General features: G+C 39.2%; 1 protein-coding gene across 4 annotated transcripts; it reads right to left on the bottom strand.

Annotated features, from left to right (window-relative positions):
• Positions 1-32997: 32997 nt before the first annotated feature.
• Positions 32998-65897, bottom strand: LOC145714193 (nuclear RNA export factor 2-like). Of its 4 annotated transcripts, none has more exons than XM_081793395.1 (21): positions 65808-65897; positions 42500-42683; positions 42113-42266; positions 41742-41825; positions 41517-41621; positions 41317-41397; positions 41127-41196; positions 40891-40979; positions 40663-40770; positions 40376-40506; positions 38464-38500; positions 38000-38068; positions 37859-37914; positions 37626-37733; positions 37446-37504; positions 37215-37330; positions 37080-37122; positions 36451-36523; positions 35762-35944; positions 33399-33459; positions 32998-33259 (listed from the first exon to the last, which is right to left on the bottom strand). In XM_081793395.1, exons 1-21 carry the CDS (start codon positions 65875-65877, stop codon positions 33215-33217), a joined length of 1926 nt encoding a protein of 641 aa, XP_081649521.1. In that variant the 5' UTR covers positions 65878-65897; the 3' UTR covers positions 32998-33214. The 4 variants fall into 4 exon arrangements, with proteins under 4 accessions (XP_081649521.1, XP_081649522.1, XP_081649523.1 ...); XM_081793396.1 differs by having other exon boundaries at positions 40376-40485; XM_081793397.1 differs by lacking the exon at positions 65808-65897 and adding an exon at positions 45264-45403.
• Between the last annotated feature and the right edge of the window lie 6192 nt (positions 65898-72089).

Genomic DNA, 72089 nt, shown 5'->3' with positions numbered 1-72089 from the left:
AGAGAGAGAGAGAGAGAGAGAGAGAGAGAGAGAGAGAGAAACCAAGAAACAGACTCTTAACTATAGAGAACAAACTGACGGTTACCAGAGGGGAGGTCGGTGGGGGGATGGGCTAAAGAGGTGATAGGCATTAAGGAGGGCGCTTGTTGTGATGAGCACCGGATGTTATATGGAGTTGTTGAATCACTATATTGTACACCTGAAACTCATATTAAATTTTATGTTAACTAACTGGAATTTAAATAAAAACTTAAAAAAAATAAATAAAATGTGAAGAACTTCTGACCTTATAATAACATTTCTGGGAATTTATCCTTGTCTTGTTGACAGGATTTTGCTTGATAAATAAAGCCACTCTATTGCTTCATAACGGGTGGTTTTTTAAATTTTTTTTTAATGTTTATTTTTGAGAGAGAGAGAGAGAGAGAGAGAGAGAGAGAGAGAGATGGAACACAAGTGGGGGAGGGGCAGAAAGAGAGAGAGGCACAGAATCTGAAGGAGGCTCCAGGCTCTGAGCTGTCAGCACAGAGCTTGATACAGGGCTTGAACTCATGAATGTAAGATCATGACCTGAGCTGAAGTCAGATGCTTAACTGAATGATCCACCCAAGCACTCCTCATAGTATGTGGTTTTTTAAAGTAGTGGTTGGGATAAAAGGATGTTGGGATGAGAGAACTGAGGAAACTGACAGGAGAGTTGTTGAAGCAATGGTGTGTTGTGGCATTAAGGCTGCCTAGCAAAGGCAGAAGGCTGATATTCATTGAGACTGTGGGGGTTGAACAGAGGGAGTTGGCTGATCAGGAGGTTTATGTTCAGGTCAGCAAGAGCATTAGCAATAGAATTCAGGAGTCAAATTCATACTTACACTAGTTTTCCCCTGGGAGTGTCCCTCCTGGAGGATATCATTGCCCTTTCTGCATTTAATCACTGTGCTGGGAAAGGCAGTTACAATCACAGAAGCCTGAGGTGTAGAGAAGAAGCAGAAGAGTTAAGACATAAGATGTATGGCCTTTGCCTGCTTTTGGAGCTGAGAGATACCCTAGTGACTATTGTATGCTAGGCACTGTGGCTGCTACCTTGCCTGGCCTGTCAGTTTTATCCTCTACATTCTTGTGGTGTGGGGAGATATCACCTCCATTTCCTAGATGAAGAGACTAGGACACAAATCAGTGAATTATCTTGTCTGGGATCACACATTCACTAAGTGGATAGAAATGAGAACCAAGTCCTTCTAACTGCCAAACTTATGTTCCTTTCAGGATGCCATGGAGCCTCAACTGTAAATCCAATAGTTATAAATCAGGTGACATAAACATACTGACTTACTGTGTAGAGTAGTGAATACACTTTATTTTTGATTATCAGATCCCAGACTTTTCTCTCTGATTAACTGTATCATCTTGGGCAGTTCACTGGACTGCTCATTCCCCGATTGAATTACATGCAAAAGCAGTAGATTTAGGATGGGTCCTCAAGTTCTCTTTGACTTCTTTTTTTTAACATTAGTTTAATGTTTCACTGTCTCCTCCTTTTGGCAATGAAGATAACAATGTACAGGCACTCACTCAATAACATCAGGTGCAGACCTTTTCTAAACGAAATTTTACTTGCTGAACACATGTAAGATGAGAGGTTCTGGGTGAAGTGGATTTCAAAGATCTGGATCTGATTCATTCCACAGCAGACACATAAACACACACACACACACACACACACACACACACACACACACACCCATATCCCAATGGGAGTGTCCAGTGTAAGGAGAAGATGGGACCTAGATGTGTAATATGTGTGACTACCAGGTCCCAACATCAGGACAGTTAGCTGTCTGAACCAACCTTAATGCACTTCCACTTTTACCAAGCCCAAAGTCTTTTATCTCTCCAGTGGTTGTGTGTCTATTTGGGAGGTATACAACATATCTTAGTGCAGTGGTGACAGAAGCCTTAGTGTTAGCAAGTGCAAAGTGCAGGATCAGTCTGTACTTTGCTTTCCTTTAATACCCTCAAGTTTTAGGAGGTTTGAAAAACTTTTCACGTATTTGATTGCCATTTCTTCTGTGAATGATCTGTTTTTATTCATTACCAATTCATTTTCTTTCATTTGGGTTCCTCTCCCACCATTTTATTGTCTGGTTGGATTTTAGACATAGTTTCCCATTGAGCTGGGGACAGAAGGAGCAGTACACTCATTTTACAAATATTTGTTGAGTGCCCATTTTGTGCCAGGCATTGTTCAAGGTCAGGAGAATCAGAGCAGTGAAGAAAACAGATACAAATTCATGCCATCTTGAAGCTTATATTCTTGTGGATAATGATTTTAAATATTGGAAAATTACCCATGGTGTTCAAAAGGGAATTTATTGGCACTATTCTGGATGCAGCAGATATAGTGTTTAAGAAAACAAGCAAAAATTTCTTCCTTGATACAGTTTCACTGTGAGTCAATCTGAAAACTGGAATTAAAAGTTTAGTGTGCAAAACCAGTGGGCTCATGTGTTTAATTTTAAAATTTATATTTTTTTTCGGGGCGCCTGGGTGGCTCAGTAGATTAAGCATCCAACTTTTGAGTCTGGCTTAGGTCATGATTTCACTGTTCGTGGGTTAGAACCCCACATTGGGCTCTGTACTGACAGCGTGGAGACTGCTTGAGATTCACTCTCTCATTCTCTCTCTGTCCCTCCCCTGTTCATGTTCTGTCTCTCTAAATAAATAAGCAAAAAAATAAATAAATTATATTTTTGTGACAGTTTATTGAGATAGCATTCACATACCATGCAATTTCTCAAAGTGTAAAAATTCAATGGTTTTTAGTATATTTACAGATATATGACACCAATCACTGTCAATTTTAGAATATTTTCATCATAATAAATAGAAATTCCATATCCTTTAGCTATCACTCTCTTATCCTCTCATTCTTCCTCTAGTCCTAAGCAACCACTGATGTACTTTCTGTGTATATGGCTAGCCTTATTCTGGACATGTAATATAAATGGAATCATACAATATGTGACTCTTTGTGTCTGGCTTCCTTCACTTAGCATAATGCTTTCAAGGTTCATCCATGTTGTAGTATGTTTCAGTACTTTTTAACGTAGAAATAATATTCCATTATATGTATATACCACATTTCATTTCTCTATCCATCCACTGATAGGTTTGTGGATAATTGCCACCTTTTGACTATTATAAATAATGTTGCTCTTAAGATTCAAGTTTCTGTTGAACACTTGTTGTAATTCTTTTGTGTATGTACCTAGGAGTAGAATTGCAGGCCATGTGTTCATTTTTAAACCAAAGCAGGTATTGCTTGTGCATAATTGACAGAAATAAATGTACAAGTAAATAAACAAATCTGTTTTCATGGCATTACCAAATGGCTGGAAATGAACAAGGACAAGCAGGGAATATGGACAAATAAAATACCTGAAATTTTGAGAGAAGGCATTTAGCAGTTAAGTTAATGCTTTCCCATGGTTCACAAATAAAAGACACAAATGTAGAAAGCAGCAGGAGTTACTCCTGTTATCAACAATCCAAATCCATTAAGTTCATTCCCTAATATTTTAGGCACTTAAAGTTATGTTGAATATTTGCAATACATTTCTTGTAAAGGAATAAGGCAAACCATTCTGAAAACAGGCAAAGCCTGTCTAGGAGTTTCCTAATTCAGACCAATATCTACCTCTAAAAGTGAGCTGGCACAATTAAAATGCTATTTCTATATAACTTCATTTGTTAGGTCAGAGGAAAATATCATGGCTAGAGGTAACTTGGTGAAGAATTGAATTTATTTAATATGTATTTTATTCAACTACTCCATTGTGATCTTCCAGGAGGAAGAATATAATCCTTTTTCTGATAAAAAATATGACGGCCCTAAATATGGCAAATGAAAGTTCATTATATCCTATCATTCTTTTAATCTGTCTTTAAAAAGTCACTCCATTTTTTTATAATATGAAATTTATTGTCAAATTGGTTTCCAAACCACATCCAGTGCTCATCCCAACAGGTGCCTTCCTCAATGCCCATCACACACTTTCCTCTCCCTCCCACCCTCCACAAACCCTCAGTTTATTCTCAGTTTTTAAGAGTCTATTATGGTTTGCCTCCCTCCCTCTCTAATTTTTTTTTTCCTTCACCTCCCCATGGTCTTAAGTTTCTCAGGATCCACACAAGAGTGAAAACATATGGTATCTGTCTTTTTTATGGCTTATCTCACTTAGCATAACACTCTCCAGTTCCATCCATGTTGCTACAAAGGCCATATTTCATTCTTTCTCATTGCCAAGTAGTATTCCATTGTATATATAAACCACAACTTCTTTATTCATTCCTCAGTTGATGGACATTTAGGCTCTTTCCATAATTTGGCTATTGTTGAAAGTGCTGCTATAAACATTGGGATACAAGTGCCCCTGTGCATCAGCATTCCTCTATCCCATGGGTAAATTCCTAGCAGTGCTTTTGCTGGGTCATAGGGTAGATCTATTTTTAATTTTTTGACGAATCTCCACACTGTTTTCCAGAGTGGCTGCACCGGTTTGCATTCCCACCAACAGTGCAAGGAGGTTCCCATTTCTCCACATCCTCTCCAGCATCTATAGTCTCCTGATTTGTTCATTTTAGCCACTCTGACTGGCATGAGGTGGTTTCTCAGTGTGGTTTTGGTTTGTATTTCCCTGATGAGGAGCGACGTTGAGCATCTTTTCATGTGCCTGTTGGCCATCCGGATGTCTTCTTTAGAGAAGTGTCTATTCATGTTTTCTGTCCATTTCTTCAGTGGATTACTTGTTTTTTGGGTGTGGAGTTTGGTGACTTCTTTATAGATTTGGGATACTAGCCCTTTGTCCATATGTCATTTGCAAACATCTTTTCCCATTCCGTCGGTTGCCTTTTAGTTTTGTTGATTGTTTCCTTTGCACTGCAGAAGCTTTTTATCTTCATGAGGTCCCAATAGTTCATTTTTGCTTTTAATTCCCTTGCCTTTGGGGATGTGTCGAGTAAGAAATTGCTGCAGCTGAGGTCAGAGAGGTTTTTTCCTGCTTTCTCCTCTAGGGTTTTGATGGTTTCCTGTCTCACATTCAGGTCCCTTATCCGTTTTGAGTTTATTTTTGTGAATGGTGTAAGAAAGTGGTCTAGTTTCATTCTTCTGCGAGTTGCTGTCCAGTTCTCCCAGTACCATTTGTTAAAGAGACTGTATTTTTTCCATCGGATATTCTTTCCTGCTTTGTCAACGATTAGTTGGCCATACTTTTGTGGGTCCAATTCTGGAGTCTGTATTCCATTCCATTGGTCTATGTGTCTGTTTTTGTGCCAATACCATGCTGTCTTGATGATTACAGCTTTGTAGTAGAGGCTAAGGTCTGGGATTGTGATGCCTCCCGCTTTGGTCTTCTTCTTCACTATTACTTTGGCTATTCGGGGTCTTTTGTGGTTCCATACAAATTTTAGGATGGCTTGTTCTAGCTTCGAGAAGAATGCTGGTGCAATTTTGATTGGGATTGCATTGTATGTGTTGATTGCTTTGAGCAGTATTGCCATTTTAACAATATTTATTCTTCCAATCCATGAGCACGGAATGTTTTTCCATTTCTTTGTATCTTCTTCAATTTCCTTCATAAGCTTTCTATAGTTTTCAGCATACAGATCTTTTACATAATTGGTTAGGTTTATTTGTAGGTATTTTATGATTCTTGGTGCAATTGTGAGTAGGATCAGTTTCTTTGTCTTTCTGTTGTTTAATTATTAGTGTATAAAAATGCCATTGATTTCTGTACATTAATTGTGTATCCTGCGACTTTGCTGAATTCATGTATCAATTCTAGCAGAATTTGGTGGAGTCTGTCGGGTTTTCCATGTATAATATCATGGCACCTGCAAAAAGTGAAAGCTTGATTTCATCTTTGCCAATTTTACTTTTGTAGCAATGTGGATGGAACTGTAGAGTGTTATGCTAAGTGAAATAAGTCATACAGAGAAAGACAGATACCATATGTTTTCACTCTTATGTGGATCCTGAGAAACTTGACAGAAGACCATGGGGGAGGGGAAGGAAAAAAAGTGAGAGAGGGAAAGAGCCAAACTATGAGAGACTCTTAAAAACTGAGAATGAACTGAGGATTTGTGGGGGTGAGAGGGAGGGGGGTTGGGTGATGGGCATTGAGGAGGGCACCTGTTTCGATGTGCACTGGGTATTGTATGGATACCAATTTGACAATTAATTTCATATTAAAAAAAAGTTAAAGCTTGACTTCATCTTTGCCAATTTTGATACCTTTGATTTCCTTTTGTTTGATTGCTGATGCTAGAACTTCCAACACTATGTTAAACAACAGCAGTGAGAGTGGACATGCCTGTCGAGTTCCTGATTTCAGGGGGAAAGCTCTCAGTTTTTCCCCATTGAGGGTGATATTAGCTGTGTGCTTTTCATAAATGGCTTTGATGACGTTTAAGTATGTTCCCTCTATCCCGACTTTCTCGGGGGGGGGGGGGTTTATTAAGAAAGGATGCTGAATTTTGTCAAATGCTTTTTCTGCATCAATTGACAGGATCATATGGTTCTTATCTTTTTTTTTGTTAATGTGATGTATCACATTGATTGATTTGCAAATGTTGAACCAGCTCTGCAGCCCAGGAGTGAATCCCACTTCATCATGGTGAATAATTCTTTTTATATGCTGTTGAATCCGATTTGCTAGTATCTTATTGAGAATTTTTGCATCCATATTCATCAGGGATATTGGTCTGTGGTTCTCTTTCTTTGCTGGCTCTCTGTCTGGTTTGGGAATCAAAGGAATGCTGGCTTCATAGAATTAGTCTGGAAGTTTTCCTTCCCTTTCTATTTCTGGAATAGCTTGAGAAGGATAGGTATTATCTCTGCTTTAAATGTCTGGTAGAATTCCCCAGGGAAGCCATATGGTTCTGGACTCTTATTTGTTGGGAGATTTTTGATAGCTGATTCAATTTCTTCACTGGTTATGGGTCTGTTCAATTTTTCTATTTCTTCCTGTTTGAGTTTTGGAAGTGCGTGGGTGCTTAGGAATTTGTCCATTTCTTCCAGGTTGTCCAGTTTGTTGGCATATAATTTTTCATAGTATTCCCTGGTTATTGCTTATATTTCTGAGGGATTGGTTGTAATAATTCCATTTTCATTCATGATTTTATCTATTTGGGTCATCTCCCTTTTCTTTTGGAGAAGCCTGGCTAGAGGTGTATCAATTTTGTTTATTTTTTCAAAAACACAATTCTTGGTTTCATTGATCTGCTCTACAGTTTTTTTAGATTCTATATTGTTTATTTCTGCTCTGATCTTTATTATTTCTCCTCTTCTGCTGGATTTGGGGTGTCTTTGCTGTTCTGCTTCTAGTTTCTTTAGGTATGCTGTTAGATTTTGTATTTGGGATTTTTCTTGTTTCTTGAGATAGGCCTGGATTGCAATGTATTTTCCTCTCAGGACTGCCTTTGCTGCATCCCAGAGCGTTTGGATTGTTGTCTTTTCATTTTCATTTGTTTCCATATATTTTTAAATTTCTTCTCTAACTGTCTGGTTGACCCATTCATTCTTTAGTATGGTGTTCTTTAACCTCCATGCTTTTGGAGGTTTTCCAGACTTTTTCCTGTGGTTGATTTCAAGCTTCATAGCATTGTGGTCTGAAAGTGTGCATGGTATGATTTCAATTCTTGTGAACTTATGAAGGGCTGTTTTGTGACCCAGTATGTGATCTATCTTGTAGAATGTTCCAGGTGCACTCAAGAAGAAAGTATATTCTGTTGCTTTGGGATGCAGAGTTCTAAATATATCTGTCAAGTCCATCTGATCCAATGTATCATTCAGGGCCCTTGTTTCTTTATTGATTCTGTGTCTTGATGATCTATTCATTGTTGTTAGTGGAGTATTAAGGTCCACTGAAATTACCACATTCTTATCGATAAGGTTGCTTATGTTTGTGATTGTTTTTTATATATGGGGGCTCCAGTATTCGGTGCTTCGACCTTTATAATTGTTAGCTCTTCATGATGGACAGACCCTGTAATTATATAATGCCCTTCTTCATCTCTTGTTACAGCCTTTAATTTAAAGTCTAGTTTGTCTGATATAAGTATGGCTACTCCAGCTGCCTTTTGACTTCCAGTAGCATGATAGATAGTTCTCCATCCCCTCACTTTCAATCCGAAGGTGTCCTCAGGTCTATAATGAGTCTCTTGCAGACAGAAAATAGATGGATCTTGTTTTTTTATCCATTCTGATACCCTATGTCTTTTGGTTGGAGCATTTAGTCTATTACATTCAGTGTTATTGAAAGATATGGGTTTAGAGTCATTGTGATGTCTGTAGGTTTCATGCTTGTAGTGATGTCTCTGGTACTCTGTGGTCCTTGCAACATTTCACTCACAAATTCCTCCTTAGGATATCTTGTAGGGCTGGTTTAGTGGTGATGAATTCCTTCAGTTTTTGTTTGGGAAAACATTTATCTTTCCTTCTATTGTGAATGACAGACTTTCTGGATAAAGGATTCTAGGCTGCATGTTTTTTCTGTTCATCACATTGAAGATTTTCTGCCATTCTTTTATGGATTGCCTAGTTTCAGCAGTTAGGTCTGCTACTACCCTTATGTATCTACCTTTGTATGTTAGGGCCCATTTATCCCTAGCTGCTTTTAGAATTCTCTCTGTATCCTTGTATTTTGCCGGCTTCACTATGATGTGTCATGCAGAAGACCGATTCAAGTTTTGTCTGAAGGGAGTTCTATGTGCATCCTGGATTACAATGCCTTTTTCCTTCCCCACATCGGGGAAGTTCTCAGCTATGATTTGTTCAAGTACACCTTCAGCCCCTTTCTCTCTCTCTTCCTCTTCTCGAATTCCTATGATATGGATATTGTTTCATTTGATTGCATTACTTAGTTCTCTAATTTTCCCCTCATACTCCTGGATTTTTTTATGTCTCTTTTTCTCAGCTTCTTCTTTTTCCATAGTTTTATCTTCTAATTCACCTATCCTCTCCTCTGCCTCTTCAATCTGTGCTATGGTTGCATCCATTTTATCTTGCACCTCATTTATAGCAGTTTAGCATTTTATTTCTTAGTCCTTTGATCTCTATAGCAATAGATTCTCTGCTGTCCTGTATGCTTTTTTCAAGACCAGCGATTAATTTTATGACTATTATTCTAAATTCTTGTTCTGTTACATTGCTTAAATCGGTTTTGATCAATTCGTTAGCTGTCTCTACTTCCTGGAATTTCTTTTGAGGAGAATTCTTCTGTTTCATCATTTTGGTTAGTCCCTGCAGTAGCTCCAAACTGCAGGGCACTTCCCCTGTGCTGTCTGGAGTAACTTGTGTTGGTGGGAGGGACCACAGTCAGACCTGATGTCTGACCCCAGCCTACCGCTGGGGCCACAGTCAGACTGGTGTGTACCTTATCTTCCCCTCTCCCAGGAGCAGGACTCACTATGGAGTGGTGTGGCCCCTGTCTGGGCTGCTTGCACACTGCCAGGCTTGTCGTGCTGCTTCGAAGGGATCTGGCCAAGGGCATATAGACGGGGTGGATTCGCAAGGTGCACAGGGGTGGGAGGGGCGGGCTTAGCTTTGCCCTCAGTGGTCCCCTGTGGGAGGGTTCTGCAGCACTGGGAGGGAGACAGACCCATCAGAAGTATGGATCCACAGAAGCGCAGCATTGGGCGTTTGCACAGTGCAAGCAAGATTGGTGGCAGGAACTGGTTTCCTTTGGGATTTTGGCTGGGCGATGGGAGAGCGAAGTGGTGCTGGCCAGCGCCTTTGTTCCCCTGCTGAGCTTTCTCCTTCGGGGGCTCAAAAACTCTTCCTCCCGGTGTCCTCTCGCCTTCCCCGTTATCTGATAGCAGAGCTGTTAACTATTAACATTCCAGCTGTTAAGTCCTGCTGGCTGTCAGAACTCACCCAGTCCGGCCACTCTGCTTTTGCAAGCCAGACTTTGGAGTCTCTGCTTTGCCCACAGGCCACCTCTCCACTCCCCCGGCTCCCTACTTTCAGTCCGTGTTGCACACACCGCCTCTCCGCCCTTCCTACCCTCTTCCGTGGGCCTCTTGTCTATGCTTGGCTCTGGAGAATCTGTTCTGCTAGTCTTCTGGTGGTTTTCTGGGTTATTTAGGCCTATGTGGGTGGTATCTAAGCAATCAGCAAGACAAGGTGAGTCCAGCATCCTCCTACGCCACCATCTTCCCCTGTTCCTAAGAAGTCACTTCAAATATGCTTGTCCTTTAAGTGTTAAAATATTCTAGAATGTGCATATATATCATATTCTCCTCGTAAGAGTTGTATGGCACATTAGTGTTGTGATGTGGAAAACTTTTAACTCCACGAAGGCTAAATTCAAAGCCTGTGTTGGCCATGTTGGTAACATAAATAATGAAAGTTGGTGTATATAAAAATCAAGGGAAGAACCTTTGCTTCTACAGGTAAACACCTTCCCTCCAGTTTTCTTGAAATAAACAACACAGTCAATCTTTACTCCCCCACTTTTCATTAAATAAAGACAAGAAATATTTAAGTTTTCTCTTCACTGTAAGAAGTAATAGCATTCATAGTAAAATAAAAAATGAACATTCTGTGTCAGTGTGGGAAGTCATGCAATAGGGAGTGATAAATGTTATGATGAACTGCTAGTGAGGGAACTGCTATCAGCTTCAGCCAGTTGTTTTCCTAAGGGAATGTAAAGATGTAGGCTCCATGTGGCCGAATCTTATTTTTCAAGATAAGCCAGAAAGCTGTACTTATATATGAAATCTCCCAATTTTTAGATGTTGACAACTATTTAAATAATAAACATTATATGGAAAAAATTGTGGTCCTTAGGTCACCAATTTTTATCCTCTGTTGTAAACTATACTAATTAAAGGAATAAGAGACACCTAAAACCAGATAAACTAAAGTCAAAAGATGTGTTTGATTAATATTTCACAATTATCTTTGTATAAAGAGAGTCAGTTAGAAAATCAGAAGTAAAAAAATAAATGGAATGAAATTAAAAGCAGAAATATGAAAAAGCTAGCATTACATACTTCATCTGGATATCGAAGAGAAGTTTTTTCATTGCTTGGGTTATTATGGAGGTTAATGAAAATGTTTGCCAAAATTTCAGAACTATCAAGGATAAATATAATATTCAATGAGAAAAATGGTGACACTACAACCATCCCTCAAAGACCCTTCCTAAAATAAGAATGTTTCTCATTTCTGACATGTCGTGAGTAGTATAAATATGGCTTTCTTGTATTGTGCAGGGATTCTCAATTTATAGGCTCTTGTATAATGACCACAGTCTCTTTTTTGGCAAGGAGTGATAATATATTTCATAGGTCAGGAAATCAAGGGCATAAACCTTGTTAGAGGTAAAGGACTAGGAATAAATAACTTTTTATTCATGCAAATCTCAGTCACAAGTTCACATAGTGAAAGCAGAAATGTCAACCAGATGTCTAGAAATCAGAAAAGTCAGCAACAGTCTTTGCTGAGCTTTGAGTACTATTTTTAAAATCTTATCAATGTGAAAGACTCAGGACACCTTTTAACCTCATTTCTAAAGTTTTATCTTCTGGTACATGGACAATATTTACAGAGAAAGAAACCTATTGATCATTTGACTCTGGAAAAAAAAAAAACACCAGTTCAAAAATCTCACTGTCAAAACTAAGCAAGAAGCATACAAAAACAGAATTTCCTACTAAATAATTTTTCTCAAATTTAAATATTTTATTTTAATGCACTCACTAATGAAAGATTGATTAACAATATGTTTGCTTGTGGGTAATATAAATACAGACAATGCAACTTGAGAACGAATTTGGGTTTCCTTTATTCTTATTTAAAGGATGTTTGACCCTCACCCTCCAAGAAAACCGTCTAACTATGAATACTTTCTATTATTTTCTCAAAATAACTATGGCTGAATACAAAGCATCCTTGTTCTTCCATTGAAAGAATTCATTTTCATACACTGGGAACAAAAATGGTTTGGCAAAAGGCATGAGAACAGAGTGTTAGTTTAAAGTGAAGAAGTGAATGTCCACAATGAAAAGGCAATAGACTTTCTACTCAAGATATTAACTTATACATTTATCATTAAACTGAGAATTCCAGGGGTGCCTGGGTGGCTCAGTCGGTTAAGCATCTGACTTCAGCTCAGGTTACGATCTCACGGTCCGTGAGTTCGAGCCCCGCTTTGGGCTCTGGGCTGATGGCTCAGAGCCTGGGGCCTGCTTCCGATTGTGTCTCACTCTCTCTGCCCTTCCCCCGTTCATGCTCTGTCTCTCTCTCAAAAATAAATAAACGTTAAAAAAATAAAAAAAAAAATAAACTGAGAATTCCAATTTGATTCTTTTCTAGCACAATGGTGCCCAAATTTGCCCTCTATACACTTAGATCAACAAAACTATGTAGGGCCTTTATCTCTGTATAACTGCTCTGGTTGTCCTCATTGGCTCTGATTGCACCTGGCTTTTCCTACTCCAGCACTGTCTGTTCCCTCGAAAATATTTACAGTCTCTCAGGTTAGTCTTGCCCTCCACCCAACCACTCTCCATCATGTGGTTTTGTTTATATGAATGGTTGTGGATGGGTGGGGAGGCAATAAGCCGTGGTGGCTTACTTGATCCTATGGCACTAGGTTGCTCCTTGCACTGGTGACTGCTGAGATGTGACAGATTTTGGCTGTGGCTTATTTTTTTGCTTTTCCCCCAGCCCTTTCATCTATGCAGTGTTTTCATAAACAGTTAATTGCATCTCTATTATCATATGTAAATATGAATGGAAAATAATGAAGGAAATAGATATTGCTGAGTAGGAAAATTCCTGCCTAATAAGATTTTGATGAAGAATATCAGATAAGCTATAGAAAGTGTCTGGCATATACTAGGCCTTTAAGAAATGTTAAAAATGTTAGTCCCCGAATCCTCCCTTCTATAAAAATGAGATTTTGACATAAAAGAAATAGCATGACTGTAATAAATAACATATGAAAACATACACAAAAAACATGAAGTGTACACACATTTATGAGCTTTGGTACTATTTTTTTTCATTGTAGTATATGTTTCCTGATGGAGTTGGAAAGAGGAAAGGATATTTTTGCCATTTGTTTTTATTATTTAATGATTTATCCTGTCTGATTCTTCAGTCTTCAGTTTAACAGCAGAGAAACGCATACACACATACACACTGGCTCTATACACGTAGAAAGGAATTGTAGTCATTTTTCTCCCAGTGACCATGTCCTGTAGGTAGTTGGAAATGAGAGTCCGGGGATCAGAGAGAACAGCGGGATGAACACATGGACTTGAGCCAGCAGTGCCCCACATATATGTGCTGAATAAATGAATAGTTGTGAGAGACTCAGTTCTAGAAGTCATTAACCAATGAAACTGGTATACATATGATTTCAGTCATAAAAATTATATATATATATATATATATATATATATATATATATTCCTCTATATATGTGAATTTAAAAATAAATTTAGGACTATTTATTCCATAGTCTTTGTCTCTTTTTGTAAAAATTGACTTTTCTTTTGCAATAAAGGTAACATATTGAGATAATCACCACCTGCTGGTCAGAGTCACAACTACATTTCTGGATACCTCTGGTGGAGGCTCTACAAGGATTTGGGGAGGGAGGGGCCTCTGGTCTGACCACCAAACAGGGCTTGCTCTAGATTTGAATGGCAGAGGCAGGCCTTCCTGCAGAGTCAGATGCTGCCTGGTTCTCTGAACTTCTGACAGGAAGTTTCACCCCTGTTTTATGAAGTGAAAGCTGCCAGTGTGAGTGTCTCTGAGGGATTGTGTGTGTGTGTGTGTGTGTGTGCGCGCGTGTGTGAATATGTGGCTATTTTTGGCCATATCCATTTAGACACATTTGTACTTACACATATACATATACGTTTGCACTTTGTTGTATTAGCAACAATAACTGGGATTATACTGTATATACCTCATGTAATCTGCTTTTTTTTAATTTAGCAATTAACTATGAATTGCCAATAGATTTATATGAGGCCAATAGATTTATATGAAAACAGGGATCAAATCATAACAAGTTGTTTCTTGTTTTCCAAAATTTATCTCATTTACATTTCTCAATTATAAAACTAATATATATTTGTAGTTGATAGAAGTCAAACAATAAAGATATGTATATGTGGAAAATGAAGTGATCGTGTATCTACCTCCTTTCATCCTGCTGAGCTATCTTTTGTTGATGGTGTGGAACACCTTCTGCAGAAGCTTTTCTCAAATGTATATGTACAATATACATGCATATGCACAATATGTATGACATACATACTTTTTATGTAAGAATGGCATGGCAGCAAACTTTCTCATGCAATTTATATTTTTTGGCTGAGAATAAATTTTCATGACTTTTATTTGTAGGTTTGTTGTTGTTGGATATCTTTTCATAAGTTTAATTGCATTCCTCTAGTTGTCTATGAGATTTTTGGTTTTCATCTATTTATCTCCTTCATGATTCAAGAGGGTTCCTGGTATACAAAGTATTTGTTGCAGTATATTTGGACAATTTCCCCTCTAACTTTTGATATATCTTTTAATCTTTAAATCTCATTGATTTTTATGATGAACTCATTTGATACTGTCAATTCATTACCAAAGTTTTGAAGGAGTGTTTGGAAAATGTTTATTGCTGAATTAAGGAATTAATTATGGCTTTATTTTACATACTGTTTCATAATCTCCATTCAAAGCAGAATTTGTTCATCTTGCCAAATGAATATTTTTTCACTGAAAAACAAAATTTAGTTGGTGCCATCTGGTGACCACATCCAGAATTGCAGTTTGGCTTCACTAGCCAGAAGCCTTAAAAGGAGGGAGAGAGGAAAAGAAAGCTTTCCCAGTGGAAGCCCTCTGGAGGAAATTTTATGGGGTTTATATGGCAAAGGAGGTATTAATTGGTGATGCAGACAGAGCCCATGGATATTAACTCCTGTGACAGGAAGTTTTCTTTGGCCCTTCTCTCAAATGATGGAATGCATGTATGTGTGTGGTTATACATGCAAAGCTGTGTGCAATCTTTTTGTGTTCTAATATATTTAACACATTTAATGTCAAGAAACATATTTTTCAGCATCAGTTTTATAAATAAAGACACAACTAGGTTTATCTTATGCTGTCATAACTTTATCTTAGTTATTTTGTTAATTAAAAATCAGTGTATATGTTTCCCCAAGTCCCTGGAAACATAGGAGAAATATACATTTGTGAGAGGAATTATCTTGTATCCCCTTCTTCAAATTCTATTTCCTTCTCAAAATAACCACTCAATATATTTGTTAATATTCCCCATATATGTTTGTGTGGGATTGTTTATAATTTAAAATATGACATATGTATGTTCTCATGAAAATATAAATATTTCAAAAATTAGGTCATGTTGTACATTATGTTCTATATCTTTTTATGTATTTATATATCTCAGTGTTTCTATTGCATTTATTTTTCATTTAACTTTTGGTGTGGTTGAGAAATTTTACATATATTTGATTGACATTCATTTTTCTTCCTTGAATTATCTGTTGGTATATGTGAACATGACTCTTTCAGCTAGTCAGATTTCCTTATATGGAAATTAATGGTATTTTAATTATATCTGTAAACTATGTTGCAAATGTGTTGTGTTTGGTACAAAACCCTGAACTGATCCCATATCTACCTCTTTTTTCCCCTGCACAGACACTTTATGGATACTCTTCTGGGAAGAGGTGGCCTGGCATCTACCCTGGACTTACACTACTGAGCTGTGACTGGTCCCCTCTGCCTTTAGGGAGGTGGAATATACTGGCACCCATTTCTTACTTCTGAGATCCAGACCACTGTTTTAAGGGCATTACATCTGTGTACATTATGGACTCTTTGCTCTGACCCTAGGCAGTTTTGTCCACTGGCCTTCTAAGCACAGGGTTGTAGCCATTTAAATATGGCAGCTTTTACTATGATTATACATTTTAAAATAAGAAAGAAGAAGGAGGGCGCCTGGGTGGCCCAGTTGGTTAAGTGTCCAACTCTTTTTTTTAATCTATGCACTAAATCTATGCACTAAATCTATGCACTAAAGATATTACAACTTTATTCAAAGGCTCAAAACTGTATTCATAAATTATCATTCTTTTTTTTTTTACATTTTATTTAATTAATTAATTATTTTTTTTTAATATATGAAATTTATTGTCAAATTGGTTTCCATACAACATCCAGTGCTCATCCCAAAAGGTGCCCTCCTCAATACCCATCCCCCACCCTCCCCTCCCTCCCACCCCCCATCAACCCTCAGTTTGTTCTCAGTTTTTTTTTTTTTGTTTTGTTTTTTATTTTATTTTTTTTTTATTTTTTAATATATGAAATTTACTGTCAAATTGGTTTCCATACAACACCCAGTGCTCATCCCAAAAGGTGCCCTCCTCAATACCCATCACCCACCCTGCCCTCCCTCCCACCCCCCATCAACCCTCAGTTTGTTCTCAGTTTTTAACAGTCTCTAATGCTTTGGCTCTCTCCCACTCTAACCTCTTTTTTTTTTTCCCTTCCCCTCCTCCATGGGTTTCTGTTAAGTTTCTCAGGATCCACATAAGAGTGAAAACATATGGTATCTGTCTTTCTCTGTATGGCTTATTTCACTTAGCATCACACTCTCCAGTTCCATCCACGTTGCTACAAAAGGCCATATTTCATTTTTTCTCATTGCCACGTAGTATTCCATTGTGTATATAAACCACAATTTCTTTATCCATTCATCAGTTGATGGACATTTAGGCTCTTTCCATAATTAGGCTATTGTTGAGAGTGCTGCTATAAACATTGGGGTACAAGTGCCCCTATGCATCAGTACTCATGTATCCCTTGGGTAAATTCCTAGCAGTGCTATTGCTGGGTCATAGGGTAGGTCTATTTTTAATTTTCTGAGGAACCTCCACACTGCTTTCCAGAGCGGCTGCACCAATTTGCATTCCCACCAAGAGTGCAAGAGGGTTCCTGTTTCTCCACATCCTCTCCAGCATCTATAGTCTCCTGATTTGTTCATTTTGGCCACTCTGACTGGCATGAGGTGATATCTCAGTGTGGTTTTGATTTGTATTTCCCTGATAAGGAGCGACATTGAACATCTTTTCATGTGCCTGTTGGGCATCCGGATGTCTTCTTTAGAGAAGTGTCTATTCATGTTTTCTGCCCATTTCTTCACTGGGTTATTTGTTTTTCAGGTGTGGAGTTTGGTGAGCTCTTCATAGATTTTGGATACTAGCCCTTTGTCCGATATGTCATTTGAAAATATCTTTTCCCATTCCGTTGGTTGCCTTTTAGTTTTGTTGTTTCCTTTGCTGTGCAGAAGCTTTTTATCTTCATAAGGTCCCAGTAATTCACTTTTGCTTTTAATTCCCTTGCCTTTGGGGATGTGTCGAGTAAGAGATTGCTACAGCTGAGGTCAGAGAGGTCTTTTCCTGCTTTCTCCTCTAAGGTTTTGATGGTTTCCTGTCTCACATTCAGGTCCTTTATCCATTTTGAGAGTATTTTTGTGAATGGTGTGAGAAAGTGGTCTAGTTTCAACCTTCTGCATGTTGCTGTCCAGTTCTCCCAGCACCATTTGTTAAAGAGACTGTCTTTTTTCCATTGGATGTTCTTTCCTGCTTGTCAAAGATGAGTTGGCCATACGTTTGTGGGTCTAGCTCTGGGGTTTCTATTCTATTCCATTGGTCTATGTGTCTGTTTTTGTGCCAATACCATGCTGTCTTGATGATGATAGCTTTGTAGTAGAGGCTAAAGTCTGGGATTGTGATGCCTCCTGCTTTGGTCTTCTTCTTCAAAATTACTTCGGCTATTCAGGGCCTTTTGTGGTTCCATATGAATTTTAGGATTGCTTGTTCTAGTTTCGAGAAGAATGCTGGTGCAATTTTGATTGGGATTGCATTGAATGTGTAGATAGCTTTGGGTAGTATTGACATTTTGACAATATTTATTCTTCCAATCCATGAGCAGGGAATGTCTTTCCATTTCTTTATATCTTCTTCAATTACCTGCATAAGCTTTCTATAGTTTTCAGCATACAGATCTTTTACATCTTTGGTTAGATTTATTCCTAGGTATTTTATGCTTGTTGGTGCAATTGTGAATGGGATCAGTTTCTTTATTTGTCTTTCTGTTGCTTCATTATTAGTGTATAAGAATGCAACTGATTTCTGTACATTGATTTTGTATCCTGCAACTTTTCTGAATTCATGTATCAGTTCTAGCAGACTTTTGGTGGAGTCTATCGGATTTTCCATGTATAATATCATGTCATCTGCAAAAAGCGAAAGCTTGACTTCATCTTTGCCAATTTTGATGCCTTTGATTTCCTTTTGTTGTCTGATTGCTGATGCTAGAACTTCCAACACTATGTTAAACAACAGTGGTTAGAGTGGGCATCCCTGTCGTGTTCCTGATCTCAGGGAAAAAGCTATCAGTTTTTTCCCATTGAGGATGATGTTAGCTGTGGGCTTTTCATAAATGGCTTTGATGATGTTTAAGTATGTTCCTTCTATCCCGACTTTCTCAAGGGTTTTTATTAAGAAAGGGTGCTGGATTTTGTCAAAGGCCTTTTCTGCATCGATTGACAGGATCATATGGCTCTTCTCTTTTTTTTTTATTAATGTGATGTATCACGTTGATTGATTTGCGAATGTTGAACCAGCCCTGCATCCCAGGAATTAATCCCACTTGATCATGGTGAATAATTCTTTTTATATGCTGTTGAATTCGATTTGCTAGTATCTTATTGAGAATTTTTGCATCCATATTCATCAGGGATATTGGCCTGTAGTTCTCTTTTTTTACTGGGTCTCTGTCTGGTTTAGGAATCAAAGTCATACTGGCTTCCTAGAATGAGTCTGGAAGTTTTCCTTCCCTTTCTATTTCTTGGAATAGCTTGAGAAGGATAGGTGTTATCTCTGCTTTAAACGTCTGGTAGAACTCCCCTGGGAAGCCATCTGGTCCTGGACTCTTATTTGTTGGGAGATTTTTGATAACCGATTCAATTTCTTCGCTGGTTATGGGTCTGTTCAAACTTTCTATTTCCTCCTGATTGAGGTTTGGAAGAGTGTGGGTGTTTAGGAATTTGTCCATTTCTTCCAGGTTGTCCAATTTGTTGGCATATAATTTTTCATAGTATTCCCTGATAATTGTTTGTATCTCTGAGAGATTGGTTGTAATAATTCCATTTTCATTCATGATTTTATCTATTTGGGTCATCTCCCTTTTCTTTTTGAGAAGCCTGGCTAGAGGTTTGTCAATTTTGTTTATTTTTTCAAAAAACCAACTTTTGGTTTCGTTGATCTGCTCTACAGTTTTTTAGATTGTATATTGTTTATTTCTGCTCTGATCTTTATTATTTCTCTTCTTCTGCTGGGTTTAGGCTGCCTTTGCTGTTCTGCTTCTATTTCCTCTAGGTGTGCTGTTAGATTTTGTGTTTGGGATTTTTCTTGTTTCTTGAGATAGGCCTGGATTGCAATGTATTTTCCTCTCAGGACTGCCTTCACTGCGTCCCAAAGCGTTTGGATTGTTGTATTTTCATTTTCGTTTGTTTCCATATATTTTTTAATTTCTTCTCTAATTGCCTGGTTGACCCACTCATTCGTTAGTAGGGTGTTCTTTAACCTCCATGCTTTTGGAGGTTTTCCAGACTTTTCCCTGTGGTTGATTTCAAGCTGCATAGCATTGTGGGTGAAAGTATGCATGGTATAATTTCAATTCTTGTAAACTTATGAAGGGCTGTTTTGTGACCCAGTATATGATCTATCTTGGAGAATGTTCCATGTGCACTCGAGAAGAAAGTATATTCTGTTGCTTTGGGATGCAGAGTTCTAAATATATCTGTCAAGTCCATCTGATCCAATGTATCATTCAGGGCCCTTGTTTCTTTATTGACCGTGTGTCTAGATGATCTATCCATTTCTGTAAGTGGGGTGTTAAAGTCCCCTGCAATGACCACATTCTTATCAATAAGGTTGCTTATGTTTATGAGTAATTGTTTTATATATCTGGGGGCTCCGGTATTCAGCGCATAGACATTTATAATTGTTAGCTCTTCCTGATGGATAGACCCTGTAATTATTAGATAATGCCCTTCTTCATCTCTTGTTACAGCCTTTAATTTAAAGTCTAGTTTGTCTGATATAAGTATGGCTACTCCAGCTTTCTTTTGGCTTCCAGTAGCATGATAAATAGTGCTCCATCCCCTCACTCTCAATCTAAAGGTGTCCTCAGGTCTAAAATGAGTCTCTTGTAGACAGCAAATAGATGGGTCTTGTTGTTTTATCCATTCTGATACCCTATGTCTTTTGGTTGGCGCATTTAATCCATTTACATTTAGTGTTATTATAGAAAGATACGGGTTTAGAGTCATTGTGATGTCTGTATGTTTTATGCTTGTAGTGATGTCTCTGGTACTTTGTCTCACAGGATCCCCCTTAGGATCTCTTGTAGGGCTGGTTTAGTGGTGACAAATTCCTTCAGGTTTTGTTTAGGAAGATCTTTATCTCTCCTTCTATTCTAAATGACAGACTTGCTGGATAAAGGATTCTCGGCTGCATATTTTTTCTGTTTAGCACACTGAAGATCTCGTGCCAAGCCTTTCTGGCCTGCCAAGTTTCAAAAGAGAGATCAGTCACGAGTCTTATAGGTTTCCCTTTATATGTGAGGGCACGTTTATCCCTTGCTGCTTTCAGAACTTTCTCTTTATCCTTGTATTTTGCCAGTTTCACTATGATATGTCGTGCAGAAGATCAATTCAAGTTACGTCTGAAGGGAGTTCTCTGTGCCTCTTGGATTTCAATGCCTTTTTCCTTCCCCAGTTCAGGGAAGTTCTCAGCTATAATTTCTTCAAGTACCCCTTCAGCACCTTTCCCTCTCTCTTCCTCCTCTGGGATACCAATTATGCGTATATTATTTTTTTTTAGTGTATCACTTAGTTCTCTAATTTTCCCCTCATACTCCTGGATTTTTTTGTGTCTCTTTCTTTCAACTTCCTCTTTTTCCATAACTTTATCTTCTGGTTCACCTATTCTCTCCTCTGCCTCTTCAATCCGAGCCATCGTCGTTTCCATTTTGTTTTGCATTTCGTTTAAAGCGCTTTTCAGCTCCTCGTGACTGTTCCTTAGTCCCTTGATCTCTGTAGCAAGAGATTCTCTGCTGTCCTCTATACTGTTTTCAAGCCCAGCGATTAATTTTATGACTATTATTCTAAATTCGCTTTCTGTTATATTATTTAAATCCTTTTTGATCCGTTCATTAGCTGTTGTTATTTCCTGGAGATCCTTCTGAGGGGAATTCTTCCGTTTGGTCATTTTGGATAGTCCCTGGCGTGGTGAGGACCTGCAGGGCACTTCCCCTGTGCTGTGGTGTATAACTGGAGTTAGTGGGCGGGGCCGCAGTCCAACCCGATGTCTGCCCCCAGCCCACTGCTGGGGCCACAGTCAGACTGGTGTGTGCCTTCTCTTCCCCTCTCCTAGGGGCGGGATTCACTGTGGGGTGGCATGTCCCGTCTGGGCTACTTGCACACTGCCAGGCTTGTGTTGCTGGGGATCTGGCGTATTAGCTGGGGTGGGTAGGCAAGGTGCATGGGGGGTGGAGGGGCAGGCTTAGCTCACTTCTCCTTAGGTGATCCACTTCAGGAGGGGCCCTGTGGCAGCGGGAGGGAGTCAGACCCGCTGCCGGAGGTTTGGCTCCGCAGAAGCACAGAGTTGGGTGTTTGCGCGGAGCCAGCAAGTTCCCTGGCAGGAACTGGTTCCCTTTGGGATTTTGGCTGGGGGATGGGCGGGGGAGATGGCGCTGGCGAGCACCTTTGTTCCCCGCCAAGCTGAGCTCTGTCCTCCGGGGGCTCAGCAACTCTCCCTCCCTTTGTCCTCCAGCCTTCCCGCTTTCTGAGCAGAGCTGTTAACTTCTGACCTCCCAGACGCTAAGTCGCGCTTGCTGTCGGAACACAGTCCCTCTGGCCCCTCCACTTTTGCCAGCCAGACTCGGGGGCTCTGCTTGGCAGGCGAGCCGCCCCTCCGCCCCGGCTCCCTCCCGCCAGTCCGTGGAGCGCGCACCGCCTCGCCGCCCTTCCTACCCTCTTCCGTGGGCCTCTCGTGTGCGCTTGGCTCCGGAGACTCCGTTCTGCTAATCCTCTGGCGGTTTTCTGGGTTATTTAGTCAGGTGTAGGTGGAATCTAAGTGATCAGCAGAATGCGCGGTGAGCCCAGCGTGCTCCTACGCCGCCATCTTCCCTCTCTTTTCATAAATTAAGTGTCCAACTCTTTATCTCAGCTCAGGTCATGATTTCATGGTTTGTGGGATTGAGCCCTGAGTCAGGCTTAGTGCTGATGGTGTGCAGCCTGCATGGAATTCCCTCTCTCCCTCTCTCCCTGTCCCTCCTCTGCTCTCTCTCTTTCTCAAAGTAAATAAACTTTAAAAAATGTTTAGGGGCACCTGGGTAGCTCAGCCGGTTAAGAGGCTGACTTTGGCTCAGGTCATTATTTCACATTTCGAGAGAGAGTTTGAGCCCTCTTCAGGCTCTGTGCTGACAGCTCAGAGCCTGGATCCTGCTTCGGATTCTGTGTCTCCCTCCCTCTCTGCCCCTCCCCTGCTCATGCTCTGTCTCTCTCTCTCTCTCAAAAATAAACATTTAAAAAAAAGTTTAAAGAAAAAGAAGGAAAACAGTCATTTCAGAATAAAGGTTATTATTTAATTGAAGAGTATTTAATAACGAGTATTTAAAAATAAAATTTGGGGGATTTTATTTATTTTGCCAAATTAGTATATCAGGATATTAATTCTGTGGCCAGAACTCCCACAACAACCAGAAGATACTCATTATTATCTATGTGATGCATATTCTGTAGATTTTGTCCAGGATATATGCTAATAAAATGCACAGATATTTATTCAGATACAAAGTATATATTTTTACAAACTTGTGATCACTATCTACATATTGTGTTGGTATTTACTTGTTTCACTTAGGATGAGAGCATTTCATCAGTTTTTTTAAGGATTTTATCTGGCATTTATGTGGCTTTGAATGAACATTCTCTGTTGTAATCTTTGGTTCATTTTCTTGTTGGTTGGAAGAATGAAGATGTTAACCTCATACCTGCAATATACCTTCCAAATATTTTCTCCCACCTTTTCATATACATGCTACTTTTAAATTTTGCTATTAAAAACCATCTGTATAGCATATATAGACATATGTATATGCAGTGTATATATATACATATATATAGTATACATCAGACATATACCGCCACCATATATATATTTGAATATATATATATTCAAATATAAAAGTAGTAATGCATTCTTAAAGCAAAACTCTAAATGATACACTTAGCTTCAATGACTCCTTACCCACATAGCAGAGCAGAAAAACACTGGCACTTTGTGTAATTCCAGGTTTTGAGTTCCTGAGCATTAATTTATAAGGTTATTTTCCCTGGGTAAAGTTACCTAATTTCTTATAACTCCTGAACCGTAATCTGAATAATGTCAACAATGAACACAAATTGAATAGCCATAAGGATTAAGTTAATGTATAAAGTACCTGTTGACTAAAGTCCTTGTGTAAATGTCAACAACCTTTTCTCAGGTCACCCTCCAAAACAGGCAACAGCTCTGTTGTCACAACAGCCTTGCTTAACACCTCAGAGACCAGCTCATCCATGTGGTTTCTACGCGTGGTCCTCCTGGCACAAGGTTCTATTTCTAAATTAAGTATCACATTGAGTACCCATATGGACATAGCTCCAGAAGAGTTTAAAACAATCAGTTCTTAAGCTGTGGAAGCCCAACATCGAAAAGGGAAGCTGATGGGTATATTGTGGGGAGTGAGAGAGAACCCCATTCTTGCTCCTGACTTGATGTGTAACTCTGGAGATGTATAGTGCTCTGTGAGCCTATCTTTTATCATCTGCATAATGGGAATAACAATACATTCTTCACAGAGCTCTGGTGGGGAGAAATGGAAAAAACCTATAGAAACACCCGGCACATTGTAGGACTTGGACAAACATTAGTACTGCCCAGCCTGCCTCTTTCTGCCCATAAAAGAGCTGACTTTGTAAAAAATTATGTATGTATGTATGTATTTATAATTTACATACAAGTTAGCATATAATGCTAACTTGTATGCTAACAAGTTAGCATATAATGCTAACTTGTATGCTAACAAGTTAGCATATAATGCTAACTTGTATGCTAACAAGTTAGCATATAATACTCTGATTTCAGAGTAGATTCCAGTGATTCATCCCCTACATATAACACCCAGTGCTCATCCCAGCAAGTGTCCTCCTTAATGCTCCTTGCCCATTTAGCCCACCCCCCACCCACACCCCCTCCAACAACCCTCAGTTTGTTCTCTATATTTGAGATTCTCTTATGTTTTGTCCTCCTCCCTGTTTTTATATTATTTTTCTTCCCTTCCCTTATGTTCATCTGTTTTGTATCTTAAATTCCACATATGAGTGAAGTCATATATTTGTCTTTCTCTAATTTTGCTTAGCATAATCAACTCTAGTTCCATCCACGTTACTGCAAATGGCAAGATTTCATTCTTTTTGATTGCCAAGTAATACTCCATTGTATATATATACCACATCTTTATCCATTCATCTGTTGATGGACATCTGGGCTAAAAGGGCTGACTTTTAAGTAAGCCAAAGAGCATATCTCTCATAGAGAGTATCCAGAAATGTAGCCAAGGAAGATAAATGTACAGACATTTACCTGGTGTATGAGCTTTGGTGTCATTCCTGTGCTGTCGGATGAATTAACCAACAAACTTTGAGAAAGGTAAGAAAATAAGTTTATTTTATTACAGGTGATTTCCTGTCCCTTTCTTTTACCTTGTAGTTTGTTACTGGTGGAACAGTTTCCAACTGAGCCTCAGAAAAAGAGAGCATATATGGGAACAAAGCAATAAAATGTCTATTGGACAGAAGAATAGCTTCAGGAGACCTGTGCCCATGTCAAACCACAGGACCTTGGGTGAATCATTTCTCCTGTGCTGGCCTCAGCCCTAACACAGAAGAAATATAACATAAAAACGGTGGTTCAGGGCATGGATTTGACCATGGGCACCTTTAGTTGCAGGATGCATTATTTTTTTCCTGATATTTATTTCTTAGAGAGAGAGAGTGAGAGAGAGAGAGAGAGAGAAAGCACAAGCACAGGAGGGGCAGAGAGAGAGGGGGAGAATCCCAAGGAGGCTTCATGTTGTCAGCATAGAACCCAATGTGGGGCTTGATCTCACCAACCACGAGATAATGACTTGAGCCTATATCAAGAGTTGGTCAATTAACCAACTGACTACCCAGGTGCTCCAGGATGCGTGATCTTTAGTGATCAGTTTCCTTTGAGTCCCACCTTTTCTCTTGTATTAAACGGAATCTGGATGGTAGTTGTCCCTTAGAGTTGTAGTTGTAGTGAAGATTAAATGAAACACTACATTGAAATCAATCAGAGCAATGAGCAATGAAAGCAATCAACACCTTTAGTGTTGAGCACATTTCTGTGTCATTCATTCCAATTACCACTACTCCCAGTCATTCAAAAGGATAATTGTGCGGATGGGCTTCACATTGCCAGGTGATGTGATTGTTTTGTGGTGCTGTAATTTCATCACTGCTGGGAAACAGACTGGTTGACATACAGATTAAGGAAGACTAGAAACCTCATGAGCAGGACCAGGTATTTCCATTATTTAATATGAAACAGGTGTGGCATTTCCAAGCCTAAGGATTAAAGTGCATTGTTCAAGAACTGGAACAGGTACAGTTGTAAAGTTTCAATAAAAATAGAAATTTAAAAAATGGATGCATGTCATCATACATTTTCCAAACCCATAGAATGTACACCAACAGTGAACCCTAATGTAAACTATGTACTTTGGGTGATTATGACTTGTCATTGTAGGTTCATCAGTGGGAATAAAAGTACCACTCTGGATGTTGATAATGAGGGAAGTTATGCATGTTTGGGAGCAGGTGGTAACTTCCCCTCAATTTTGTTGTGAACTTAAAACCTCTCTAAAACAATAAATAAAGTCTTTAAAAAATCAGAATTAAATACTTTCCTCATACCAAGTGACTTTTATAATGTTTATTTATTGTTGACAGAGATACAGAGCATGAGAGGGGGAGGGGCAGAGAGAGGGGGAGAGAATCTGCAGCAGGCTTCAGGCTCTGGGCTGTCAGCAGAGTCCAATGCGGGACTGGAACCCACAGACTGAGAGATCATGACCTGAGCTGAAGTCGGACGCTGAATGGACTGAACCACCCAGGCGCCCCCAAGTGATTTAATGTTAATTACAAAAATAAAAAAGATGGTAATAACATAAAAACTGCATATATGATATCACAGTTCTATGAAATGCCAATGTAATGTATATACAATATATTTACATACATGCAAGAAATTTAACGTTAGGGGAATTGAACACAGCAAAGTGTGACTCCTTTTTTCAGTGATGGTGGGATTGTTGATTACTGATGTTTTCATCTCTGTAGTTAACTGTAATTTAATTGTTTGGTAAAATGAATGTCATTTATGATAAAAAATTCAGACCTTATAAGTTTTGTTACTTATCAAAAATATAAAGTATACTAAATTTTACAAAGAGCTATAAAAACCCACTTGTGTACCCACAACCCAGGTTGAGCAATAAACTAGACAAATGCTTTGAGTCCATCTCCTTGATTGAACCATCCTTCTTTCCCCTCAGATGTAACTAATAACCAGAATGAGGTGTTTGTACACTCCATAAATTGCTTTATACTTTAGCTGTGAATGAAAGTATCTTTAAAAAATATACAATAGCCAAATTATGAAAAGAGCCTAAATGTCCATCAACTGACGAATGGATAAAGAAATTGTGGTTCATATACACAATGGAGTACTACATGGCAATGAGAAAGAATGAAATAGGGTCCTTTTTAGCAACATGGATGGAACTGGAGAGTGTGATGCTAAGTGAAATAAGCCATAGAGAGAAAGACAGATACCATATGTTTTCACTCTTATGTGGATCCTGAGAAACTTAACAGAAACCCATGGGGGAGGGGAAGGGATAAAAAAAGAGGTTAGAGTGGGAGAGAGCCAAAGCATAAGAGACTCTTAAAAACTGAGAACAAACTGAGGGTTGATGGGGGGTGGGAAGGAGGGGAGGATGGGTGATGGGTATTGAGGAGGGCACCTTTTGGGATGAGCACTGGGTGTTGTATGGAAACCAATTTGACAATAAACTTCATATATTGAAACAAAACAAAACAAAACAAACAAACAAACAAACAAATAAATAAATAAATAAAATGTTATATACACATACATACATATACATATATATTAATCTTCCATTTGATAATTTGATATAATATTACATTTTTCAGATGTATATATGGCTTGATTTCTATAGGTCTAAGACATTCATTTTTACCGCTATACAATATTACACTGTAAGAATGAATCACAATGCATTTTTTTGTACCACTTTTGATGGACATTTTCTTTTTTCCTATAGTTTTCTCTCACAAACAATGCTGAAATGAACATTATTATAAATGAAGCCATGTGCTCACTTGCCAGATATTCTCTAGTTTCTTACTACTCAAAATGTGATCCATGCAGTAGCAGTTTCAGCATTACGTGGTGTATTAGTTGGGGTTTTTCAGACAAACAGAGTCAATAGCATATGTGTGTGCATGCATGTGTGTATGAGTATACATTTTTGACTTTATTCTTTCAGTTTGAGACATTATTGACATACAGAACTGTAAAGTTTAAGGTATGCAGCATAATGACTTGACATATATATTGTGAAATGATTACTACAATAAGTTTACTTAACATCCATCCTCTCACACAGGTATTCTAAAAAGAAAAAAAAATGTTTTTTCTTGTAATGAAGACTTTGAGGATTTGCTCTCTTAGCAACTTCCAAATATACCATACAGCAGTGTTAACTATAGTCATCATGTTGTACATTATATAGCCACTACTTTTTAATGTTATAACTTGAAGTTTGTACATTTTGATCACTTTCATCCAATTCCCCACCCCTTACCCCCACCCCCGGCTTCTGGAAACCACAAATCTGATCTTTTTTCTTTGAGTTTGTTCGTGTTTTTTTTTTTTTTCACATATAATTGAGGCCATACAGTATTTGTCTTTCTCTGTCTGACTTATTTCACTTAGAATAATGGCTTCAAGGTACATCCATGTTGTCTCAAATGGCAGAGTTTCTTCTTTTTTATGGCTACATAGTATTCATATATATATTATATATAATATATAATATGTATATATAATATATATATATATATATACACCACCAAGAGTAGACAAGTGTACACTAGCATTTATATTTCTATGTCTTTTTGATGATAGCTATTCTAACATGTATGAGGTGATATCATATTGTGGTTTTGATTTGGATTTCTCTAAGTTAAGTTCCTTTTCATGTATCTGTTGGCCACTTCTATCTTCCTTGGGAAAATGTCTATTTAGGCCTTTGCTCATTTTTTAATTGGATCGTTTGTTATTGAGTTGCAAATGTATTTTATGTATTTTGGATAGGAACCCCTTATCATATATATGATTTGTAAAATTTTCTCCCATTGCATAGGTTGACTTTTTGTTTTGTTATTTATGTGTGTGTGTGTGTGTGTGTGTGTGTGTGTGTGTGCAGAAGCTTCTTAGTTTGACGTAGTTCCACTTGCTTATTTTTTTATATTGTTGCTTGCCCTTAAGGTGTCATACCCAAGAAATCATGGCCAAGACTCATGTCAAGGAGCTTTTCTCCTTATGTTTACTTCTAGGAGTTTTATGGTTTTAGGTCTTACAAAACCTATAGTAAAAGAGAGAAGTCTAGTTTTATTCTTTTATATGTGAATATCTAATTTTCCCAGCACCATTTATTGAAGAGATAGCTTATTCTCCATTGTGTATTCTTGGTTTGCTTGTCAAATATTGGTTGACTGTATATACTTGGGTTTATTTCTGGGCTCTCAATACTGTTCTTTTGGTCTATGTGTCTGTTTTTATGCCAAATACCATGTAGTTTTTATTGCTATAGCTTTGTGCTATAGCTTAAAATCAGGAAATGTATATCTCCCAGTTTGTTCTTCTTTCTTAGGGTTGCTTTGGTTATTTAGTATCTTTTGTGGTTCCATATAAAGTTGAGGATTGTTTTTTCCATGTCCCCCACAAAAAAATGCCATTAGAATCTTGATAGGGATTGCATTGAATATATGGCTTTGGGTTAGTATGGACATTTTTACAATATTCTTTCCATCCATGAAACAGGATACCTTTACAATTATTTGTGTTTTCTTTGATTTCTTAAATAAGTGTTTTGTAGTTTTCAGTGTAATGATCTTTCCCCTCCTTGGTTAAATTTATTCCTAAGTTTTATTGCTTTTGGTGCTACTGTAAATGGGATTGTTTTATATCTTTTTCAGAGAATTCACAGTTGGTGTATAGAAATGCTACTGAATTTTGTATGTTAATTTTGTATACTACCACTACTGAATTCATTGATTAGATCTAACAGCTTTGGGTGAAATCTTTAATATTATCTCTGTATAAAATAATATCTTCAAATGGAGATAATTTCACTTATTTCTTTCCATTTTATGGCTTTTATTTCTTTTTAACACCTTATTTTCCTGGCAAGGACTTCTGTGCTATGTTGAGTAGAAGTGGTCAAAGTGGTCACCTTTGTGTTATTCTTAATCTTTGAGAAAAAGGTTTTAACCTTTCACCTTTGAGAATTATGTTAGCTGTGGGCTTGTCATATATGGCCTTTGTTATGTTAAGTTCTTTCTATAATTTGTTGTGAATTTTTATCATGAATAGATGTTGGATTTTGTTAAATGCGTTTTCTGCATCTATTATCACATAATTTTTTCTTTTGTTCTACTGATGTGATGTATCACATTTACTGATTTACATATGTTGAACCATCTTTGCATCTCAGCAATAAATCCCATTTGATTATGGTGAATTATCCCTTAATGTGTTGCTGGAATTGGTTTGCTAATATTTTATTGATATTTTTTTGCATCCAAATTCATCAAAGATATTGGCCTGCAGTTTTCTCTTCTGGTAGTGTCCTTTTCTAGTTTTGATATAAAGGTAATGCTGGCCTCATAAAATGAATTTGGGACTGTTCTTTCATCTTCAATTTTTTGGAAGGGTTTGAGAAGGATTGACATTATTTTTTCCATAACTGGTAAAATTCACCAGTGAAGCCATCTGATCCTGAACTTTTCTTCATTGGGAGATTTTTTTCATGCTCATTTAATCTTCTTACTAGTAATTGGTCTGTTCAAATTTTTTTTTATTTCTTCCTAATTCCATCTTAGTAGGTTGTATGTTTCCAAGAATTTTTCCATTACTTCTGGGTTGTCCAGTTTGTTGGTGTATAGTTGTTCATTCTTTGTTTTTAGTTAAGGAGTTTGCTGATGCTATTGTGGAACCTGACAAGCCCCAAAACTGCAGGAGAGGCTGGAAGGCTGGAAACCTAGGGAAGAGCTGCAGTTCAAGTTTGAAGGTGGTTGCTTGGCAGAATTCCCTCTTCCTTCAAGAAGGTCAGTCTTTTCTCAGGCCTTTCAAATGATTCGATGTGACCTACCCACATAATGAAGAGTAACCTGCTTTTCTCAAAGCCTACTGATTTAAATATTAATCTAATACCTATCCTCACAGCAAAATCCAGAATAATGTTTGACCAAATATGTGGGTACCACAGTCTAGCTAAGTTGACACATAAAATTAGCCATCACAGCTGGGATCCTGTTAAAACTGCAAAATTTCAGACCCTGCCACAGACACTTGCCTTTCCTAACCGCCCCCCCCCCCAAATCATGCCATCTTACCATTACTACCTTTCTTTGATGCAAGTTAGGGTGCAACACACAGCACTTCTTCCTGCTTTATTTTATACTTCTGGGGTGTGGGACAGTGTGTAATTTTGCATGATCTAGGTCTAAGACTTCTGCTCTTGGGTACAGTCACTGAAGGGGTGATGTGATCACATCCAATGACTGACTTTATCCAGCACAGAGGTTACAGGGTGGTAGAAATAAGGAGCAGTGCCTGAAGATAAATTTTGTGATCATTAAAAAATGGTAACATTAAGGCCTTATAAGGAGGCAAATAGAATCCATATGTAGGACGATTAAGCAGAAGTTATACACTAGAGCTAGGGGTGGACTTCCCAGGCATGGATCCTAGAGATGAGGGTATCAGTTCAAAGCAAGATCTGGGACAAAGTGTTGGAAGCAGAGTAACAAACTGGCATCAGAGGGATTTTTAGTGAAGGCACAGAAGTTACTTGGAGATAGAAAAAGTCATCATCAAGGCTGCTCTTCCTGGAGTTCCTGCAGCTGCTTCTGGGGTTCCTTTCCCACAGAGGCTTCTAGGTCATGATAGGGTACACTGAGGGGTCCACCAGCCATCTCCAGCAGCAGCCTTTGTGATAAGTGCATCTTGGAGTTGTCCATAAACTTGATGCCTTTGTACCAAGGGACCAAAGGAATTGGGAGGATTGGCAGAAGAATGAGTGACTGGATGACCATGGCATCTGAGTTAGCTAGGGGATGAGGCCAAGGATGTGGAAACCTAATGATGTATATGTAATGATGTGGAGAGAATAAGTAAAGGGGCCATGAAATGGGTACCATGGTCCCTGCCCATGAGGGGACTCAGACAGCTTGGAGAGCCTAATTTGAGCCAGATACTGAAATTTCTTGCTAACATGTGAGCCTGCCTCTGTTCCTCACGATGTGGCTGGAAGGTGTGCACTGCAGTCTCTGTCTTTGCACTTCTTGTCTTTGATCACTGAGACACTACATGGAATAACATGGAATTACTCCTTATGTAATGGCAATTATTCCCTTAGTTCACATTTCCAAGAAATTCATACACCACTATATGGGTTCCTCCTGTAAATGTACATAAAGAACTGTAAAGTGGCAAGTGGTAGGAAATAACTTGTGTGAGACCTGATAATAGAGGCATAATTTGTAAACTGGTGGTACCTCACCTGTGTCATCACTTATAGGATGGCAACTTGAAATTTGGTACTGTTATTATTTTAATTTCAAAAATTTCAAAAATGCCTGCTGGTGGTCTAAAGTCCAAATGTTACAGAAGCATGGAAAATAAATTGTACAAGTGTCCCTTTCAACTCTTGCCTGCAATTCTGAAATTCTAATTGCCAGTCTTTGAGAAAGGTCCTACAGAACTGGCCATAATGTGAGATTCTATGCTACTGTTGTCTGTCTGGAATGAAGCAAAATGTCTGAATCCCCTCCCGACCCCACGTACATGGATATAGAGCACCCTTGTCAACTGTCTGAGAAATTAACTGGGGAGACAGGCTGACTCTCCCTCACTCTCAGGTGCTGAAGTGAGATCCCTCCTACAGTGCACTTTCAGAAAGGATGAGGGGGCAGTAGAGTGGATGGATGAGAAGACAAATGCAAGCATGGTGAGAGGTGTGAAAAGGCCCATTTCCCATTCACCTGTGTGCAAATCATAAAACTGTTGATGGTGTGCCTTTGAATGCATTCAAATGATCAGGAATAAGTAGTAAAATAGGTGAGTCCTCATCTTCCTTCCTTCCACAGCCCTCACTAGCCAGTAGGCAACCCTTGCAAAGCCCCTGTTGTTCCAGGTCACATGACTGCTTCTGCAGGCCTCCAGGTAGAGCATCTGACTGAGCCACACTGTTTCCAAAGGCCAATCCCTAAAAGCAGTGTGTGTCCCTTCTCATCAGAATTTACTGACACACTACCTATGAAGTCAAGCCTGGTGTACCTGCAAGGGGCCACCAGTGTGAATAATGTGGAGGAGATGGCAGGGCCTTTCAGTCCTGGACCCATTGCCTCACAGTCAGGGCAGGGGAAGAGCAATCTAGGACACACATTATACAACATGCAGCATCACTCTTTATTATGAAGATAAACAGAAATCACGAGTGGGGGAAATACACAGAACAACTAATACTTCAGGTGGTTATGTCACCTGGCCTGCTAAAGATAACTTTGGTTTCATGGTTATCCCGGCCTCCATCCCCAGCCATGAACATGGCCTTAGGCTGGAGTAAAGAGAACAAAGATGATGTGGACATCCAAGGCTTCTTCTAGGCGATTTGTTTGAAGGCGTCCTCTGGGATCTTTCCCTCATTCTGAAGGGAAGGAGTTGGGACGTCAGAAGAGCCAGATCCCAGTGTTTCATTCCCAGGCTACCCAGCCTCCACCTTCTTGGCCTTCCTGAAGGCCCAGAAGCACCCATCTGTAACCAACCCAATGGATCCCAGACCTCACCTTGAGCATAGTGAAGACCTGACCAGCTCTGGTGTAGTTCCACTCGTTGTCCTGAAGGCACCTGGAGTGGGAGGACAGATGACCTCCATTAGTACCACAGTACAGAGACGCTGACCATGCGATGCTAAACATATGCCACCTTTTTGCTGGTATTCATGTACCATCAGTATGAGCACTATGTGTAATGGTGAAGAAAGACCTAGTGAAAATGTCTATCACATTGACACAAAATGCTATGCCCACTAGACTTCAAAACAGAAAATTAGAGCTCCCCAAAGAACAAGGGAGTTTAATATATGTTGATAAAGAAAAACATTCAAGTAGATAAAAGGAAATTTATTAAAAGTACAAGTTTCCAATCATTTTTTTATTGAGATATAATGTACATACCATTTTGTTATTATTTTTGTGCACATACCATTTTCAAGTGTACAATTGTTTTCTTAGTATATCCACAAGATTGCTCAACCATCACCACTATTTAATTCCCAAATAATTTTATCACCTCAAAAAGAAACTCCCTAGACATTAGACATGGCTCCCTATTCCTCCCCTTTCCCCAGGCCCTGGAAACCACTAATCTGCTTTTGGTCCCTGTGGATTTGCCTATGCTGGACATTTCATAGAGATGGAATCATACACTATGTGACCTTTTGAGGCTGGCTTCTTTCTCTTAGCATAATGTTTTCAAGGTTCATCCATGTCATGGCATACATCAGAACTGTATTCTTTTCTATGACTGAATGATATTCTACCATATGAATGTACCAGTTTCGTTTATCCATTTATCAGCTAAAGGGCATTTGGGTTGTTTCCACTTTTTGTCTATTATAGATAATGCTGCTATTAATGTTCCTGTACAAGTTTTAGAGTGAACATATCTTTATTTCTCTTGGTGTATACTTAACAGTGGGATTCCTGGTTTATATGGTAACTTCATTTAACATTTTAAGGAACTGCCAAAACATTTTCCCTAACCACAGCTCCATTTTACACTCGTAATATATGAGAGTTCTAATTTACCCACATCCTCACCTATGCTGATCTTCCATTTCACTGACTAAAGCCATCTTCATGACTGTGAAGTGGTATCTCATTGTTTTTGATTTACATTCCCTAATGACTAATGATGTTAGGCATGTTTTCATGTACTTGTTGCTCATTTATTTGTATATCTTAAGATAAATGTTCATCAAATAATTTCCCCATTTTTAAATTGGGTTGTCTTCCTATCATTGAATTGTTAGTCTTTCAGGTATGCTCGATAGTAGACCTTATCACATATGAGATTTGCAAATATTTTCTACCATTCTGTAGGTTGTATTTATACTTTCTCAGCAGTGTCCTTTGATGCATGAAAGCTTTTAATTTTGATAAAGTCTAATTTATTTGTCCGTTTTTTATTTGGTTGCTTGTACTTTCGTGTCATATATGAGACCATTATCTATTTTAAGTTCATGAAGGTTATACACTTATATTTTATTCTAAGAGCTTTTATAGTTACAGATCTTACATTAGATCTTTAATCAATTTGAGTTGATATGCGTGGCATGGGTCAAATTTCTTTTTTTTTTTCTTTTCTTTTCTTTTTTTTTTTCTTTTTTTTTTTTTTTTTTTTTTTTTTGCATGTGGATATCCAGGTGTCTCAGCATTATTTGTTGGGAAGATTTTTTTTTCTTCATTAATTTTTTTTGGCACTTAGCTGGAAATCAATTGACTATAAATGTCAGGGTTTATTTCTGGAGTCTTAATTCTATTACATTGACTTATATGTCTACCCAAATTTTAGTACCATGCAATCTTGTTTATAATACCTTACCAATGAATTTCAAAATTGTGAGGATTGGGAATTCTGAGTCCTCCAACTTTATTCTTCACTTTAAATATTGTTTTGGCTATTCTGAATTCATTGCATTTTAATGTGAATTTTAGGGTCACTTTATCAATTTCTGGAAAACAGCAAACTGGGATTTTGATACGAATTATGTTGAATATGTACACCACTTGAAGTAGTATTTCTATCTTAAAAGGTTTTCAATTCATGAACATAGCATGTCTATTCATTTTTTAGGTCTTCAGTTTATTCCAACATATTTGAATGAACTTGTGTATCGATATTCTAATAGTTTCTTAGTGAATTACCTAGGATTTTCCATATGCAAGGTCTTGTCATAGGAACATTATAATGTTTTAAAAGTTTTTAATATATATCATCATAAAATTAGGATACTTTATTCATAGGCCTTCTTTTTGGGGGAAGGAAAATATCCAAATACTTATCTTTTCAAATTGCCTATGCATTCCTATTATTTATTCTCCCACTCTCCCAGCTCCCTCTTATTCCCCTGGATACCCAATCTCACTTCTGAGACCACTCGAGTTTCATCCCAGACTGAGTGGAGAAAGCCTGCACCATTTCCTGCTGCTCCTTGGAGAGGATGAACACAGAGCTGGAGGTGGATGAGGACACTGGGATGGAGGACATACTCTGAGTCTCATTTGGGCTGGCATCTCTCACAAACAGCTCGTCATTCACGATGCATAGACTGGAGGAAAAATGGACCCTCAGACAACTGACAAATGGACAATCCCACACCCCAACAATGACCCTGCTGCCACTGTCTCTCAGCAACCAGATTGCTTCCATATCCCTAACTTTGCCTGTCCCATAGCTTCCCTGGGTGATAACTCTAGCCCTCCCACAGATGCACCTGTGGAGAGTTTGTCTACTAGCTTCAGTAGATTTGTAAGTTTAAACCCAATGCATTTATTATGCAAAACAGTCCAAGGGGCAGGATAGTCTAATACCATTTTCAGAAGAAGATGCTGTTTCACTGAAGGGTTATGTGATTTGGCCAAGGTCACTCACCTAGTGAATGTTGGGGTCAGGAAAATAACACAATGCTTTGACTCCAGAGCCCACGCTCTTAACCACTAGGCAAGAATAATACTTCCCACAATACTGACAAAACCTCAAGGACATACAGTGCTACATTCCCAAACCCCTGAATCTCAGCTGAATGGGGTTTTCTACACACAGCACAGCACTCACCTGGAATTGTTGGTAGGTGTAGCAATAAAGGTCCGGGTGAAGGCGCGAACAGAACCCTGAGACCTTCCTTCCACTTCAACAACAAACAACAAGCAACTGTTCAGTTCATTAGAACTGAACATGCTTCACATGCTTACATAGCATTCCCCAGTCAGAGTTTAACTTGATACTCATGTTGAAGGGTACAATTGTTCTATGAAAGTCAGGATGCCGGGAATGGGGAAGGCAATAGGAACAGTCTGCTCCCAGTGATAAAGACCTTTTTATGTGCTAGGCCCTGTGTAAATCACTTTATGAATTCATTTGATGCATTTTCACAGGCACACAAAAGATGGGTGTTATTAGCCCCATTTTGAAAATGGAAACTTGGAAGTTTAATTAATGGGCCCCCCTTCTCCGAGTGAGGATCTGGGATGAGAGCCATCAAGCTACATAGCCTGTGTCCCTAATGCCTGAGCTCTGCAGGGCAGATGGGCATGGACCCATGTCAGATCAGGATGGTTTGGGAGCTGAGTGGAGGCAAGAGAACACTGCAATAGGAAGAGGAGGGGAAAGAAAGTTGAGAGGGAGCCCAACCAGAGGGAAGGGAGCAGTGGGGCATCTGCAGAGGGGGTCTAACATATACTCACCTTCCTTGAACACCCCATTGACAGAGAAGCAGAGCATCATCTCCTAAAAAGGAATAACCCAGGTGCTAAGTCACCTAAACTTCCTACCCATCTGTGGCTTTCTAGGGCTGCCCTTGGAAGGAAGCAGGTGCTCACCGTATGGAACCACATGTCCACCACGAAGGAGCTGATGTCATGCTGAGTTTTGGGCAGTGTGCTGAGGGAGCACACAATGTCATGTTTTGTATGCTTCAGCAGCTGAACACGCAGATCTATAGGGGGGAAGAGAAACAAGTGAAGGTCAGGGGCTGCCACGCCTTGTGCCCTATGATTACCCCCTCACCTCCCCCCCCTTTCTCTGTACAATCCTCCCCATCAAACACGCACAGGGGTCCTTGATCTTCTTCATATTCCTGCTTTCCTTGAAGTACTTGCATAAGCTGCTTCTAGGGAGACAAAGAGGAAGAGGAGGTGATAGTCTGGCCAGTGTGGGTGTTTCCAGGAGCTGTCCTTCATCCACTGGGGAGTCACACAACCCAGGATCAGAGTCTGAGCTTTTCTACTCACGGGGCTGGGTCTTTGGGGTTGAAGGGAATGGTCAGGGAGAAGCAGGCCTTGTAGTGGTAAGCACAGAGGAGACCTTGGCGGTCTTCAGAGTCATAGATCAAATAGTACCTGTGGGAAAGCAATGAGGATAGTATATCTCTGGGGTCTGGACCTCAAATGAGACTTGAGAACCCCCATGAACAGACCTTTCTCAGCATCCAGTCCCCATTTCTTGTGGTCTCTAAAGTACTTACTGCTGAAGAAATTGCAGGATTAGACTCTTTAGTTTCTCAGATCCTCTGGAGCTTTCCTGTAATTAAAAGACATTTGAGACTATGTAGCTGATAAAGTCTCCCTTGTAATACCCCAAATGTTGTTTGATCCTACTTCCTCACCTTGCTGGACTTTATTAAGTATGGGGCATCAGTGTCAATGATAATTTCAGGGGGTAACGTCTGGCCATCCTGGAGAAGGGAAGAGGAAGTCAGCAGTGGAGACCAGGGAGGTGGCCCTGGATACTTAGGGAAAAGGATGAGCCCAAGAGAGGATGAGGGTGAGAAGACAGGTGTGAAAGAGCACTAGAAATGCCCTTTCTTGCCAGAGGCAAGATTACAATGGGTGTCTTCATCATGGGGTCCTGGAAGTCTCTACTATTATATGCAACGATGTGTGTGTGTGTGTGTGTGTGTGTGTGTACATTTTTTCCAGGAAGAATATCCTTATCTTTTTCAGGAGTCCATGTTTCCTAGTGCATAAAGGTCTCATGGATATATGCAATCTAGACAAGACCAATGAGTTTGAGGGCAGATATGGAGATGATCAATGTTAGTAAAAGACAATGATGAGTGTAGGCACTTACCAGATGTAACAACTTGGGGAAACATTCCCTGATGGCACTGTCCAAGACCAAAAATAGAAAGAAGTGGTTGATAGCTTGGAATTGCAATTCTTCATTTGTGTTAAAACACTGATGCCATAAACAAAGACCAGTATGTTCTGCCCATCCAGAAGCCCCTTTTCCCATTTCAGCCTCTGATTTCAAAAGGTTTAGGTCCACTACTCTGCTGAGCACTAAACATCTTCCATATGGACTCTCTGAAGGTATAGCCTCCTTATCTCTCTCCACAGCTTCACATTCATATTCCCTACTGCTCTTCTTCCCTCCATCACTTTCTCTCTCTCTCTCTCTCGCTCTCTCCCTCTCTCTCCTCTCTCACCTACCTGCTGGGTATCTCCCACCTACACTGTCCTGACTCCCATCTCCAGTGCCACCAGGATCAACATTTGGAGCCCAGCCTCTGGGGCTCCCTTCCCCTCCCTGCCTCCCTTCCTTCCTCCAGGTCTCCAATGAAGACTCCAGACAGAAGAGGGAATGAGGTGGGAACCCATGGCTCTGCTACCTCACTAGGGGCCCAGCATTCTGCAGGACCATGACACCTCCCAGGGATGTCCCAGAATGCCGGGGCAGAGAGGTGAGTGAGGCGAGACCCAGGAGGCAGGGAAGGAGGGGGAGGGGGTGGGGGTTCAAGAAAGAAGAGGGAGTAAGGGGAGGAGGGGAAAGGTGAGAGAGACATAGGGGAGTAGAGACAAAGGAGGAAGAGAAAGCAAAGCAAAGTGAAAGGAAAAAAAAGCTCTATTATATTGGTGGGGGCCAGGGAGGAAGAGAGAAGAAGGGGGGAATGGCTCTGTAGCTGCAGCCCTCTCCTTCATCTGCCCTGGCTGGCCCTGGCACCTGAGGTAGGAATGTAAAACATGCAGGTGTTAGGCTGGGGGCCCATTGGATGCTGGTTGAAACTTTGTCACCTGTGTGAGCTCAGCTGGAGCTGGGTATGGGAAACGATGCAGATACAGGGGAAGGAGACCTTCCCCAGAAGGAGCAGAGGGTCAAGCCCCAGCTCACCATGGGCCTGAGGGTCCATGTCCCCCTCTAATTGTCACTGCCTTCCCTCCTGATGGCCCCTGTGCACCTGTGCCTGTCTCAATAGATTCCTTGCCTGTGGAATTATACCCATGTCAGGCTACCCAGGGCTCTTCTGAACGACCAGATGGGATGATGTGACATATGTGGGAGGTGGATAGGGGGCAGTGCCTCTGAGAGGTCTGTCCTTCTGTCTTCTCAAGCACTTCTGCCCTCTCCCTTCCATTCCTACCTTGGGAAGCCCTCTGTTCACTGGCAGTGGTCCAGTTCTTGCCCCTTGACTCAGGGAACCCTAGTTTCTCCCAAAGAAGGTTCAGCTCCTGGCATATGGCCAGAGAAATAGATGTAACGAGAGAAGCCATCCAGGGCCTTGAGGCACAAAGCCACCATGGAAACCTGGGACAGATGGGGCACATTTCGTTTAAGAGAAGGAAAGCCCTTCTCAGAACAGTTGAAGAAAGCCCCATACCACCACAGAGGCAGGGAGGCCTGTCTCAGCATGAGGCTCAGGGCTGGAGGACCCTACTTGGTCCAGGTCACCAGCATCTGTTTCAAGGCTGCTTACCCCTGGTCCTGGTGAGGAGGGGGAGACCTGCTTCTTGGAGCACATCATAGGTGGGTATCAGAGAAAGCTAAGTGCAAAGTCAGAAACAGATGCCAGAGCATGTAAAGAGGTGGGCAGGTCAGAGGGATAAAAGATCTTTAAGTGAAGGTGAGGGACACAGAGAAGGCAAGGCTTGTGATACTCCCAGAGGACTAAGGATGCCACCACCAGCAGAGGGGCACTGTCAGGGATAGTTCAGGATCCCATGGGTGAAGTTATCCAAGAAGGGTGACAGAGGTTCACACTGACCTTATGTAGGTGGACTGGTCTGGGAAGGTGTCACACAAAGGGTTCCCTTCTAGCCAAAGCTCTTCAAGCTTCAGCCCTTTCATCTTGTTTAACTCCCACACCAAGGTCAGCTGAGAAATATGGGGAGGAAGCTGGGAAGGAGTTCCAGGGAAAGAGAGACACGTGGGCCCTTGCACCCCCAGCCCCCACCTTTCCACATAGGTACCTTCTCTTGCCTCCTGTCATCACTCTGGTGAGCAATACCACCCACCTTCAACCCCAACTTTGATCTGGCTCCCTCTTCCCACCTCATTTTTGGAGAGGTTCAGGATCTTGACTGTGGGGACCATCTGTATAATGTCAGACAGGCCATCCAGCTGGTACAGTTTGTTGTTGCTCAAGTTCAAGGACAACAGCTTTTGGTGAAGAAGAGTTAGAGTGACAGTTACTATCTAGGGCCTCAGAGACAAATCTGTTCTCCACCTCATGAGTTCCACCCCCTACTATTGATAACAGCACTGGGACGAAGGCCTTACCGCGGGGAAATTTTCCTCAATGATCTGCAGGGTGGCAGCCATGCAGTTTCTTCGATTCAGGATTATATCAATATCATGGCCCACCAAGTCTTCAGGAAGCCAAGAGGAGGCAAACAGAAGGCTGACAGGGGTCCAGGGCCAGCATCAACCCCTCCCCACGTTACCATTCCTCAGTCTCCCTCCCAGGCAGATCCCTGTGCCCTCACCTGCCCTAGCATTACTGCTATCAACTGTACCTGGGTCAAAGCGGAGACTCTGAAGGTCAAGAGCTTCATGGGAGACATCATAGCGTTTGTGCATGGTCAGCTGCAGAGAAAGGCAGAGAAAGCCACTCTGAGGCTCTGGTAGGGATAGGGAAATCGGGGGCTGGAGGAAGAGGAGGTGGGTCTGGGTGTGGGCATGCAACAGGCCTTGAGTCTGCATTACCTTTAGCTGCTTCATTTCTTCTGGCTTCAACTTGTACCGCACAGAGTAGGGTACATTAGAGGGATTGACAAAGATCGATATCTGCAGGAAGGTGAGGTGCTCGGGTAAGCACCAATAACTCTGCTTCCAAAGAAGAGCACCAGACCCTGGCCTGTCCTCCCACCCCGGGACTAGGTACAGGTAATGCCCTCAACACATACCTTTTGGTTCTCCTCATCACATATCTTGTAGCTGACATCTTTCAATGCAGAGGCAATGCCAGCATCCTGGACAAAGAACCGAGCTTGGTTTTTCACATAGTGAAACTACAGGAGAGGGAGGCAACAATAATTTTGAAGGATAGAGTCTACCTGCTCAGTGGGTTCCCCCCGCCCCAGCCCCTCTTTCCCTGTGTCCACTCATCTGGCTTCACCATCCTCTCTTACATCCACGGGAGTGAAAGGGACACTGCAATGGTCCTGGATTGAATTCACTAGCCATGTCTTGTCATACTTTCCCCCATAGGGAATCTAAAGATGAAAAGAAGGGATGGGAGTGAGGAGAGACAACACGGAATTAAAGCTGGAAAACAGACCCAACAGTGTTCTTTTCCAACTCTCTACTGAGCTGTACAGGGCTTCTAAAGAAGGGACCACTAGCATTATTTCTTATTTTTGTGCAAAATACGGATTTTCTAAACCCTCTTTCTCTCCATTGGAAAACTCTCCTACAAATAATCGATGTAAAATTGTTTAAAGTGGTATTCCTCTGATAAAGTTCCAGGATATTCTAATGAAGATCTTGCCAGGACACTCACGGTGATCTTGAACCAGCTCCCTGGGGTTCCATCTTGTGTGTTCTCCCTCATTTCTCTCTTCAGAGGTTTTCTATCTCTCCACACAGTAATATGGATATGGCCTTCATTATGCCATTTCACTCTCCTCTTGTTCTGTTGGTTGCTATGGAAAGTGCTGCAGAAGGGAAGTGGAGAGGAGGATGGTGGCCATAAATGCTAAGAAAGTCTTCATTGACACACCCTTACCTCTCTGCCACCAGGACTACAAGTAGGATTGCTCAACCATTATTCCACTTTGAGCATTCTTCAATTCTCCAGTGAGAGAAGGAAAAGAAGAGCAAGTATAGTGAAAGAGTTGCATAATCCCAGGGGTTTGCTACATGCAAACCAGGCTGTATGGTCACTTACTGTCTTACTTGGGGGTATTCCTGGACATTCCTCATCATCACATTTCCATCATCCTCCTGGTGGTGTGAAAGGGGAGGCTCATATCCACCATGTTCATATTGGGGGTTACTCTTGCCAAAATTACCTCGCAAAGAACTCCAAACTCTCTGTCTTCCTTGAGGTGAGTTACCACCATCGTTGGATTCTAAAAGGGGGACAGAAATACAAGTTTGAAGATACACCAGTGGTCCACTTACCATGTACTATGTCTTAGGCTCACACCATAGTAGGGAAAGCAAAATGCCAACCTGCCCTAAGGGTCCAATGCCACAACCCCCAGAAAAGAAACTCCTCTGTTTGTCCAGACAGGAGAACCTTATTTTACAGATGGCACTATCAGGGGAGGAATCTTGGGGGAGGAGAAGGAGGTGACTGAGTAGGAGAAGGGGAAGAGGAAACTATATTGAACCTTTTAAAGAATGAAACAGGATTTATAAAAACAAATAAAAACAATGTGTGATCCATGGGTTAGATTGGAAACCAGCCATACACCAGGAAGACATCTGAATTGTGCCTTCTCTCAGGCTTAACAACCACACCAATACCACAGAGTCAATCTCTCTCATGCTTCCCAAATATAATCAGCCACCAAACTGATCCCGCTAACAATCAGCAAGCTGTTTCCTTTGCTGGTGTAGTACAAGCTTTAACGTCAAGAGAGACTGATGTAAACAGCCTCCTAAGTTGTCCCTCTCCCTCCAGCCTTGCTGTCAACAATACTCAGTTTGAAACATCCAGATTGAGCTTTCTTTGTGCCCAGCGTGAAATGCCTTTCAGCTGAGAAGACAACTCTTTCTAAACTCAGCTCCTCTATAACAAGGATCTGAATGACAACATGGAATAAGTCAACTACCATTTCCAAGTGTGTAGGGATTCTTCTTTTTTTCCTTCTATTATTTCCAACTTAGGTTCATTATAGTCAGATAATGCACCCTGTGTGGTTTCAATTCTTCTAAAATTTGTGGAGGTTTGTTTGGTGGTCTAGAAGATGATCTAGCTTGATGAATGTTACATCGATATTGGGGGGGCGGAAATGCACTCTGCTGTCAATGTGTGGAGTGTTCTATTTATGTCATATAGATCCTGTTAACTTATTATGTTATTCAGATGTCCTATATCCTTGTTGGTTTTGTCTCTAGTAATTTTATCCCTTGCTGAGTGGGGGGTGTTGAAGGCCCCCAACTATAATTACATACGTGGTTATTTCTTCTTTCAGTTCTATCAGGCTTTGCTTCATGTACTTTGAGGCTCTGTTGTTTGGTGCGTACACTTTTAGGATCATGATGACTCCCCAGTGGATTGATCCTTTTATCATTATGTAAAGCCTCTTTCTGTCTCTTATCAATTTTATTTGCTCTGATGCCTACTTTATTGGACATTGTAGCCACGGGTATACTTAGACCATGTTTTGGTGGTATTTCACCCTGTATTCACCCCTAGTTGTTGTATTGATGTTCACCCCTTCCCTCACAAATACTCCCTACCAACATATATCATTCACCACGTAAATGATACATTTGGGAGTTTTCTGGCATCTACAGAAATATCAGTCCCAATTCCCTCTCCCACAGTGGATTCACTAAGGGTATTTTATTTGTACCATGTTAAACTGAAACACTGTACCAGCAGATAATAATACTAGTGGTTTGGGTGGGCAGTAGGGGGAGGATTAAGGTAACCAGACTGGTAGAAACCAGCTTCCTTTTGGATTCTAATATTTAAGGCTCTCTCGGTTTGTGTGTTGTACATTTTGTCCATGTTGTCTCAGGGCACACTTATGAGTAAAAATCTGTTCACTGTTGATTGCTCCCTCATGTAGTGATTACGACCAGGCCTCAGATTTACTCCTCTGGGAAGTCATTGCTTTTACTCTGTGGCCTTGCTGTCAAGACAATCCTGCTACTCACAACCTTTGGGACTTCTCCTGTGTGGCACTGGAAGTGGAATTAAACATGGATAGAGCATTTGACCCAGAAATGCCAATGGCTCAGTCCTCAAAACTTGAAAGCAGCCTGGAGTGCTCTCTCACACTCCATATCTAACTGATCAGGAAATTCTTTCGCCCCCTCTCTCCAGTACATCCAGAATCTAGCCACTTCTTACCACCACCATTATTACCACCACCCTAGCCAAGACACCAACATCTATCTATCTCTGGATTATACTGCCTTCCAGGTCCAGGTCACCAGCAGCAGAGCATAAGTCAAATCATTTTACTCCTCTGCTCAAAACAATGTAACAATGGTTTGATGTCATCAACATGTTGAAAGACCACGAGTTCATAATGATACTAAACAATAACAACAACAAAGAGGAACCTTATTAATGACACTTGGAGAATGTCGGGAAACCAACCGGTTTTCCTGAAAATCCACGAATTAAAGGAAAAACTTAAATATTAAAAGGAGGAATAAGGGCTTGTGGTCAACGTATGGTGTATGGGGGCATCAGAGTCATTTTTGAGAAGTGACATTACTTCAGAAATAACATCAACAATGGGAAAGTGTAAAAGTGAGCTAGCTAACAGCTACAGCAATCCCCAGACCGACCAGCTAAGTTGGGTGCCTAAACAGGGATGGAGGCCTCGCTCATCAAGGTGATTCATACCAGAGCAATCTCAGGCATAGCCTTGTTTTGGGAATCTCACAGGAAGAGTGGGCACGTGATTAAAAAGCCATAGGGACCTCGTGCACACACACGTGTGTGCACACGCATATCCACTTACTGAAGGTTTTCATCTCAACACGATCTCTGTCTTGCCATCGCTCTGCGGGAATCAAAGGCAATAACAGGAGTATCACAAATCACCTGGTACCTCTCACCCAGGCTGCCTGAGTTACCCCTCAAGCTCCACCAAGCACCAACTGATCCTCCCTCCCATGGAGAAATGGTCGCAAGTATCATTTATGACATCATATGTATTCACATGGCTACTTCCTATGTCAGTTTGGAATTCTGCCTACATCATTGCTAGGCCTGAGCACATGGCAATGGCATCCCTGCTATAGTAGGTAAAGAACAGGATGAGAAGTAAATCAAAACTTGCCCTACGGCAGCCAACATTTGCTCAGTGTTGGGCAGACTCATTAGATTTCTTTGACCTCCTCACAGAAACCCCACGATGACTGTATCTACAATTCCTTCTCAGACCACAAATGTTAGGCTCACAGGGGTTAAGTCCATTTCCCAGGATTTCTCAGTCAAGTTAGTGTCAGAACAGAGATTGTATCCTCACATTTTGGTCTGCCTCCTAAGTATTTGGTTGGCATCCTAAGTATTCCTCTAGTTACTATGCTGGCTCTACTTTAATGGTGAACTTTTGGGCCTCAAGGATAGATTTCTTTGAGCAGACAAGGGATGATGTTTTGTGAATAGGATCTAGTAACTCTTGCTTGGGGGTTGGGAGGGGGAGTGTCCAGGTGCCTTGGAACAAGTGGAGATATCTGTCTTGAACTAAATGGACAAATCTTTTTTAGATCACAGTTTTTACAGGTTAGAAGTCACTTTGAGCTGTCAGTGTCTGGTGTATAATGGGGCTTAATTAGTATTTGTTAAATGAATGTAGACAACAATGTAGATTTGGGATCAACAAAGCCACTTTGGAGAATCCATACATCTCAACCATTTCTACCCACATCTATTTATTCCATAAAAAAATGGGCTGCAGAACTGTTTCATAACCTGTTTGTATAACTAACATCTTTTGAACTTTTCTTATGCAGAATTAGTATTTTTTCATTAGTATACAGTTAGAAATAGAGCTAATTACCCCCCTCTTGATTAATGCTAAAACTACCGATTTTCTTATCTTAGGAAGGGAGGGTTTTGTAACTGGTGACAGAAATGAGGAGACGTTTTCCTTAAATCCAGCACAGATAGCTTACTGAGTATGTGGTATGTGTAGTATGATTGTTCTGGACCTACATGCATGTCTGTGCGTGTTAAGCTTTGTGGTACCATTATCGTCCTTGTCTCAGAGAAAAAGTTAAGAATGTGTGTGTGTGTGTGTGTGTGTGTGTGTGTGCATGGGCATGTGTTAATATTATCTGTTTTAAATTTGCATAATTAGATTACACATACATATATTTCAAATCATGTTGGAAAATGCATTGCCACAGAAAACTGGACCCTAATGTACATTTTCTTTTCATGTATTATGCATTATATATGGCCAATTTTTCCTTCTTGTTTTTTTTTTAAATCTTGTCATTTTAACATTTGAATTGATTTTCAAATTTAAAGTGTTAGATTTCTGTATACAAGGTATTCCTAATGGTGGAGGCCAAATAACCCAGTGTAGCATGGCTTGGGATTTAGGGTGGTTCCAAGATTTGAGTCCATGTTCTACAGCTTCCTAGAAGAAGCACATAAATATCTTAAATTATAAGAGACAATTTCCTACAGATATTTACACCAATATACTTCTCCACTAATAGTGCAGGAGAGTCTGATTTCCTAGAGTATGCTCAACCATTCAAAAGTCATTCTTACACTTTGACCCAGACATTTCACTTTTAAACTTTATCATACAAAATATTCTCTGCTGAAATATATGCCTATAATTATATGGCTGTGTTTTACAGGCTCTTTGACACAGAAAAACAATGGGACCAGAGAGTGGTTGATATTGACAGAAGAGGGGGGTAGAAATGATTGTCCCTGGAATCAAGGGCAGATGGGAAGTAAGGGACATGGATACCCTACATGCAGAGCAAAAAAGCCAAGGGATGGATGTATGGGCCAGAAAGGTGAGGGTGATCATTGGTAAGAAAATGAAACACAACTGGAAAAAGCCTCTGAGGACCTGAATTCATCCTGGCAATATGCACCTCTCTGGAAACCTTCCTTTCTCTCCATGTATAACTTGTCTGTTACTTAACCTTCAAGCCAAACAGTTCCCACACAGAGAAATAGTTCCCACACAGACAGAGAAAAGAGAGATGGTACAGGGGAACAGCATGCAGTGATGAGTCTCTTGGACAGAAGGCTGGAGCTCAGGGCATGTTGTTCCTAGACACGACACCCATCATTGCCCACTGGACTTTGAGCCTTGTCCCAGTGCTCATTTCAGCCCTAACATGGAGTCACACATTATTGGTTTTGGGCATAGGATTTGAGGTCAGATTAATCAAGATTTGAATTGTGGTGCTAAATTCTATGGTCCAGGGAAAGTAACTTTGACTTCATGGTGACTCACCTTATTTTTTTTCCTCTTACATTCAAAATAGTCACAGTTTTGCCTCATAAGATAATTGTGACAATTGAGTTAATATATGAAAATACATATAAAACACCTGGAGAAATGCCTGTGGCCCAATAAGCATGGTAAGTAAGTTAGCTACTACTACGTCATTACTTAGTACAAAATCTGGTATTTAGTAAAGGATAAATGTGTGTTATTTGCATTTATTGTTATTAGTCCTCTGGGAAATGAGAAAGAAAATGGAAGGGTGTATGGGAAAAGATTGTGGTGCCATCTATTAATGTATTTTACCAAGTAGCAACAGTAAAACGGGATAGCCCTGGTGAGAAATGATCTGACATACTGATTAAGAGAACCAAAGTAAAAAGCTTAGACTCTGAAACAGGCATACAAAAAGTTTTGAAGGGGGTCTTACATTCCCAGTTGCTACATTTGTTGCTAAAAAATTTATTATTCAAAAAATGGTTCAGCTTTAAATGTTAGGCTAAATAAGTAAGATAGAATACTTCTGGAACCTTATATGACACTATATGAAAGAAAAAATATCAGGATATAAAACTGTATTACAGAGTGATGTAAGAAACATGGCTGACCAGGAAGCTACAGGTCTTCCTTCTGCCACACAGACATTGAGTTAACAGCAATATACGAACCAGAATACCTCTGTAAGAACTTTGGAGATCAACTGAGAAGATACGGCACTCAGGCCATTATAAAACCAAGAAGGGATTTTTGCTAAAGGGGTAGGAAAATTCATGTTGTTTTGCAGTACTGTTCATGCCCATCTGCCTATGTGACATACCATGAAACGACTGGGAGAAACTCCCCCATATTCCCTTTCCTTCATTAGTATGGAAACAAAAGTAGACCATGTATCCAACATTCTGGCTTGTTAGGGGGCTGATCCAGGACTAATTTCTGCTTTGTTTAGATTAGAAAACTTACTTGACTTGCATCAGAATTTAGAAAGTGCTGAAAACAGAGGTGAGCAGTAAGTTAGAGGTTCAGTTTCACAGGCAGATGATAGGGAGAGTAAAAGAGATCAGAAAAGTTATAAAAGGTCTTAGAACTTTCAGCAAGGTTGACTTTAGTGAAGGTCATCCCCTGGATGAAGCCTGTATACAACAACTGGCAGAGATAGTTGTTTTTTCTAATGCTCAAGTCTCAGCAAAAACTACAAGGCCTACAAAGAAACAGGGAAACATAGCCCAATTAAAAGAACAAAACTCCAGAAACTGACTCTAAAACAAAAAGCAGATCCATGAGCTGTCTGACAAAGACTTATAAAATAACTGTAAGAAAGATCCTCAATGAACTAACAGTGAAAACAGATAGACAATTTGATGAAACAGGAAAAAAAATATCTGAACAAAATGAGATCATCAATAAAGTGATAAAAACTTAAAAAAACAGAAATTCTAAAGCTGAAAAATAGAAGAACAACTGAAAACTTTGTAAGAGGAGTTCAACAGTAGAATTGGTCAGGCAGATGAGATAATTAGTGAATATGAAGACAGGTCACTTGAAATCAGTGAGTCAGAATAGCAAGAAGAAAAAAGAATAAAGAAAAGTAAGAAGAACATATGGGACTTATGATACATTATAAAGAAGAGCAATATGTGTAGGAGGGGAATCCAAGAAAGAAAAGAAAGGGACAGAGATCTCACTTGCAAAAATAATGGCCCCAAACTTCCCAAATCTGAGGAGAGAAAGGGACATGAAGATTCAAGAAGCTGAAGAAACTCAAATTAGGATGAATTCAAAAAGAATTACACTAAGATATATTATCAAATTGTCTAAAGTCAAAGCATCAAGAGAAAAGCAGTTCATCATGTACAAGTGAACTTTTTATAATATTATCAGTTGATTTGTCAGCCAAAACTTTGTAAGCTAGAAGGGAATGAGATGATACATTATAAGTACTGAGGTAAATAAGAAAGGAACTGTCAACCAAGAATACTGTACCTGGAAAAATTGTCCCTCACAAGTGAAGGAGAAATTAAGACTTTCCAGATAAATGAAAGCTGAGGGAGTTCATTATCACTAGAATTGCTGTATAAGAAATGCTAAAGGGAGTCCAATTCAAAATGAAAAAATAGTAGAAAGAAAACAGTAAGCTGTATGAAAATAATATGTTCTGCAGTAAAGTTTAATACATGCACAAATATAGTAACCTGTACTATTGTAACTTTGGTGCATTTCATGACAATAGGAATTTACATGACAAAAATATTTTTAAAAACCTAAAAATCTATGTTAATTAATATACAATATATATAAAGATATGATGTGCAATCTCAATAGCATAAAGTAGGGAAGGTGGAGGTGTAAAGCAGTAGAGTTTTTGTATGTAATTGAAGTTAAACTGTTACCAACTCAAAAAAAATGCTATAACTTTAAGATGTCTTATGTAATTACAATGATAACCACAAGCAAAATACCTACAGAATATACACAAAAGCAAATGAGAAGGTAATCAAAGAATATCACTACAAAACATCAATTAAATACAGAGGAAGGCAGTGAGAAATGAAAGTAGGGACAAAAAAGCTACAAGGCATACAGAAAACAATGAAGAAAATGGCAGTAGTAAGCCCTTCCCCATAAGTTATCATTTTAAATTTAAATGTATTTATTTCCCCAATCATAAGACACAGGCTGAATGGATTGAAAAAAACAAGATCCAACTATATGGTATCTACAAGAGACTCACTTTGGATCTAAGGACACACATAAGTTGAAAGCAAAAGGATGGAAAAAGATATTCCATGCAAATGGTAACAAAAAGAGAGCAGCAATGGCTATACTAATACCAGAAAAAATATACATTAAGTCAAAAACTGTCAGAAGAGACAAAGAAAAACATTATGTAATAATAAAAGGATTAATTCACCAAGAAACTATAGCAGTTATAAATACTAAACTACAGATTCCCTAAATACATGAAGCAAACTGATAGAATTGAAGAGGGAAATAGCAACACAATAGTAAGAAACTTTACTACCTACCTTTCAATGATGGATACAACAGTCAGAGAAAAGATCAATAAGGAAATAGAGGACTTGAGCAACAGTATAGATTAATTGGGCCAAATGTATACAAAATGATCCCCCAACAGCATACATTCTTCACAAGTGCACATGGAACATTCTCCAGGATAGACTGCATGTAAGGCCATAAAATAAGTCTTAGCAAATTCAAGAAGACTGAAATAATACAAAGCATCTCTTTCAAACACAATGGAATGAAACTAGAGATCAATAGTATGAGGAGAACTGGAAAATACATGATTGTATTGAAATTAACACATTCATAAATAACCAATGGGTCAAAGAAGAAGTCACAAAGGAAATTAGAAAGTACTTTGAGACAAATTAAAATGGAAATACAACATTTCAAAGCTTATGGGATGCAGCATGAGCAGTGCTAAAAGGAAAGTTTATAGCTTTAAATGTGTACATTAAAAAGATGAATGATCCCAAATCAACAACATACTTTTATAGTTCAAGAAATTAGAAAAAGGATAAGCTAAACCCAAAACAAGCAGAAAAAAGTAAATAAATAAAAGCAAGTAATGATGAAATAGAGAAAACAAAAACAATAGAGGGAGGAGGAGTTAAGATGGTGGAGATGTAGGGGGACCCTAGACTTGCCTCCTTCCTCAAACAAAGCTGTATTGAGGTCAGATTACTTGAAGCACCCAGGAAATTGATCTATGGAGTGGCAGAAGGATCTCCACAGTGGGAGGGAGACAGCTTGGCAAGTGTGAGGTATGTGGATGTGAATTGGAGGAGAGGAAAACAGTGCTGCTGTGGAGTGGAGGGAACCCTTTCTGTAGAGGGACAAAAGGGAGAGAAGAAGGGAGGTGTTGAGATAGTGCTGCATCGAGTTAGCATAACAGGAAAACCTCCTGGGACCACGAAATGGGGAGCAAGAAGTACTGAAGTACTGAGGGTCCCAGTTCTTTTTTAAAAAACAGCATCTGGAGCTCAAACAATGAGGTTTGGGAAGCATGTGACTTTCTCCAGAGCAGAGCTGTGGTGCATGCCCCTGGAGAGCAGGGAGCTGGCTCTGGAGTGCATAGCATGGTGTAGAGATCTCCAGGTGGACTGGGAAAGAACAGTCCCCTTCCCAGAGTACTTTTTGGAATGGGGTTTATTGCCTTCTCAAGGACAAAAGAGCCTGCAGGTGCCAGTCAAAGGCCTTTCATCAGAAGGGTGGCAAGCCTCTACTCCAGGGGAGGGGAGCAGATCTATGCCATGCCGAGTCCTTTAAGACTTTGGATTTTGAATCCAGGCTGAGTGCCAAAGTAAAAGAACAGGAGAGTTGTGGCGCAGGGCAAGCTAACTGTCCTTGCCATTCTGTGAGGACTGCCTGAACAGCAGGGGTTGAGATCCCCAGTCAGGGGAGAGATTGGGGTGGCACCATTTTCCCCCCAATACCAGCACAGTGGGACTTCAGAGAGCAACACAGCAGCCTCTAATGTAGGCGGAACCCACTAACACCAAACCTTGCTCCTCCATGCCTGGCAACTGTTTATTTACTGGTGCATGACTGACTGAGCCAATGCATCCAGCCTCTCCTCTAGACCAGCACAGCCAGCACCTCCCAGGCACCAACAGACAACTCTTTTTTTTCTTTTTATCCTCCTTTTTTTTTTCTTTTGGAATCAGGTGCATAGTTCCTTTTCTCTTCTTTTCTCTTCTTCTCTTCTCTTTTCTTTTCTTTTCTCCTTGTCATTTACTTTTGGTTGTCATTTACTTTTCTCTTGTTTTTGGACCAGGCTTTTTTTATTCTTTTCTTTTTCTTTCTTTTCTGTTTTTTTTTTTTTTTTTTTTTTTTTTTTTTTTTTTTTTTTTTTTTTTTTGCTTTTTGTTGCCTTTTTTTTTTCCTTTGGAATCAGCCTTATAGTTTTTTGATTATCTGGGGTTTTTTTGTTCCCTTTATTTTTCTCTTTTTATGGAATCAGGCTTCCCGACTCCTTTTGTTCCAGGTTTAAATCAACAAATAAATCAAAGCACACCTAGTTATTTAACTAGCCAAATAATCCACCACTGGAAGCAAGAAGTAGCTCTGCAGAGAACTGACTCGTGGTAAAGAGCAACCAAAATGCAACAGCAAAGGGCACACAGCATAAAAAAGAAACACTTCCTGAAATGCCAGGCCCTGGAGAATATATGACCACTTTTTAATATAGTTGTGCATTCAGGTGCGGAAAACATAGCAAGTTTTTAAAATATGAAAAGATGGAAACTTAGCCAAAATGACAAGACAGAGGAATTATCCCCAAAAGAAAGGTCAAGAAGAATGCACAGCCAGGGACTTGCTCAAAACAGATATAAGAAATATATCTGAACAAGAATTTAGAACAGCAGTCATAAGACTACTAGCTAGGCTTGAAAAAAGCATAGAAGACACCAGAGAAACCCTTGCTGCAGAGATCAAAGACTTAAGAACTAGTCAGCATGAATTAAAAAATGATATAAGTGAGATGCAAAATAAACTGGATACAGTGACAGTGAGGATTGCAGAAGCAGAGGAGAGAATAGGTGAAATAGAATATAAAATTATGGAAAATAATGAAGGTGAAATAAGAGAGAAAAGAAATTACAAGAGCATGAGGGGAGACTTAGAGAACTAACTGATTCCATGAAATGAAACAATATTCATATCATAGCAGTATCAGAAGAGGAAGAGTGAGAAAAAGGGGCAGAAGGTTTATTTGAAGAAATTATAGCTCAGAACTTCCCTAGTCTGGGGAGGGACACAGGCCTCCAAGTCCAAGAGGTACAGAGATCTCCCTTTAAAATCAACAAGTAAAGGTCAACACCACAACATACAGTAGTGACACTTGCAAAATACAAAGATAAAGAGAATTCTGAAAGCAGCTATGGAGAGAATGTTCTAAATCTACAAGAGTAGACACATAAGGTTAGCCACAGACCTGTGCACTGAAACTTGGCAGGCCAGAAGGGAGTGGTAGGAAATATTCAACATGCTGAATGGGAAACATATGCAGCCAAGAATTCTTTATCCAGCAAAGCTGCCATTCAGAATAGAAGTAGAGATAAAGAGTTTCCCAGACAAACAAAAACTATAGGAGTTTGTGACCACTAAACCAGCCCTGCAAGAAATTCTAAGGGGGACTCTCTGAGTGAGGAAAAAAAGAAGACCAAAGCAACAAAGACTACAAAATATCAGAGAACATCACCAGAAATGCCAACTAGAGATAACACAATGGCACTAAATTCCTATATTTTAATAATAACTCTGAATGTAAATGGACTAAATGCTCCAATCAAAAGATATAGGGTAGGGGCACCTGGGTGGTTCAGTTGGTTGAGCGTCTGACTTTGGCTCAGGTCATAATCTCGCAGTTAGTGGGTTTGAGCTCTGTGTCGGGCTCTGTGCTGACAGCTTGGAGCCTGGAACCTGCTTCGGATTCTGTCTCCCTCTCTCTGCCTCTTCCTTGCTCAATGCTCTCTCTCTCTCTCAAGGAATAAATAAACATTAAAAAAAAAGATATAGGGTATCAGAATGGATAAGAAAACAAGACCCATCTATCTGCTGCCTACAGGAGACTCATTTTAGACCTAATGATACCTGTAGATTGCAAGAGAGGGATGGAGAACTGGAGGTCAAAAGAAAGCCAGAGTAGGAGATGCACCAACATGACGGAGAAGTCGTCCCTCAAACACAGCAGTGTTAAGGCCAGAGGACTTTGAATTCCGAGAGTCCAGCTGCAGAGTGACAGACGTCTCCAGGGACCCATGGGGACAACCTGGCAGGCTATAGGTGTTTGCAAATTGGGAGAGATAAAACGGGCTGCATAGGCATGGAGGGGAGGGATCCCCTTCTGTGAAGAGACAAAGGGAAGAGAAAGAGAGGGTGTGGAAGTGTAGGACTGTATTTGGACAAGAGAAAAACCACGGAGAGGGGATCAGAAAAAAAAAAAAAAAACGGAGAAAGATCCAATCTCTAACTGCAGGGCTTTCTTCAGACTGGGGCCAGCTGTCCTGTGCGAGCACCTGGGGAGGAGGGGAGTCAGTCCTCGCCCCGGTTACTAGTGCAGAGGCACAGTCCGCAGTGGGAGAAAGCAATCCCCTCCCTTGAGTGCTGTGGGAAGAAGGTATGCAGGTTCAAAGGACAAAGGACCCTACCTGTGCCCTCTAGCCAGAGGCCATTTATTGGCTGGGCGAGTGGCACTTCCCTGGAACCGTGTGCGTGCAGAGCGGAACCTGTTAAGACATCTGGGTTTGAATCCCAGGTGAACTCCAGGGAGGCACCAGAGACTGTGGGTGGGGGAAAAAAAGAGCCCACTCTAGCCCCTGAGGAGAGACTGGATTGTTGCCATTTTCCTCCCCATCACTAACAAGGTGGGGCTTCAGGGAAAGGACAACATGTCCATAGTGGAGGCAGGACCTGCCTACACCAAACCTCGCCCCTCCACACCTGGTAACTGTGTATCTACATGAATGAGATTGATGCTGACCATCCAGACAACCCCTCCTCCAGATCAGTGCTACCATGGGTTCCAAGGCACCCAGCGGTTTTGCATTTTCTGATTTAATTCTTGGGCAATTCTTATTTTATATACTATATTAATATTAATATTAATACTAATATTAATATATATAGGCATATATTAATATATATCTTCCTTTTCTCCTTCTTATTTCTTCCCTTCTCTAGTCGGGTTATTCCAGCTGTTGGTTTGTTTCAGCAGACATATTTAATCTATTCTCTTTATACCTGTTCTCTATCTCCTTCTTTATTTTCCTCTCTCTCTCTGGATTAAGCTGTATAGTTTCTCTGCCTGATCATTTTTCTTTTCTTTTCTTTTTCCTTCCCCTGTCATTTCTCTCTTTGTATGGGATATGGCCTTTTCCACCAGTGCCTCCACCTTTTTTCTTTTGTAAAAAAAAAATATTTTTTCCAAGGTTACTTCAATGAACAAATCAAAGAGCACCTGGTGGAGGGTCCAAAACATCACTACGAGTAGGGAGATAAAGCAATCACAGTCACAACAATAGACAGCATGCAACACACTCCAAAACACAGCTCCTGAAGGGCCAGGCCCTGGACAGCATATGACCTCTCTTTAATACAGTAGTGCTCACAGGTGCAGGACACATAACAAGCTTTTAAAACACATAAGGGACAGAAAACTAGCCAAGATGATGAAATGGAAAAATTCTCCTCAAAAGAAATTCCAGGAAGAAATGACAGCTAAGGAATTTCTCAAAACAGATATAAACAATATATTTGATCAAAATTTAAATTTTTTTAACGTTTATTTTTGAGACAGAGAGAGAGACAGAGCATGAACGGGGGAGGGGCAGAGAGAGAGGGAGACACAGAATCGGAAGCAGGCTCCAGGCTCTGGGACATCAGTCCAGAGCCTGACGCGGGGCTCGAACTCACGGACCGCGAGATCGTGACCTGAGCTGAAGTCGGATGCTTAACCGACTGAGCCACCCAGGCGCCCCTCAAAATTTAGAATAATAGTCATAAGATTAATCACTGGGCTTGATAAAAAGCATAGAGTACAGCAGAGAATCTATTGCTGCAGAGATCAAGGAACTAAACAATAGTTATGATGAATTAAGAAATGTCGTAAATGAGATACAAAATAAACTAGATGTGGTGACAGTGACGATTGAAGAAGCAGAGGGGAAATTAAATGAAATAGAAGATAAAATTATGGAAAAAGATGGAGCTGAGAAAAAGAGAGATAAAAAAATTCCAGACCACGAGGGAAGAATTAGAGAACTTAGTGATTCAATGAAACATAATAATATCCATCTCCTAGGAGTTCCAGAAGAAGAGAAAGAAAGCGGCAAATTATAGCTAAGAACTTCCCCAATCTGGGTAAGGAAACAGACAGGGATATCCAGGAGGCACAGAGAACTCCCTTCAGATGTAACAGGAATCAATCTTCAGCACGACATATCATAGTGAAACTGGCAAAATACAAAGATAAAGAGAGAATTCTGAAAGCAGCTAGGGACAAATGGGACTTAACCTACAAGGGTAGACACATAAGGGTCATAGCAGACCCCTACTGAAACTTGGCAAGCCAGAAGGAAGTGGCAAGAAATATTCAATGTGCTGAATAGGAAAAATATGCAGCCAAGAATCCTTTATCCAGCAAGGCTGTTATTCAGAATAGAAGGAGAGATAAAAGTTTTCCCAGACAAATAAAAACTGAAGGAGTTCATCACCACTAAACCAGCCCTACAAGAGATCCTAAGGGTGTCTCTGTGAGTGGAATGTTGCAAAGACTACAAAGGACCAGAGACATCACCACAAGCATGAAACGTACAGATAACACAATACCACTAAATCCGTATCTTTCAATAATAACGCTGAGTGTAAATGGACTAAATGCTCCAATCAAAAGATATAGGGTATCAGAATGGATAAAAACCAAGATCCATCTATTTATTTGCTGCCTACAAGACACCCATTTTAGACCTGAGGACACCTTCAGATTGAAAGTTAGGGTATGCTACTGGAAGTTAAAAGAAAGCTGGAATAGCCATACTTTTATCAGACAAACTAGATTTTAAACTAAATGTTGTAACAAGAGATGAAGAAGGGCATTATATCATAATTACAGGGTCTATCCATCAAGAAGAGCTAACAATTATAAATGTTTATGCATCCAATTTGAAAGCACCCAAATATATAAAACAATTAATCACAAACATAAAGAATATTATTGATAAGAATATGGTAATTGCAGGTGACTTTAATATTCCACTTACAACAATGGACAGATCATCTAAGCAGAAAATAAATAAAGAAACAATGGCCCTGAATGATACACTGGGCCAGATGAGCTTGACAGATATATTCAGAACTTTTCATCCTAAAGCAGAAGAATACACATTCTTCTCGAGTGCACATGGAACATTCTCCAAGATAGATCACATACTGAGTCACAAAACAGCCCTCAATAAATATAAAAGAATTGAAATCATACCATGCACATTTTCAGATCACAACGGTATGAAACTTTAAATCAACCACAAGAAAAAATCTGGAATGCCCTCAAATACATGCAGGTTAAAGAACATCCTACTGAAGAATGAAGGGATTAACCAGAAAATTAAAGGAGAAATTAAAAAATGCGTGGAAGCAAATGAAAATGAAAACATGACAGTCCAAACCCTTTAGGATGTTGCAAAGGCAGTCCTAAGAGGAAAGTACATTGCAATTCAGACCTATCTCAAGAAGCAAGAAAGGTCCCAAATACAAAATCTAACCTTACCCCTAAAGGAGCTAGAAAAGGACCAGCAAATAAAGCCCAAATCCAGTAGAAGAAGGGAAATAATAAAGATTATGGCAGAAATAAACAATACCAGAACAAAATTAAAAACTCCAGTAGAACAGATTAATGAACCTAAAAGCTGGTCTTTTGAAAAAACAAACAAAATTGATAAACCCAAAAAACCAAATAATCCAGTGAAGAAATGGGCAGAAGAAATGAACATTCTTCCAAAGAAGACATCCAGATGGCTTAACAGACACATGAAAAGATGCTCAAAATCACTCATCATCAAGGAAATACAAATCAAAACCACAATGAGATACCACCTCACACCTGTCAGAATGGCTAAAATTAACAACTCAGGAAACAACAGATGTTGGTGGATGCAGAGAAAGGGGAACACTTTTGCACTGTTGGTGGGAATACAGACTGGTGCAGCCACTGTGGAAAACAGTATGGAGATTCCTCAAAAAATTAAAAATAGAACTACCTTACAATCCAGCAATCGCTCGACTAGGTATTTATCTAAAGGATACAAACATGCTGACTCATAGGAACACATGCGCCCCAATGTTTATAGCAGCATTATCAACAATAAATAGCCAAACTATGGAAACAGTCCAAATGTCCATCAACTGATGACATGGATGTCATGGATGTCTGTGGAGATTATATGTATATATAATCACACACAATGGAATACTACTTGATGAAAAAGAACAAATATTGCCATTTGCAACAATGTGGATGGAAAACCAGAATTATTATGCTAAGTGAAATAAATCAGTCAGAGAAAGACAAATATATGTTTTCATTCATATGTGGAATTTAAAAAACAGAATAGATGAACACAGAGGAAGGGAAAGAAAAATAAGATAAAAACAGAGGGGGAGGCAAACCATAAGAGACTCTTAAATACAGAGAACAAACTGAAGGTTGCTGGATGGGAGGCAGGTCGGGGGGATAGGCTAATGAGTGATGGACATTACGGAGGACACTTGTTGGGATGAGCACTGGGTGTGATACATAAGAGTTGAATCACTGCGTTCTACTCCTGAAGCAAAGACTACACTGTAGGTTAACTAACTTTAATTTAAATTTTAAAAAGCCCCACAATGAGATATTTGTATACACCTATTAAAATGGTGATGATATAAAATACCATGTGCTCAGAAGTTCCAGAGCAACCAGAACTCTCCTACACTGTTCGTGAAATGCAAAATGGTACAGTCACCCTGGAAAACAGTTTAGCAGTTTCCTAGGAAGTTACACATACGCTTACCATATGACACAGCAATCCCACTCCTGAGTGTTTATCTCAGAGAGAAAAAAACTTAGGTACAAATTAAAAGGAGCTACTCATAATCACTAAAACATAAATGTCCTCCAATGAGTAAATAGATAAACTATGGTTATTTTATATAATACACGATAAGTGGGGGAAAAAACTATTGATACATGTAACAATTTGTATAAATCTCAAAGGCATTTTGCTAAGTGAAAGAAGCCAGTCTCAAAAGGTTAAATGCTATATAATTCCATTTAAATAACATTCTCAAAGAAAATTATAATGATAAAGAATCAGTGGTTGCCAGGCATTGGGGTTTGGGAGGGCATGACTATAGACTTACAGCATGAGGGAGGTTTTTGGAGTGACAGAATTGTTTTGTATCCAGTGGAGATGGTTATAAAATCTACACATGGGTTAAAATTTGTAGACCTGTACACCAAAAAAAAAATAAAGTCAATGTATTATTCTTTTAAATAATAAAAGAAAAGAAAACAAAAAAATTGATAACTTCTTGCCATACTTCTCAAAAAGAAAAGAAAGAACCCAAATAGATAAAGTTACAAATGAAAGAGGGGAGATCACAACCAACACTACAGAAATATAATTATAAGAGAATACTATGAAGAATTATATGCCAACAAACTGGACAATGTGGAAGAAATGGACAGAGTCCTAGAAACTCACACACTACCAAAACTCAAACAGGAAGAAATAGAAAATTTGAACACGTCCATAACCACCAAAGAAATTGAATCAGTAATCAAAAATCTCCCAACAAACAAGAGTCCTGGGCCAGATGGCTTCCCAGGGGAATTCCACGAGACATTTAAAGGAGACTAAATACCTATTCTTCTCAAACTGTTCCAAAAAATAGAAATGGAAGGAAAGCTTCCAAACTCATTCTATGAAGCCAGAATTACCTTGATTCTTAAACCAAACGAAGACCCCACTAAAAAGGAGAATTATAGGCCAATATCCCTGATCAACATGGCAACAAAAATTCTCAACAAGACACTAGCAAATTGAATTCAACAGTACATTAAAAGAATTATTCACCATGATCCTTTCTTGAGAAAAATAGAAAAAAATCAATGAAACTAAGTAGTTTTTTGAAAAGATAAAATTGACAAACCTTTAGGTAAGACTCACTAAAAAAATAAAGATTCCAATAACTAAAATAAAAAAAGGAAAGATGGACATTACAACTGATACTACAGAAATGAAAAGAACTATAACAATATACTATGAACAATTGCATGCCAGTGAATTGGAAAGCTTAGAAGAAATGTATCCCTAGAAAAACACCAAAATACCAAGACTGAATTATAACGATCATCTATATCTATGTGTATATCTGTATCTATATCTATATACACAATGGAATATTAACTGGCGATCAAAAAGAATGAAATCTTGCTATTTGCAGCAATATGGATGGAAATAGAGTGTATTATGCTAAGTGAAATAATCAGCCAGACAAAGACAAATATCATATGGTTTCACTCATTTGTGGAATTTAAGAAACAAGAGATGAACATAGGGGAAGGGAAGGAAAAATAACATAAAAGCAGAGGGGGAAGCAAACCATAATAGACTCTTAAATACAGAGAACAAACAAGCAGTTTGCTTGGGAGGTGGGTGGAAGGATGGGCTAAATGGTGATGGGCCCTAAGGACGCCACTTGAGATGAGCACTGGATGTTGGAGGAAATGATGGATCACTGGGTTCTACTCCTGGGACCAATACTACACTGTATGTTAACTTGAATTTAAATTAAAAAAAAGAAAATCTGAACAGATCAATAATGAGCAAAGAGAGTGATTCAATTATCAAAAAATTCCCAATAAGGTAAAGCCCAGGACCAGAGGCCTTCACTAGAGAATTCTCTCAAATATTTAAATGAATGCCAAATGAAACTTTTCAAAAATATTGATGAAAGAACACTTCTAAGTGTACTCTGTAAGACCAGCATTACCCTTATAATAAAGCCAGACTGACACTTAAGAAAACTATAGACCAATAACCCCTGGTGAATACTGGTGCAAAATCTTCAAAAAAATATGAACAAACCAAATTCAACAGCACATTGAAAGGTTTATACATTGGGGTCCCTGGGTGGTTCAGTCGGTTTAGCATATGACTTTGGCTCAGGTCATGATCTCGTGGTTCATGGGTTTGAGCCCTGAATCAGACTCTGTGCTGACAGCTCAGAGCCTGGAGCCTATTTCAGATTCTGTGTCTCCTTCTCTCTCTGCCCCTTCCCCGTTCATGCTCTGTCTCTCAAAAGCTGAATAAATGTTAAAAAAAAAAGTAAAAAAAAAAGGGGGGGCACCTGGGTGGCTCAGTCGGTTGGGCGTCCGACTTCGGCTCAGTTCATGATCTCACAGCTCGTGGGTGGGTGCGAGCCCCGCATCAGGCTCTGTGCTGACATCTCGGAGCCTGGAGACTGCTTCGGATTCTGTGTCTCCCTCCCTCTCTGCTCCTCCCCTGTTCACACTCTGTGTCTCTCTTTCTTTCTCAAAAATAAATAAACATTTAAAAAATGTTTAAAAAAGTAAAAAAAAAAACACATTTGACAAACTAGGAATAGAAGGAAACATCATTAATCAGCAGAGGGATGTAAATAAAAAACACAGTGAAATATCACCCATACCCATTAGGATGGCTACAAAACACACACACACACAAAGTGTTAGCAAAGTATGTGAAGAAATAGGAACCCTTATGCACTATTGGTGGGAGTGCAAAAACAGTACAGCCTCTATGGAAAATAGTATGGATATTCCTCAAAAAATTAAAAATAGAACTACAATATGACTCAGCAATCCCAATTCTGGGTGTATATATTCACAGAATTGAAAGCAGAGTCTCAAAGAGATATTTGCACACCCATGTTCATAGCATTATTCAGAAAAAGCCAAGAAGTAGATGGTAAACTGTTCATTGATGGATCAATAGGTAAACAAATTCTGCTGTAAACAAATTCTGCTGTATACATACAGTAGAATATTATTCAGACTTAAAAAGGAAGGAAATCCTGTCACATGCTACAAGATGGATGAAACTTGACAACATTATGCTAAATTAAATAAGCTGGTCACAATAAGATAAACACTGTAGGATTCCACGCTTATGAGATATCTAGTCAAATTCATAGAAATGGATAGTAGAATGGTAGTTACCAGGGGCTGGGGGAAGAGGGCAAAGAGTTTCAGTTTTGCAAGATGAAAAAGCTCTGGAGATCGGTTTCACAACAATGTGAGTACACTTAACAGTACTGGACTATACACTTAGAAATGGTTATGATGGTAAATTTTATGTTATGTGTTTTTTCACCACAATTAAAAATTGTACATCATATTACTCAGAAGTAAATATTAGTGGAAATTTATATTCTGATTTATAAATAAAAACATAAAGAAGTCAAGGTAAAAGAACATAAGAATGTTCTGTGTTCTGTGTTTATAAATGGGTGGTTGGAATGTGGAATATTTATACTTTCATGTCCACGCTATACTTGTACATAAGGCTGGGTTTGGGTTTTGTCAGGTGCTTGGGGAGAAGCACTACTCCTGTTGACTCATTACACAGCACAATAGAAACAATTTATTATTTATAATCAGATCCTCCTTCCTTCTCTGTGATTAATAAGCTGCAACACTTTGGGTGATTCACCCAATTTATCCTGATCCCAAACTACTTATATGTAAAAATCAGCGATTAGAGTTAGCCACCACCTTGATCAAGATATAAAGCATATTCCACACTTTAAGAGGTTCCCAATTAGTCTCTTCATCTCTTAGCTCCATGTAAACCCTGATCTGCATTCTGTCACTATATATTAGTTTTGCCTGCTCTAGAATCTCATATAAATGAAATCATACATCCTGTATGCCTTTGTCTCTGGCTTCTTCAAGTCAGCATAATGTTTTTGAGATTCACCCATGTTTTTGTCTTTTTAATTGCTGAGTAATATCCCATTGTATGTACCTGTTTACCTTTGATATTGTTTTAATGATATATCAAGAAGAAGTCAAAGTATTTATATTAAATTAGCAATTTTTCTTGATCAGTTTTCTATTATTTTATAATGATATAATTTCTTCCTTTACCACCCCTTTATCTCTCTAAAAATATTATCTTCAGGTCCTGTTCAGCCTTTTCTATTTTTTTTATTCCCTTAATGAAAATAATTTAATTTACTGAATTTGTTCTGTCTCTTCCACCTTTACCTTGGATTGTGACTGTCTCCTGCAAAGAAAGCTTCACTGCCATTCTTCATTGTGCTTGTGGGTGCTTGGCTTTCACCTACACCTTGTTCTGGCCTTGCCACTGGTTTAGCTTCCTTCCTGACCCACCACTGGTGATCCCTGATTTCCCACTGTATTTTCCCATTTCCTTTCTTTTTTAAAAAAAGAGATTCTTCTCTCTTTCTTACATGGGAATTTTTACTTCATATCTCCAGCATAACTATGTATTTATTACTGTTTCCATGATATATGTATTTATTAATGTAATATTATTGTTCTAAAACCACAAGTATATATTTTCAAATTAAATATTTTTAAATACTTGCTCTCTCATCATTTAAATCATTCAGATAGTTCTGAACCTCGTTCACATGCTAAAGCCACTAGGGGAGATTGAAAAAACTTACTAGCACCAGGCTACACCTATAACACTTAAAGCAGAATTGGAATCAGACTAGGCAACTACATTTTTAAAACTCTCCACATGACTGCAGTGTGCAACCAAGATTGAAAACCACTGTGTTAAAGTATCAGTTTTTTGGTTTAGGCTTGCTAGAAAATCCTAAGAATGACTTCCATCTCATGTGCTGATCTTTCACTCAGTGATGTTTTGGAGACCTAGTGGTTCCATTAACATAGAGCAGGGAATTGGCAAACTGGTCCATGGACCAAACCTATCTTGTTGCCTGTTTCTGTGGGCCCTGTAAGCTAATAATGGCTTTTACATATTTCAATGGTTGAAAAATCAGTTCCCACAACTAAGCCACACCATAAACAAATGGATTCCTGAGAAAAGACCCTACAGTCTTCCTGGGCTTAGCCAAAGGCACTTCCAACCATTTACCAGTTACTGTGCACTAGCTTTAAGAACACTTGCTCTAAGCCAGAGTTCAAGAAACTTTTCCTGGAAAGGATCATTTCATAAATATTTGAGGCTCTGCCGACTTTTCACTCTGATGGAGCTAGTCAAATCTGTTGCTGTTGGCCAAAAGCTGTGTTCTAATATAACTTTATGTATGCCATGGACATGCAGAATTTCAAATAATTTTCACATGTAATAAAATATTATTTTAAATTCAAGAAATAGAAAATAATAATATAAAGAGTATTCTTTTTTAAATTTCTTTAACGTTTTATCTTATTTTTTTGAGAGACAGAGAGAGACAGAGGACAAGCAGGGGAGGGGCAGACAGAGAGGGAGACACAGAATACAAAGCAGGCTCTAGGCTCTGAGTTGTCAGCACAGAGCCCGCCACAGGGCTCAAATCCATGAATGGGAGATCATGACCTGAGTCAAAGTCAGACACACAACTGACTGAGCCACCCAGGCATCCCTAAAGAGTATTCTTTTTTAATAGAAAGCAGATTCTTGACAAAAATGCACGAAAAGGCAAAATTACTATTCAATCCTAATTAGCTATAGAAATGCAAAAAATTAGAAATAATAGCAAACCAAATCAGCAATGGTTAAAACAGATAATACAACATTATAAAGTTGTGTTTATCCCAAGCTTGCAATGTCAGATTAACATTAGGAGATCCATAATATAATCCAACACATTAATAAGATAAAGGAGCAGGAAAAGGATAATCATCACAAAGATTTCAGGAAAAAAGGCATACCATAAAATCCAATAACCAATCAAGATTAAACAACAACAATTCTCAGCTAACCAGGAATAGAGAGATATTTCTTTAAACAGATAAAAGGTTTTTTTTTTAAACTAGAACAAACACCATACATGATAGTGAAACATTAAAAGCATTCCATATTAAATCAAGAGGCAAAGACCACTCATATAATCAGTTCTGTTCAACATCTTACTGAGTCTCCTAGGCAGTGAGTGAGTGCAGTAACCAAAATAAATACATACACACATGTATACATAAATTATTAAGTGTGTAATAGTGAAGAAACAAAACCATCTTCATAAAAGACTGAAGAGAATCTACAGAAAATTATAAGAATAGAGATTAACCAAGTTATTGGATGTAATACTAATATACACAAAAGAATTATAACAAACAGAAAATAATATTTCATTGTGAATATATCATTTACAATAGCAAAAAGATTTGGTTCTGTAAAATATACTATGAATTGGCTCACTTTCAACTCTTCCACTTGTAAACTCCATGATGTTCTGTTATAGCAGCCTGAATGGGCTAACACTACCTCTCTCTTTGATATTCAAATTGCATATTAGCATAGTTATACTAAAAATATGACAATATAAAAATCTTTTTACCTTCATTTCTGTATGTCTCACATTTCTTTAATGGAAGAACACATTTTTGTTGTTGCTGTCTTTCAGACATAGTGTTTTGTAGATCAAACTTGGAAGTGCTGAAATGAGAGAGAAAATAAAGTGGATATACTATAATAAAAATATTACACGTGAAGATATTCTTTAACCATCTATCAAACAATACTTAAAAACACCATAAATGTAAACACAATCCTTTATTTGCTGAATTCAACTCATTAACTAACACCTACATTGTCTTTATGAAATGTCTCACCTGTAATTTTACTTAATATGTTTTTCTAAAATAAATTGTTATTTCCACATGAAGAAAACGAGGGAGGGAGAGGGTTTCCAAGGAGTCTAACAAGCAATGGATAGAAAATCAGGAGGAAAATCAGAAGTTAATAGTGTCTGGTTAGATTAGTTTAAGCCATTTAGAAAGTCCTAGCACAAAAACATATGTGCCCAATATGTATTTTGAAAAACGGCTGAACTACAAAATAAATATAAGAAATATATTTTAAAACTTCATATAGTGGCTACTTTTACACTTGAAAATATTTTTGATTATACTTGATCTTTCACACTTTTATTAAAAAAATGTCCAATTCTTAAAAGAAGTCTCCTTCCCTCTTTTGTAGAGAATCAAGTAACAGACAGAAATTAAAATCAGATTTGGAATTGTCTATACAAATTAGCATCTAGGAGGTCTCCGGGGTCCTTGATAACAATATAGTCAGATGATGGCAGATGAATCCATTACACTGCACACACAGTTAATATGCAGAGCGATAATCAAGAGTATGGCTTTGGTGTGGGGGTGGGGAAGAGGAACGTGAAGGAGGTCCCACCGCGTTTCTAGAGACTAGCCATTGAGAGCAGTCCATGAACCCCTGCCGCATCCTTTCGTTTCAATTCTCCGAGTAAACATCTAGTACTTGCTGCTGCCCCACCTACCCGAGTACTTTTCGCCACGGCAAGGTATACAAGTTGGGGGAAACACTGGGACCTGAACCAGAGTCTCCCGAAAAGTTTCCCATTTGTCAGGGTGCAAACCACAATTTTAAAAGACTTCTGCGTGTGTAGGTCTGACTTCTCAGAAAGCTAAGTTGAATAACACTTCAGGAGATTCTCCACACACTTAAAAGCACAGACACTGGCACACGACCCTAGGGGGATCACATGACTGCAGGATCCCTGTAACCCACAGCTGTTGGGGTCTACCTGACTTCCAGGGCCTTGACTGGCAGGGTCCGTTTGGCGGAAAAATCTAAGCAACCTCAGGTTCAGGAGCCCTCGATTTTCGCGCGACTGAGAACGCTGAGCCTCACGTGACCATTGGATATAAGCGACCAACAGTGATTGGATTGCTGCAGTGTTCACGTGACTGCAAGGGCTTTGCCTGTCGTGTGATGGTAGGAGCAACATGGCTGCTGACTCATAGCTCTGAAGAGTTTGGTAGTCCATGAACTTCTGTGATAGAGACAACTAAACCTGACATGTGACCATAGCATTCCATATGACCATCGGAAGCAGGATACCCACACATGACTTCCAGAGCTTAGGCTTCCACATCCCATTAGCTACTCAGGGTCACATGACAGTAAGAATACACGTGATGGGCAGGATTTAGGAGTTCATGATGCTGTAGTGACTTGAAGAGCTGAATCTACCACATGATCATAGTGGCAACTGGTCCAGAGAGACCAGGTAAACTCAGGGTTTAGAAGCCCATGGTATTGACATTACCAGTAGGTTTGGGCTTGCCACATAATTGTAGTGTCCACATGATGACAACATTCACGTGACCACAGCCTCAGGAACCCACGATGATCACTGCTTTTTGACAGTTGGTCACAATGACAGTAAGTGTCTCCCAATCTGCATGTTTCAGGAGAACATACTCTTCATGAGACCTGGAGATCTGATTGCCCACATTCTTCCGCTCCCTAGTGATGGTGGTGATGACAAGTGACCTTCCTCAGCACACAAGCTTGGGCTTTTACCTGCCTCATCCCTTTTTAATATGCTAATTCTATGTTATTTTTCTAATATATGAAATTTAACACATAAGTTAATACATAACAATGAAATAGGTCCTCCACAAAGCCATAACAATTGTCATATTGTACAGATTACTTCAAAAGCGTAAGGAGTGGTTACAAGTAAGCATTGGTGACAATTTTATTCAAGTGTAAAGGAAATGAGAGCAAACCTAATAGGTGAGTTTTAGCTGTGAATTTGAGAAAAAGGCATAATAATTACTATATGTCAAGGACTTAAATGTTAACTCATTTAATAGTGGTAATTGTATGGAGTAGGTACTATATTATTCCAGTTTTCATTGATGAGGAAGTTGAAGCACAGATGTGTTAAATCACTTGCTTAAGAAATCAGAATTTAGGGGCACCTAGCTGGCTCAGTCCATTAAGCATCTGATTTCGGCTCAGGTCATGTTCTCCCAATTCATGAGTTCAAGCCCCATGGCAGGATTTGTGATGATAGCTCAGAGCCTGGAGCCTGCTTCAGATTCTGTGTCTCCCCCTCTCTCTCTGCCCCTTCCCTGTTGGTGTGCACTCTCTCTCTTTCAAAAATAAATAAACATTAAAAAAAATCAGAATTTATATGTATCAAGACAGGGATTGCTCCCAGGAACTCTCCATCCAGAGTTTGTGTTCTGATCACCCACCAGATTCTCAAAAGAAAGTTAATATTAATTCAATCTTCCTTATTCAGACTATCTGGAAAGCCATCCACAGTTTCTCAAAAGTTGAGATAATGGAGGAAATTCCATTGAAATAATTTCAAGTACTACCAGTTACTAGAACTAATCAAAGAAAGTTGAAGCTAATTAAGGCCTTTAGATTTATTTTAATGCAGAAATAAAAATGTATTAATATATGAAATATTTGTTTATATAATAGGTGGTATAAAATGATACATGCTAGTTGAAAACATCTTTTAAATAAAACCCAAAAGAGAAATATTGCAGAGTTTAAAAATCATGCCTGGCTCTTGCCTGAATTACAAAAATTAAAAATGAGTGGAATCTGAATTAGGTATTACTGCATTTATACTTTTAGCTTTCCTAGAAAGAACAGAGAGAGGGGAAGAAGAATATACAATGTAGTTGTTTTTTTTTTTTTTTTGCAGTTTTATGAATACCATTTTTGCTTTTGTATGTATATCCACAGACAATTTGATGTGATCTTTCCAGTTTGCTGGAAAGCAAACTTAATGCTATGAAAGCAATGGAATTATTTTGCTGGGTCCTTGTAATGTAGCATAGTTACATAAATAAACTGAAGAAAATTTAACAGACCAAATTTTGCACCATGGGTAAATTTGAATATTTTAGAAAGGACAACAGACTGTGTGTTTGTAGTTCTAAGATTACTGAAGGAAGTTGTGATTTTTTTGAGTGACTATACTTGTGCAAATTGGTGCACTGTAGATAATTTTGAAAAATTATTTATGGGACACATGTAAATGCAGGTTATGAAAGTGGAGCCATGTATTTACAATAGAACCTATTATAACACTTCAAATTGGATTTAGGAAGCATCTATATACAGTCACAGGATGGAATCTGACATCAAGACCTGATGCTTGTCCCAACATTAGTTTCTATAATTATCTATAGATAGATGAATCACAGTCTAAGACACAGAAGAATTAAATCTAGCCTATTTATGCTCAAATGAGAATTACACATGTTGATGGTGATTGAGATGAGCTTCTTTCACCTTTCACTGAAAGTTGTTCAGATCAGTTGTCTTTCAAAGACAAACACTATAGTTCTAACTATAGCTTTTCCTCAGAAGAATCAGATTTTCTCCTGTCAGACCTAATAGTCATATAATTTATTTTTTTCTCTGAAATTACTACAAGGAATTTTTAGGATTAAAAGAATTAGTTACATCAGTGGGTGCCTGTCAGCACTCTCTAAAATATACACTGGGGAGGGGGCTAAGCCTGTGGATAAATATCTATATGAACACAGCTTACATGTGCTAGGCAGTTTATGCACTGCATTTATCAGGTGCTGAATTTATTTAGGTGAATCATATTGATAAACTATTTTTTTTGAACATTATTTGGCAAGATTTACTGGGAACAACTCTTACTTCTTTTATATTTCTGTTTTGTGATGAACATTTTGGAGGTTAGTGCTAGTGGCTTTTGGAGGAGTGGCTTTACCTAACACAGAAAGATGGGAAAGGGGAATAACAGTTGTGATCAGTTAAATTAAACATAAATACTCAAATGCTTTTGGTTCAAAACAAATAGGTACAACTGAACTAGAAGTGTGAATTTACTTTCAGAAAGTAAAATTGACTACCTGATAACATTATACAAGGGAATTAATCAGATGTGGAGATATCTTTATAGAAATTGTAATCAAAACATGTTTTCTTTGTTCCTTTAAGAAATTTATTATTTAACTTGAACTAACTTTACTGTCAGTGTCAAGCAATGGGAAAGAGGAGAACCAGTTGTAGATAATGCTCAGTGTCAAAGTGCTCAATATGCTCCCCTCCCCCAACATAATGTATAATTCAACAGCTACAGATAATGAGCTTATTCCTGAGGACTTCCACAGCATGGAAATAGAAAAAATTACATCTACATTGAAAACACAAATAGAAAAAATTACACCCACAATTAAAATTTCTTTTTTTTTCAATATATGAAGTTTATTGTCAAATTGGTTTCCATACAACACCCAGTGCTCATCGCAAAAGGTGCCCTCCTCAATACCCATCACCCGCCATCACCTCCCTCCCACCCCCCATCAACCCTCAGTTTGTATTCAGTTTTTAAGAGTCTCTTATGCTTTGGCTCTTTTCCACTCTAACCTCTTTTTTTTTTTTCTTCCCCTCCCCCATGGGTTTCTGTTAAGTTTCTCAGGATCCACATAAGAGTGAAAACATATGGTATCTGTCTTTCTCTGTATGGCTTATTTCACTTAGCATCACACTCTCCAGTTCCATCCACGTTGCTACAAAGGGCCATATTTCGTTCTTTCTCATTGCCCTGTAGTACTCCATTGTGTATATAAACCACAATTTCTTTATCCATTCATCAGTTGATGGACATTTAGGCTCTTTCCATAATTTGGCTATTGTTGAGAGTGCTGCTATAAACATTGGGGTACAAGTGCCCCTATGCATCAGTACTCCTGTATCCCTTGGGTAAATTCCTAGCAGTGCTATTGCTGGGTCATAGGGTAGGTCTATTTTTAATTGTTTGAGGAACCTCCACACTGTTTCCCAGAGTGGCTGCACCAATTTGCATTCGCACCAGCAGTGCAAGAGGTTTCCCATTTCTCCACATCCTCGCCAGCATCTACAGTCTCCTGATTTGTTCATTTTGGACACTCTGACTGGCGTGAGGTGATATCTCAGTGTGCTTTTGATTTGTATTTCCCTGATGAGGAGCGACGTTGAGCATCTTTTCATGTGCCTGTTGGCCATCCGGATGTCTTCTTTAGAGAAGTGTCTATTCATGTTTTCTGCCCATTTCTTCACTGGGTTATTGGTTTTTTGGGTGTGGAGTTTGGTGAGCTCTTTATAGATTTTGGATACTAGCCCTTTGTCCGATATGTCATTTGAAAATATCTTTTCCCATTCCGTTGGCTGCCTTTTTGTTTTGTTGGTTGTTTCCTTTGCTGTGAAGAAGCTTTTTATCTTCATAAGGTCCCAGTAGTTAATTTTCGCTTTTAATTCCCTTACCTTTGGGGATGTGTCAAGTAAGAAATTGCTACAGCTGAGGTCAGAGAGGTCTTTTCCTACTTTCTCCTCTAAGGTTTTGATGGTTTCCTGTCTCACATTCACGTCATTTATCCATTTTGAGTTTATTTTTGTGAATGGTGTGAGAAAGTGGTCTAGTTTCAACGTTCTGCATGTTGCTGTCCAGTTCTCCCAGCACCATTTGTTAAAAAGACTTGTCTATTTCTATTGGATGTTCTTTCCTGCTTTGTCAAAGATTAGTTGGTCATATGTTGGTGGGTCTAGTTCTGGGGTTTCTATTCTATTCCATTGGTCTATGTGTCTGTTTTTGTGCCAATACCATGCTGTCTTCATGATTACAGCCTTGTAGTAGAGGCTAAAGTCTGGAATTGTGATGCCTCCTGCTTTGGTCTTCTTCTTCACTATTACTTTGGCTATTCGGGGCCTTTTGTGGTTCCATATGAATTTTAGGATTGCTTGTTCTAGCTTTGAGAAAAATGCTGGTGCAATTTTGATTGGGATTACATTGAATGTGTGGATAGCTTTGGGT

This window comes from Panthera onca, chromosome X, assembly GCF_046562875.1.
Source record: "Panthera onca isolate mPanOnc1 chromosome X, mPanOnc1 haplotype 2, whole genome shotgun sequence".
Classification (NCBI taxonomy): domain Eukaryota; kingdom Metazoa; phylum Chordata; class Mammalia; order Carnivora; family Felidae; genus Panthera; species Panthera onca.
This window is presented reverse-complemented; position numbering and strand designations above follow the sequence as displayed.

Excerpts from the sequence above, each read along its gene's own strand:
- LOC145714193 (XM_081793395.1), bottom strand. The coding sequence starts at position 65,877 with ATGTCTGAAAGACAGCAACAACAAAAATGTGTTCTTCCATTAAAGAAA. Across the intron at positions 40,771-40,890 it reads TTGAGGAAAATTTCCCCGCG|CTGTTGTCCTTGAACTTGAG; the intron begins GTAAGGCCTTCG and ends CTTCACCAAAAG. Across the intron at positions 37,734-37,858 it reads ATCCTGCAATTTCTTCAGCA|GTACTATTTGATCTATGACT; the intron begins GTAAGTACTTTA and ends GCTTTCCCACAG.